General features: G+C 41.9%; 5 protein-coding genes across 7 annotated transcripts; 2 read left to right on the forward strand and 3 right to left on the reverse strand.

Moving 5' to 3' along the window:
- Positions 1–4,268: 4,268 nt before the first annotated feature.
- mcl1b (MCL1 apoptosis regulator, BCL2 family member b) lies at positions 4,269–5,959 on the reverse strand. Its single transcript, XM_079503084.1, has 3 exons — positions 5,299–5,959; positions 4,828–5,078; positions 4,269–4,696 (listed from the first exon to the last, which is right to left on the reverse strand). The coding sequence occupies exons 1-3, from the start codon at positions 5,792–5,794 to the stop codon at positions 4,580–4,582; spliced, it is 864 nt and encodes a 287-aa protein (XP_079359210.1). The 5' UTR covers positions 5,795–5,959; the 3' UTR covers positions 4,269–4,579.
- A 775-nt stretch (positions 5,960–6,734) lies between these two features.
- Positions 6,735–14,306, reverse strand: ensab (endosulfine alpha b). 2 transcript variants are annotated; one of them, XM_079503288.1, is made up of 3 exons: positions 14,055–14,306; positions 11,736–11,858; positions 6,735–10,192 (listed from the first exon to the last, which is right to left on the reverse strand). In XM_079503288.1, exons 1-3 carry the CDS (start codon positions 14,109–14,111, stop codon positions 10,022–10,024), a joined length of 351 nt encoding a protein of 116 aa, XP_079359414.1. In that variant the 5' UTR covers positions 14,112–14,306; the 3' UTR covers positions 6,735–10,021. The 2 variants fall into 2 exon arrangements, with proteins under 2 accessions (XP_079359414.1, XP_079359415.1); XM_079503289.1 differs by lacking the exon at positions 14,055–14,306 and adding an exon at positions 12,834–12,896.
- A 798-nt stretch (positions 14,307–15,104) lies between these two features.
- On the forward strand, positions 15,105–25,955 carry hormad1 (HORMA domain containing 1). 2 transcript variants are annotated; one of them, XM_079502992.1, is made up of 16 exons: positions 15,105–15,239; positions 15,996–16,117; positions 16,301–16,445; positions 16,957–17,020; positions 17,784–17,820; positions 17,958–17,978; positions 18,070–18,096; positions 18,211–18,278; positions 18,458–18,609; positions 18,827–18,984; positions 21,262–21,345; positions 21,574–21,634; positions 21,891–21,952; positions 23,074–23,157; positions 24,149–24,208; positions 25,441–25,955. In XM_079502992.1, the coding sequence occupies exons 2-16, from the start codon at positions 16,049–16,051 to the stop codon at positions 25,540–25,542; spliced, it is 1,194 nt and encodes a 397-aa protein (XP_079359118.1). In that variant the 5' UTR covers positions 15,105–15,239; positions 15,996–16,048; the 3' UTR covers positions 25,543–25,955. The 2 variants fall into 2 exon arrangements, with proteins under 2 accessions (XP_079359118.1, XP_079359117.1); XM_079502991.1 differs by having other exon boundaries at positions 15,109–15,239; positions 15,999–16,117.
- Positions 25,956–48,128: 22,173 nt separating this feature from the next.
- Positions 48,129–57,525, forward strand: onecutl (one cut domain, family member, like; the record flags this gene model as incomplete). Its single annotated transcript, XM_079503569.1, has 2 exons — positions 48,129–49,179; positions 57,215–57,525. The coding sequence occupies 2 exons, from the start codon at positions 48,129–48,131 to the stop codon at positions 57,523–57,525; spliced, it is 1,362 nt and encodes a 453-aa protein (XP_079359695.1).
- Positions 57,526–62,284: 4,759 nt separating this feature from the next.
- Positions 62,285–70,038, reverse strand: LOC306925439 (cathepsin S-like). Its single transcript, XM_079504252.1, has 8 exons — positions 69,951–70,038; positions 66,799–66,923; positions 66,327–66,449; positions 65,496–65,645; positions 64,149–64,373; positions 63,597–63,762; positions 62,904–63,006; positions 62,285–62,525 (listed from the first exon to the last, which is right to left on the reverse strand). Exons 2-8 carry the CDS (start codon positions 66,916–66,918, stop codon positions 62,426–62,428), a joined length of 987 nt encoding a protein of 328 aa, XP_079360378.1. The 5' UTR covers positions 66,919–66,923; positions 69,951–70,038; the 3' UTR covers positions 62,285–62,425.
- Between the last annotated feature and the right edge of the window lie 2,051 nt (positions 70,039–72,089).

Raw genomic sequence — 72,089 nt, forward strand, 5'->3', positions numbered from 1 at the left:
TATTCTCAGTCTGACCAGCTGAAAACAGAGAGAGCCTTCAGTGTTGTCATGCAGGGTGACTGTCCTGTGGTTCATGTCGAACAAAGACGGAGCAGACAGTTACAACAGCTGCTAGTTGAGCAAAAAAGAAAACTATTATGTTGAAGGCAGCTTCTTCATCGTAAAGTAAACCCACAACATTTAGTAACATTTTACAGTGGCTACAGTCTGGTATAGTAGCCTGTGCAACAGTACTGCATGTGCCTGATAACAGACTACTTCATGAAATGTGTTACATTTGTGATATGGACTTACACAGTGGGTATCATGTACAAGCACTCCAGCAAGTGTTGTGAAGTAAAAAGCATATTTTTTTTTGCTTTTGGCTATTAGCACAGTAGATGAACCCTGTGTTCACAGACAGAGACAATATTAAACATGTTTTGCTAAAGGTCTAGAGAGATGTGAGCTGTTCTGTGGGTAAGCTATCAAGCTTTTGAAGATCTTGAGTGTGGACGTATCTATTAATATTGCACTATGGTCATCAGTCCAAGAATAAGGTTTCGAGACATGACTACACCAAACTAGAGGACATGACACATCATCACCCAGTGGATTAAGTGTGATCTCTGAACTGTAACCTCATACCACCAAGAGCTTATGGTTCAGTGGTCAGGCTGACAGTAGTCCTATGATCTTGCACTATTTTTAAACCTTTAAACAGGGCAGTGTTGATGACCACATGTTTTATCAGCAATGCCTGAAACAGTTACAAACATTGGTCCTTATAGTCCCTACTTTTCCCTCAAAGTAGAATAAAGAGGGCTGAGACTTTAGCCTATGTTATGAAGCGATACTTTCTTAATCTCTTATTGACTTGTTTAAAAATAACTGTTGTCTGTAAAGTCAGCTTTTCAATGTGCTGCTGGAGTCATCACGCTCACATGGTGACTGAATATTGAATGTACTGTATACTAAGCTACAGTATCTTGAAGTCCACAGTCCATGTTAAGCCTTGCAATGTCCCTTTGCACTGCATGTAAAATCCTGAATGTGAATCTGTGTGCTACGTCTGTCTGTGTGCACTGTAAAAGTTGCCAATATGTGCAGCTGTCTCTGCACCAATGCCACTAAGTAATACATTTATTGTTAGGTCTTCCAGTAATTGTCTTAAAGTGTCTTTTAACCATTTTAAGCCCCATTTTATATTTTGGCCATCAACACGCTCATGAGTTGCATCGTGATGTGTTGTGAGCTTGTAGATATGGTATTTTCAAAACAATTTGATACATTTTTAATTATTTTGTTTATAGAGCATTTCATCCTTAACTAAATAATCAACTGCATTAACTCCATCACTGCAGTTCAGGTCATTTAAATTCCAAAAAGTCTGTACGGTAATTGAGTTAGAAGTAACACTGTGTAGACTAGAGTAACCCTTCTGTCAAAGATAAACTTGTGCGTCAGCTGACTTCCCAGAAACTGTTGCTTTTTTTAAATTAAGGGGCGGGCTGTTGCTATGGGGAAGTTGAAGAGCTTTCGACTGTTAAACGGCTATGGAAGTCAGGCCCAGCTCAAGTTACCCCAGTTGAGAAAATACTTTTATCTAGCCGATATGAGGAGATTGACAAACTTTTAGGCGTTCATGACACAATCTGAACAATGAGCTTTTGCTTCTGTCAAGGCAAAGTTCTTCCAAAATGGTTCCAGAATGTTTACATTAAGAGATTGACTGTGTGTGTGTTTAAAGGTGACTATATTGTTTCTGGTTAATTTGTGACCAACGATGAAAATTGATCAAAATCAAAACAATCAAAACACCAATGATTACAGAATGGGTGGTGTAGTAGAGAGCTCTTGTCCAATGTAGTATCTGGTAGACTGCCACTCCTTCAACCAACCCATGAAAAGAATGCAACTAAGCTGCTTGAGCTATTAGTATTATCTTCTCTGATAAGGTACAGTAAGCTAGTTTACTACTAGGTAGTTTAGTGTTGTAGATGAAGTCAAGAAACAAACTGCACAACATAGAATCCTTAAATTATAAAGATTTGTGATAATTCAAATCAGTGGCTTAATACTATACATATTCAGCTATATACAATAATTTTGTGCAGCTATTATGTCGTGCCTCGGGTTGACAGCTTAACATATCATGAAAATTAACTCCAGGTTCTAGAGAAAAAAATGATATGCATGGGCTTGAATAATATATCAGTCCAATTAGCCAGCTACTAACATCAAGGTTGCTTAGAGAATTAGCACACTTTGCATATCTGCCCCAAGACACTACATTAATGCCTGTTTTCTACACCCCCAATCCACTGGTGTATGGCGCAAACCGTTCTAAAGATTGCCTCAGCTCCAATTCCCCACTGTAGCGCAACCTGTTCCTCACAATGAACTTGCAGAATGGTAACCACGGTGGCAGCTAACGTCAGTAGCTGCTGGAGACGATTAGGTGAGGTCTGGTGTGAGCAATCTCCATAGAGAGTCATCTCCGTTTCCTCCCAAGACCTCAATGAGTGTTTGTCCTGTAACTCAAGACAACGGGAGGATCTGAACAAACAAGGACGCTGACAGTTACTTCAGTACTAAGAGCAGAAGTAACATTTGGAAAGGATTCCCATCCTGACGGGCGTCTTATATAGCATAGTCTTATATAACTAGTACAAATGTTACCGATTTATATTTTCTTATACCATTAACTTTTGATCTGAAGCTACATAAAATGAGATCAGATGCAGTATACATAAACACAGAGATCAACACCCATCACACTGAATGGAGGTTCTAAGATCAGGTAGCCTGGTACCTAGACATTTTTCATCCATCTTTTGTCTTTGATAGAAGGTGAGGCATCAACATATTTACTGAGTATTCTAATTTATTTACAGGACAACAACAAAACGTACTGGGTTGTCAAGTTAATCAATTTAAAAAAAATGTTCAAGTTCCCAAACAAGCTTTTATGACCTATTCAACTTCCCATAGCATACTTCATTTCTGGATGACAGCTTTTGAGATGACTGCAGAGGCTAGAGGCTGAACAGCGTCAGACATGCATACAAAAAGAGCTGCGATATATTTCCAGCCCCTCAAGTCAGATTAATCTTCACCAATAGTGCCCATTTTTATTTGTAAAGATATAAATAGTTCCAAGACATTTCCTCCTTTAAGTTATTGTACCACTGTAAAGGGCAAGTATATCGCTTCCAAATATACCACTCAAAATAAATTATGGGAATACGTCTTTGTTCCCCTTTTCATTTTATTAGTGCTCATGAAAACTTTCTCCTCCACTATAGGAGAAAAATAAATGCTATGATAGGCACAGCATTTATGCTACGGTAAGATCTGCTTTAGTTTCAAGCAATGTCAGATCACGATTGTCTTGAAGAAGAGTATTGTGCAGACTGCATGTTTTTCTCACGTTTTGTGCACCTTCCTTTTAGAATATGCATGCATCTCTCCACAGTCCACAATTTAACTAGTCTTCACCCCAGTTTGATAAGCGCTTGCAGATATGTGAAGACGGTGAGATAATGTGAACTTGAAACAGTACAACTCACAAAGCTCAGCAAGCTGTGGCCAACTATGAGGCATGTGACGTACTAGACCAGGCAATTTCTAGGAAATAGCAGCCACAGCTTTCTCTATAGGAAATAAACGTATAGACCCAGTTATACAGAAGGGAAATATCATTTCAGAGCAGGGGTGGTTTGTTTTCAGCACAATCAAAGTGTGGTTGAAGCAACTGCTGACATCTGCTGACTTTGTTTTTTTTAATCTGAGGACAGTTTCAAAGTTCAGACTAGTTGAACAGCTTCTGCTTTGACTAGTGAAAATAAACTGCTAACCCTATTTTAGTATTGGAAGTCATACACACAACATAACTCATCAGGCACTTAAGGTATGTTATATCATAAGTTTAAAAATAATAATAATAATGTACATTAAATATGTACCAGATCATTCCATCTACATCTTTGTTTCATGTCCTCCCTATTATCCAGTCCATTGCTCTGCCAGTAATCCTCAATGTGCTCATTCTTCAGGCCTTGTACAGATACATTTTCCTAACAAGGAAATTAAGCTTGACTGATGCAAATTACAGCCCGTCACTGGGCATGCGTGGACTATCTATACTATACTAAGTACAGGATCCAACAGTTGGGAATAGATATACCATATAGGGAATAGGTTTAATGCCTGTGTGGAATTAACATACAGTACAGGGAACCATGCTTCAAACATGGCATTTAGATTTACAGTGCATAGAAACAGTGTGCAGTTTTCATAGATTTATTAGAAAAATAAAATGTGTACTTTGTACATTAAATAAAAGATGATTCAGACTGCACAAACTTAAATGTCCTCTCAAGCAATTTCCAAAATAAAGTGAAATTGCTGTAGAAAAAGAAAATCAAAATATTCAAACTCTTTCACTCTGTGGAAAGTTATCTTTCCAATTTCCCATTTATTTCCTCACATTACCCATTGCCATCTTCTAACGGTCCAATATGGAAACAATGGAATCTTTGAGCATGTGTCCCATTTTACGTGGTTCAGGATAAACAGTCTCTTGAGTCCAACAATTTCACCTGATTAACAGGGCCAAGGTCGCCCCAATCCCAGCAAATCCAGCAACTGCCATCAGTGTGTTCCTCACTGTGGACTCTGGGTCCGTTACCCGAAAGAAATCCACAAAACCATCCTAAGAAGAGGGAAAATAAGTTAGATTTAGACAGGACTGAGCATGCACCCTTTGTTGCACAACGGATTGGTTAAGCAACTGACCCCCTTACTTACTCATACCATGATACATAAAACAGTTTTATGACTCACCCATGAATTGTTCTTGATCAGCCATTCCCGTTGGTCATTAAGGAGATACGTGGAGATTTCGTGGCCCACCAATCGTACACACTGTTCCCTGTCCTTCTTCTTCAGGTACTGACACACAACTGCCCCAAAGGCCACCAGGCTGGCAATGCGACCCCAGTTTGTGGTACCATCACTGAAGAGGCTCTTTGCTACCGAACTCATGAAACTCATGTCATCTCCTCGTTCATCCAGCTCGAGTTTGTTTATCATACCTTTAAAGAAGAAAAACACATGTCAGAAATCATATATAATATGTATGCATAATTATGCATGCAAGGTTGCGTATCATTAATTAATGTAACTGCACCGAGTAACTGTTACCGGCATACTGTAATATATACACACATACATACACACACACGCAGTGTAACGTTATGTAACTTATCAGTGGAATTGGCAAGGCCTTGTCTGCAGTCTGGGTGAACTACCTACCATTATATAAGTATCTGTGTTTTTCAATGACGTCCTGCACAACTCTTTGCATGGTTGAATGGGCTTCGCTTTGCTTCCTGCGTGGTTGAGATACACCTACGAAGTCCACTAGGAAACTGATGATAAGATGTCTTGTGTCCTGTTCCAAGACCTCGTCCCCCGCGGAACAACTAGACAGGTCGATCTCACCGTCCAGCTCCGGGGTGCACGGTAGAGAGCCCTCGTCATTGTCGCCGAGGTCATTTTTTGAGACAAAGTCACGAAGATGTGATAATTTAGGAGAGTCATTAACTGACAATTTCTTAGGCCGCTGTGGCGTCTCGCTGGTGACGACGGTCCCGTGTTGAGTGTCCCTTGTCATCTGAAACGAGGGATTTCCTGCGCCATAGTGCATGGGCCCTTCCACGACTCCGGTAACGACTCCATTTTGAGCAGGGATGAATAAATGCTCGACGATTGAGGCTCGTTTCGACCACTTCGCCGAAAAATTCATCATGGTTGTAGACTATGAAAGTTTACCTCAAACTAAAAGTGAAACTATAGTACAATATGACTTCGTTGGTAGCTTAGCTTGTGAGAAAGAGGGACAAAAAAAAGCTTAAGCTGAGCTGTATCCCATGGCGGACAAAAACTGCAACGGAAGTGAAGCCGTTGACGTAGTGTATTTGTATTATGTATATGGGCGGAACCAGAGTCACGTCATTAAACGCCTCCTTCGCAGCGCCATGCCTCTTCGGCAAATACAATAAATACCAATATAAAATATTATGGAGATTTGTGACAATTTGTACATCGATGTCTGCATACAGTGTGTACATCAAGTCACAAATCAAGTCCAGCGGATTCCTGTGCATTAAACGATAGTTTTCATATATTTGTTGTATCATTTATTTACCATTACTAAGTTGTTTGGTTTCTTGCTAGACAACTAGTGGACTTTTATAGATTACTTTGTTTTTATGTGTAACTTGTAACTGCCATTAAACTAATTATACATTTCCACAAACCTTATGTAACTAAACTAATAAAATGCATTGATGAACTATTGGCTGCAATAATGCTAGGATGTATGGGGTTTAATACATTTTTTGGTGTAATTTGTGTGCCGTTTATATTTCTTCATTATACATATCGACTCCTTATTGCTGTTAAAATAGTGATGTCAAACAATAGGACTGTTGTTTGTAAAACACTGCAGAAGCTGCAGGAATCCAATCTCGCACATGACTTTGCTACCCCCTAGTGGTAATTATACAAGTATACACCATGTACGTCACTATTATGTCTGCCAAATGCAGAGCCCCTTTTCCCCTAACTGAGCCCAAAGAAATGGATGGAAAAGGCTGGCTGGAGGGTGACGTTTATACAATACACTTGTTTTGATACTAACCACTATAGCAATGATTGTCAGTCAAACAAAAACAGCAACTAAAGAATTCTTATTCATGTAAAAGTTTATTTCAAATACTGACAAAAATCCTCTCACCTACTCCCACACAACCAAAACATTCTAAGTACTCTTGGTACTTTCTGATGTCTTTAAAAATCAATCCTATGTTCTCCACACAGACATCCTATCCTGTAAACCCCCTTTGTGAAGCAAGGGTGCCCCTGATATCCCTGCAGTTGTCTTGGGCTAGGATGAAATATAGTAATTACGCAATAAGAGGACACATGAAAAAAAAATCCTTACTTTATAGGCAAAACAACAAGAAAACAGTTAAGGTAAAAGCAGCACAAAGTACTTTAGAGCAAGGGTTCCCAAACCTTTCAGGCCACAACCCCCCAAAATAATCATATTTGATCTTGGGACTCCCTACCAACCATGACAAGCACTTGGAATTGAGGTGAAAGAGTTGAGGCATTGTATTTAGTTTGACTCTGTATCACCACAGATACATAATATTTGACAATTTGGCCAATATTTGGCAATGTTTTTAATAGTATAGTTTGTTGGTTACTTGATTTAGTAATGGTCTTATCTTTTCCTTTTAGGAGGTATTAAAAAGGTCTTAAAAGTCAATCAACTTTAGAAAATGTGCAGATACCCTGTATACACTTATACTGTATGTTGGTTAGTTAAGTTTACTGTTGAGTGAGAAAACAATCATCTGGGGACTCCCCCCAGTTTGGGAACCATTGCTTTTAGAGCACACAGCCATCATTTAAATTTGTATACATTCTGGCACATGTTTGAACAGGAGACACATTGTGTCACGGTATTTAAACATACCCTACTATATCCCTCTCATCGAATTGCTCTGTACAAAGCCAGTGCAGTATTTTTCAAGAACTCCTGTCCTGTGTGTGTGTGTGTGTTTGTGTAATAACCCAGCATCTGATATACTTTTCATTAGCTTTAAGCTTGCTATTAAGTTTTTTTCAACAATGAATTCAAATTCAAGAGTGAAAATTCAAAATATGGATAGAATTTCCTTTCATGTTTTCCAATGTCTTGAGATGAAATTTAATTGACCCTGCCACAGAAACTTTGAAATAGATATTCAGAGAAGAGGGTCAGATTGTTAGCATCATTCAGGACAGGTGTTCTTTACAGAGCGTTGTCTCTAGATTTGTCATCGACTGAATCAGCAGCATTTACATATATATATATATATCCATATTATACAGATTCACAGAGCCTCTGCAGTACAAATATAACAGATAAACAAATGTTCAACTAAAAGGAGAGAGGAACCACTGAATCACAGAAATACCTCAGGCCATGAAATGAGTTAGTAGTAGTTACAATGGCTAGTAACAGGGGAAAACAGTGCAATCATACAACTCCAGCACAAGCACACTCAAATGTCAGTTTCTCTGACAATTTGACACATTCCAGAGTCTCAATGAGAAAAATATGTTTCATTTTTCAACCAGGAGGATGCATGCATCGTATTGTCTAGAGTAGACTACATGGTGGAGTGTGTGTGTTTTTGATCATTCCCTGAAGCACTAACACAAGTAGGAGAATTTGCATTACCTTTGCATTCTAGTTCAGCTCTAATCAGAATGCAGAAATTCACCCAAGTGTGCTTCCTACCTCTTTCAGAGGGTGAACCACAACAACAGGTGTGACCTAACCACACACTCACACTTTGCCCCCTCTCCTCATGCCATGATATCTCTTTCCTCTTTGCCAAGTCTAGGAGTAAGCACATCCTGCAAGCATGCAGTGCCCCAATTTAAGCCCAGTGATGATCTTAGGAGCTGTGTTGATACCTGCCGTTATCAGGTTACCTGCCATTTACTCTATGACACCAGTGAGATCATAGCTTTCTGTTTGTTTAGCCTGTCATTATGGGAGAATGATTTGCCGTTTAGCAGGACACTAGAGGCATCCAACCTTATCCAGAGAGACACTTCTAGCTAGAGTAACAGGGAACCAACTGAGAGCCATTACTAGTTAGTGTTTAGCATAGGAACACAATATATCAGTAGCATGGACATGGCTTAATGGTTGTGATATGGATAACCAAAAGCCAAATAAACAGCCCGTGAAAACATAAGAAATTAATGGGTAATTAAAAAATATATATTTACACAAACTTAAACTTAATGAATGGTGCATGAATCTCTCTACAAATCTTTTAGGCTTGTGGTTAACTCACCCTGTGATGCAACTCAACCACTAAACAAAGACTTAACAGAGATTGACATAATTCCCAGCCTTTAAATTGATACAAGGATATATTCTGCTGGCTCTTGCCCAGGGCAACATACAGAACAGCGTGTATGTGGATTGTCGAGACAGCAAGAGTGAAGGAAGAAAGCGTGACCAATGTGACCATGAGCTTTCCAGGAGCTTGCGTGGTTGCTTAACTTGCTTTAATACATCCTATAACTTGGGGCACCCACTCCACTCCGTTCAAAAATGTGTTGGGTTTTGTTTGTCATATGTTACAATCATGCAGCATATTTATAGAGAAAATAAGCAATGGGAGTCAAGAATTAAAGCAACATGAAGAAACCTTTTTCTGCTTTAAATCCCTTTTGGTTGAGCTGTAGCAGACCACCCCAGGATTTCTTTCAACAAAATAACCGAAAGACAGGATAAGATGAAGCCTTGATTCAGTTTCCCACATTTGTCTGATACAATTTAAGTGAACCCTTCCTAAAAGATAGGTAGTGTACAAGTGTAGTCAACCCTTAAAGATTTGGTATGCAAGCAATTGTTCACAAACATCTATCCCACCACTAGCAATAATGGAGGGGTTAACACGACTGCTGAAGAAAACGGTGCAATCATGGTTCCTAACTCCCTTAACATACACACATTTTGGTGTCATTTAGGATGCAAAAAAAAATCATTATTTTTTTACATTATACAAAGTGCATTAACTCACCCCATCCAACACGCTGCCTGATGAAACACATCTACCAGGATGCATCTTGGAACACCGAAAACCCAAGACATAAAGGATGTGGCAGAACAGAGTGTGCAAGGGAGGGCAGAGATGTGTGCGGTGAGAAGGTATAGGATATTGCAGCCATGGGAGCCACTAAACCTCCAACCCTCCCACCCCACCTCACCCATATACAAGCAAATGGAGTTTAACTTATACAGCTCTGTCTGATGTGTTAAAGCCAAGTGTTGTCTGAAGATGAACAAGGAAGGGTTAGATGAAGGTGGACATCTTGGGGAAACAGGTGTGTGGGGGGGGGGGGGGGTCGTTCTCTGTGAGCCCCGGGTGTGGGGGAGTCGTTTACAAGTTGACTGAGGCTAGCCGGCTAGCTTGCTGGTTACCAAGGATGACTTCCTCTGAGGCAGATCTTGAGGGGTGGGAATGTGGTCCCCAGTCACCAAGTTCTTGTCAGGCCCCGCCACAGGCAGCTGCTTGTTCTTCATCTTAGCCTTAGCCATGTTGTAGTCTCCAGAGTCAAAGTACTTTTGCTGGATAGGAAGAGAAAGACAAGACATACTCAAAGAGACCTGAGGTAGTTGTTTCTGTCAAAAACCAAAGCAGGTGTGTTTTCTGTTGGGATGCACACGCAGATTAGACACACCAACGGGCCGACATGTGGACGAATATGCACTGCTCTGTGCTTGCGGTGCATACTTAGTTTAGACTAGTCATTAGTTAGACATGGGTTAAGGTTAGGTTTACGTGGGGGTGTATACTTAGTTTAGACTAGTCATTGGTTAGACATGCGTTAAGGTTAGGTTTAGGTGTGCTGCCCCGTGGGAGGTTAGGTTTAGGGTGAGGGTTTGAGATAGGTTGTAGTTGTAGGACTAATGACTAGTCTAACCAATGACTAGTCTAAACCAAAAAATGTCTAAACTAAGTACTGCACCCGTTTACGTGTGTAGCACACAGGGTATGAATGAATTATGAATGAACGTTTTTCTATGTTCTTCTTTTTTTTTGACAGAATGCCTTGCAATCCAGTTTAGTATTAAGTTAATATGTACGTTTAAAAGATTTAGAACACTTTCCTGGTGTGTAATATGTGGTTTTATCATCTCACTTCTTTCCTGGACTACAATGCTTTGGTGCACTGCTCCCCTGTGTGGATAGGGGGAGGTCTTACATCTTACTGAGACAACATATAGTAAGAACGGGAGCAGACGCTAGTCCGACATGTCGGACTAATGCCCTGTCTGAATTACATGCGGTCCCCAATAAGGAATCTAAAAACATCATTTTATTCTGTAGTTTCTGTAATATTGAAAATATTATTTTTTCTCATCATCATCATTCCAATTTTGTATATATTCTGTATAGTCTAGTCTACCATTTAGGATGTAATTTAGTTCACAATTTCCCCAGCTCACTTACTTGGCCTCAGTTACTACATTTGATGTCACTGTCTATTATTACATTCCTGGATATTTAATGAAGTGCAACGCTTTGAGTAGTGCAATAATGTTTGGATGGAAAGTATTGACAATATGCGCACAGCAGCCATTTTGCGCCATCATCATACTCAGTTGGGAAACCCCACCCTGTCGTCACCCTGTATTATCTAAGAGAAAAATGGCATTCATGTATGTGAATATGGTCAATGGTCTCCTAGGTAGGGCTCTGTGATCACAGTTATGGACTACAATGGAAACAAGCCTTTTAGCATAGCTTTTTTTTTCTTCAAATCAAGACATTTTACTTGATGATTAATTGTCGTACAAATAATTGTGTTTTAGCAATTGCATTTCTGTTTGTCTTTTAGGCTTCATAAACAAATTGCACAAGGTGGGTATGACAAATAACTTGAAGTGACATTTAATAACTTTATACTAAAAACAAAAAGAAAACTGAAATAGACACTCTACAAGCTCACAACACATACATCTGCTATTTACATAGTGGTTAGAAAATGTACAGTATATACAATTTTTCAACATGGATGGGATTATGATCATTATGATGATTATCTCAAAATTGTGATTCTCTGCAATTATGTAATAATTGTGACAGGCCCATATCATCGTCACGTACCCCTTTTTGTAGTCTCTTCATAAGGAAGTCAGACCCTCCAGGCTTCTGGCCCAGGGTGGGGTACTTGGCCTTGAGTTTGGCCTCCTCAGCCTTTACTGGGTTACCATTTTTCTCTTGAGAGTCCTGTAGAAACAAGAGCAAACCAACATATGTATAAATTATTACTACATTTCATTTCATGACTGTGCCCTGTAAACTTAAACACAAAATAACAGCATTGCTGGAACCTTTACAAAAATCCATTAATCACAACAACGACAAACAGATGCTTGAGCAAAAGTCCAAAGACTTGGGGGGTCTCTAGTAACTAAGACATTTTCTTTTGTTACTTGAAAAAAATCTTGTGAAGTGGATTAAAACTGTAGTTGAGGCCTCTTCATGATTAAATTAGTCTTTGCCTGAATGTTGTAAGAAAGTTCTCTCTTCACACCTGGGAGTAGTAGGAGAAAGACTAAAGAGTTCACTTAAGAACACAAGGGACAAGGACAGTTTTAAAGGAGTGGTCTGTATTTTCTAGAGGTATGCTTTATTGATCTCAAATCCCCACATCAGAGTAGGTTTTTGCTACATATATAGGTAAACCATCATGAACAACAACCTACCAATAACAGATTTGGTTACAAATATCCACACTGGAGTATGAAACAATTATTTCAGGCATTTCTATTGGTTATAGGCCTAGTTGTAATTGTAAACTTCAATTACTCTCCTAGTCTCCTTAGACATAATATGAATAGCTTAAATATAATAGTGTGCTGCAAGCCATACTGTACCAGTGTACCACAACAAAATGCAACAACCCCCAGTTAAGATGACTACCAACAGGTTCACTTCACATTCATTGCGATTCAAGCTCTGGGTAAACTCTGCTATGGGTGCTATAAATGGCTCTGCAGGCTCTTTTTCCAGTAAATCTCAAAATTACTACTACTACTAGTTATCTGTAAATAATGTTTACAGGTTACACAAAATGGTAAAAGCGTGTGTGTGTGTGTGTGTGTGTGTGTGCGCGCACACACACACACATCAGACCACGATTTGGGGATTCTTGCCGTTTCTGACATAATATACCTAAGTGGTATTCCATGTCTAACATACATGTTTTTTATATTGTTGCCACTGCCAGCATGGTAACATGGTCAAACTGGTCAGGCAACTGTCGTATCTGAAAGTAGGGAAGGAAAGCAGAGGTAAAGTAGGTTAATGGGACACACCTTGTTTGTGTCTACAGTCTCAGTTATGGAAGTCATAACTAGTTCCCACATACAATGTGTGAAAACTGCATACAAGAGTTCAGTGAGCAGACACCAAATACCATTCAGCATGCATAGACATACACTCCACTATATAAAGGTCGCCAGGGCTTGGATAATGTGAATCAGGACACAGAAACCACTAGCCAGATTCCCATTGGGAGGGCTGCCTAACCTGCCTTGGATTCATGATGAGAAATGTATGGGCCACTATGTTCAGCCCCCAACAGAGAAATTGTGGAGCGAGCAGACCATTATACAAAATTGCTGTTTGCATTAACAAGATATGATGTTGCCTATTTTGCAGATATTGGTTTTCAAGAAGTGGTCATTATTTGAATGTACCCAAAAGGATAGCGATCCTACAGCATTTTGCATTACTACAGTAATGCAACCAGCGCGACAGTACTCTTTTTTTCTCCAAATGTATAGTATGAGTATTAGTGACCAAGGTTATCAACAAGACCTTCTCAACCCACAGGGAAACCTGTCAGCACCCTCGTTGGGAAAACGGTACGATATTATTTGACAGTAGCCAAACTAGCCATGATCTACTCTGGATAATGCAGCAGCAGAACATTAAAAAAGCAACTGCCAGAAACGAAATGGGGGCATGCAGTCTTACTGCGGTTGATGCCACTGGTTCCTGAGGTACCGATTAATTTCAAATGGTATATTATAAGCATCATTGCTGTTGTTATGACAGTAGATATATTGGAATGCGTAGTTACATGTTACAATGCAGCTGTTGACAGGATATACCAAACAACGAGGCCCAACCTGCTGTGGAAAAGCAAACCAATGACAAACCAAGAGGCAATGGGGAAACAAAGCAACACAGAGGCGAATCAAACAAATGCTTTGAATAACATACGCGACACACGATTCCCTGGTTATTGAATGGCTAATTCAATACTACTACTGTTTGCGAGCCCTGCCCCTGACCACTCAGCAGAAGGCAAACACTTCACTTGTGCTAGCTAGTTAGCAACCTCTAGCTAACATGCTCATTGCTCAGAGGCTATGTGCTAACACATACTGCCTCTGCTCTTACATCAAAACCCACCTGTTTTTCGTCCTCATAGTCCACCTGAGTGTCTGAGTCCAGGTTTTCTGACGACATTGTGTTAATGTGATGGACAAGTAGATGTCCCGGCTTGCAGAAAAAAATAACCCGCAAAGAAATGGATAATTCTCAGCTCAGCTCAACCCCAGTACCTGTGGTAAAGCAACCCTCCTTTTCTCATGAACACTACTGACTGCTTGCGCCTCAACAAAAATGGCGAAAGGATTTGTGACATCACCACTAGGGATTTCCCGGTTGTGGTAGACATTTTACAGTAACCAATAACAAAACGGAGGCGACAGAAGAAGCCTATGAAAACAGCCAATGAAATACCAGGAACAGAAACACTGACAGTAATATCATCCAATGTTTTATTTTTCCCAGAGTACGATCATACTACGCAAACCACACGAGCACCTCGCAGATGAGTAAGGGTGGGACCGAGGCTACACGAGCACCCATTATTGTATGAATACAAATAATAGCAGTCAGTGCCTTAAACTGTTTTAGGTTTTTTTAGGGGGGGGGGGGGGGGGGGGTGTACATTGATAATGTTTGTAAACATTGGAGTAAAACTACTGTCATACGAGCGTCATGTGAATATGGCTAGAGTAAATCACATGTAGATTTATAACGGGGAAAGGAAAGAATCATCATATTTTCCATTCCATATTCTACAAAAATGAAAAATGTGAATGTATAACTTTATTAAATTTACAAATCACTAACAGTGCTCGCCCCAGGCTGCCAGACGGACTTTCCCCTCCTCCTTAATATTTTATTTTATTCTTCACCACCACCACCACCGCCCTTTCATATACACTCTAAGCCACCGCCCCACACCCAGTCGTACGACGGTGTCTCGCATCGAAAATAGCAGATCTACACGATCTACAATAGCAGATCGTCAAGTTTGTGGGCTTGTTGTAGATCGGCTATTTTCGGCGCGTTAACCTTGCACAGTGGGCGGGTTCAGGTGGAGCTTCGTGCCTTTTGATTGGCTGTTTTTCGTTAAGAGGGACGGTCACGCCTACGGTCACATTATGTTCACTCATGTCAATCAAATAGACAGCGGGAAGTTCGGGAACTATTCCACGGTCATTTTGCAGCTGCTGGTGGTTTACTTAAATGCTTGCTAGCTAATGCGGTACATTAAATAAAACACCATCGTAGTATAGTTGTCATGTAAGTATGAGATTCATTTCCCATTGCTAGTATAACAATAAAGTGACACCCGAACGTGATTGACATTTATTTACCTTAATATATATCACTCAATTTAAACTAGTCTGGCGTGGCCGCGTGGGAGTAATCAATGTAAAGTTTACGTAGCTGGTTAGCTAAATGTGAAATTAGCTAGCTAGCGTTTGTGTCTTGAATTAGCTAATGTAGTGGTTCCCAAACCTTTTCATGTCAAGGACTCCCAAATTGACACTTATTAGCCTGCGGACCCCCATTTGAAAAGATATGCCAGGGATTTTATTATGGCTCTAGCAGTGATTCTCAACCATTTTAATTAAGGATCCCCAGATTGACCCCTATTTAATAGCATTTTTATCTCTGGGACCCCCTCTGGGACTCAGAGAGTGTGTGTACAAATGCCGGGTCCTTTTGGTTCCATTTGTACACACACTCTCAGAGTTAAATTAACATTGAGTTACAGTTTTACAGACCCAGAGGGTCCATTTGGTTCCATTTGTACACTCAGAGTTACAGACCTGTACAGACTTCCTCCTCAAGGACCCCTGTGGGTCCCCTGACCCCACTTTGAGAATCAATGATCTAATGAATTGACTAATTCAGATGAATGCTGATTCAATTATTGAATCAGCATCTGAATTTAATAGTAAATTCAATATAATATAATTCAATATAATTTAAATCAATCATATTATTTTGGTACCATGCAGTAACTTGAGCAGGTTTTCATTTTTCATTAAGCAGTGCATGTGTCAATTGAGACAACTGGCGGCAGTCTACTGTTCATCATAACCATGGCATGTGTGCAGCGTGTGAGTACCAGCAGTGAAACAGCATCTGCTCAGGTACCAGCAGTGAAACAGGTTTGTATTTATTTACCATTTCACATTTTAACTAGTTCTTATAACAAGTACAAGCCACAATCAAATAAAGCAAGCATGTTTAAACTGATTAACGGAGTTAGTGTGTGATGGATGAGGTGATGGATTTTTGCAATTTTGACCTGGACTTATCATTCAATCTGTGAATATTTTGTACTCCTCCAGGGAACTCAACTAATACCAAATGTGGTTGCCACAGAACAGCAATCCTTGATTGTTGTAAAGAAACTTCTGGCAATTGCAGTCTCCAGCATAACCTACCTCAGGGGGCTCTTCCCAGAGGCAGCTTATGGGAACAAATATGTTGGAGGTAAGCTGTATGACTAGCAGGAGACAGCCAACCGCAAGCCAAATTATGTTCTATTATAATCAAATATATGATATGTTAGTTTAAAAAAACGGGTGGGGGATTTTGAGATATTTCAAAATGTGTGTTCCCTGATGATTAGCTCAGTTATATCAGTATAGTTAACTAGAAGCTCGACCCGCCTGTGACGGGTCAGTATCTTTGCCCACTGACTGTGTGTTTTCCATGCTTTGTGTTTGTGCCTGCGTGCCGAAACGCGTTCATTTATCTAGTCTAGGTGGATTGCTGCTGCATGTGTTTTCATGAAATACAGAAACTCAAACTTTATACAAGAGAGTGCGGATATTCCCTTTTTCCATTGTTTTCCATGGTTGGCAGGTTGTGTTGTTGTTCTTCCGTGTTGTTGTTGTTGTTAGTGTCTAAGTGTTTAATCTAATAGGCCTACAATATAATGGAGGTCTAAATGCTTCAAATTGTTTCTAACAAGCTCCTTATTTCCCTTTTCCTCATGCAGAGCAGAAAGTGATGATTCTCAGGGAGGAGCGAAGCTGTCCTGGTGCTACTCAGATTGTTCAATGGTCAGTATCCCAAAAAGAGTGTGGAAGTCCTAATTATTAGACCAGTGGTTTTGTTTCGAAATTATACACTTAATTGGTGTATAATAACTGGTTAATAGCCAGTTCGTAGACAGAAGTGAATAATATTGTCAGGAAAATTAATTTATTTCCCCGTTAGTGATATAGTTATTTATATGGAATGGACCCAGCATTTCTACAGAGCTTCTTTAGTTCATGTTATTATTCATGTTAGTGGGCAGTTGGGGAATTACCTTGGTTTTGTTCAGTTTAACCAAAATATAGATTTGTTGTTTGAGCTTTATTATTGGAGGATTTGGCACTGGAGGATGTCTGAATACCCTTCAGTAAAGAAATTGCAGCCATTGTCTATTATTGTTTGTTATAAGCTACACTCAAAATACTATAAATCTATTTAAAATGTACCTGAAGGCAATAAGCCATATCTATAGGGAGTAAAGGGGGCAATTAAAACCATGCCAATTTGTTTAGTTGATGAATGAACTTTGTAGTTGTAGTTACCTTTCTTAAAAGGTTGACTTTTGGATCAAAACTTTGCTCTTCATTTCATGTTGTTATTCTTTAAAGGCCAGGCTCTCAGTGTTATGCCTTTACACACACACACACACACACACACACACACACACACACACACACACACACACACACACACACACACACACACACACACACACACACACACACACACACACGTGAGGATTTCAGCATGGGTTCAGTGTTGATTAGTTGTATTTCATTTCTTCAGGTTGCAGGGAAGCTTTGATGCCCTTCAGAGAAAATATGTAAGTCAGTTACCCCTTTAAATATTATCTTTTCATTATGAAAAGTTCTTCAAACTGGCAAAACATTCAAAATACTGTATATTCTCAATTATTTGTTTTGACAACTGTTAACACACATTTCCTTGCTTTTTGAACAGCTGCGAGCAATTGTCCTGTCTGTGAGTATTATCATTGACAAATTATGTTAGTCCATTATGGAATTCAAACGTATACAGTGGGCTAATGTTTTGTCTTTTCATCACATTCTAGATATACACCGATCCAGAGAAACCACAGGTACTTCCACAGCATCTGTTTGCATTTATGAATGCTTTGCACCAAATTAACAACCAGATTACATGGACCTAGAATCTTATTGTTCATCTTTACGTTGGTCTTTTTGACTTTCAGAAGGTGACAGAATGCTACCAGTTTAAGATTCAATACACTGGAAATGGACCCAAGATCGACTTTGAAAGGTACAATTATACAATATGCTTTGATATGATAATTAATAAGTATGCTAATCCATCACATTGTGGTTGTTTACCTACCAATGTTGCAGCTTCTTGATAGCTTCTCAAGCCAGGAATGTGCCAGTATCAGTTAGTGGTTGGTGATTTTGTTAATTTACTGCCCTGCTTCCTCCTAACCTCAGCAAAAACAATAAAAAGACAGTGACAATGCCATGCGCCAACACTATGAAGGCCAGCATATTGCTTGTGAGAAAGCTCTACACCTTGATGCAGAACCTGGGTCCCCTGCCAGACAACGTCTGTCTCAATATGAAGCTGTCCTACTATGATGATGGTACAACATACATATGTACAGTATACACACGTACACACAGCTTTCTTGCAATATAATTCTCCAAAGCAGAGTCTTAAGAGTTAATTGTTACACTGAGTTACATTGTTCAGGTATTTAAATCAAATCAAAATAAGTTACATATAGTACCCCTGTCCTGGGGAGAATTTGTGTGAAACCGATTGTCCACTTGTACAGTATGGTTTGTCTTTTCTTCTAGTAACCCCACTAGCCTACCAGCCACCGGGCTTCAAGAAGTGCGACAGTGACGACATGGAGTTTGAGAAGGAGCCAGTCAAGCTGACCATGGGCGAAGTGGTCACCCCATTCCACACTCTGAAGGTTGATTTGACCACAGAGAGACAGAGAGTTGAGCAGGTGAACAGATGGAGCAATGCCTACACATTATGGTTCTCATTCACAACGGCGTTTACGCTCATAACGTGACGTTACGTGAGCGGTGCGTGAGTGGACAGGCATTTATGAGGATTCCCACATTACGTGGGAATTCATGACCCACAGGAACGCACCATGGGTTCCGGCGTGCTGCCCGGCGTCCGAGAAATGACAGAGTTACCGTGTGCCGGTCCCTCTACTGTACCCTCTACTGTACTGTCACTGTACTGTACTGGCACACCCAAAATCATCATATATACAGTTAATATGTGCGTGAAAAACAACCATGCTGTTTTCGTGCTCATACCCAGCCAGCCAGCCAGCCAGCCAGCCAGCTACCCTCCCACACACATAACTCCGTAAGGGAGTGGTTGCACCACTCAAAAAATGATATAGCCTATATAAAAGCCAAGTATCACTTGTATGCCTATATGCATGCATTCTAGAGGCTTAGGGCTCCAATTTTGTCGCAGCCTTTACCCGCAGCGCGGCCCGCAATTCAGCCGCTGCCCGAACATTACGAATATAGGAGCTTTCTCTGTCCCTTAATGGTATTTTCGTCCCGCGTCACCCGCTATGTTTTTTGCCGACAGCGGTATTTGCGCCTAGAGGTGTGGTCATGGGCGTGTTGGCACGCTTTCCCCTAAATTGCTACTTTGGTCACATACATTTGGGAAGTCGATAGCGGAGTTTAAAAGCACCCGTAAACCGTGCCAAATGAGATGCCTGCAGGCACAGACAGGCTGCCTCATCTCTCCTTATTCTCCTATCTCTTTGTAATTTTCCTATAATCAGCAGAAGTCGAGTGCCTGCCACTTCCTTGTGTCCATTGTGTTTATATAATTGTATAGTCAAATAAGTTATTTGTGCGCGATTCCATTTCCATTTGCTCTTTCAGTTCATGATCACCCCAGCAGCAAATGGGGTTTATTGACCGAACTTTCCTTTTTGCTTCATACACGCATGATCTGTATACCAAATGAAAGCCCTAATCTCGTAGTTTACATAGAACTTTGCATTTTTAAAAATGAGCAAGATTTGAGCAAGTTGTGACTCAATGAAAAGACGAGTGTTCTTGGCTCTGCGTGTAGCGGCAGCGGCTATGAAGCAATATAGCACAACGGGCGACGGGTAAGGGATCTATTAAAGGGATCTCTTAAAGCCAAGACTGGTGATTGGTTCAATGTGGTTTAATTATTGCAACGCCCAAACCACACATATGCATAATATAACGGGTACGGAGGTGTTTAAGGGATTTAGACAGGTAACCAAAATACCAACTTTAGTGGGGGAACACCCTTTCCCCACTCCTAAAACCCCAAATAGTGGCTTTAGAAAGATGAGACAAAACTGGAGCCCCTAGAGTCCCATACAGAAACTGCCCCCGAGCCCGACACCTTTTTATTTATTTATTAGGATATTTCTAGCATGCACGATTGCGCTGCTCACTCTCGGCAGACAGTGCAACGCGTTGTGAGCTTGTAGATCGGCTCTCCTATCTCCCCCCCTGCAAGCAAAATCGAGGGTTACTGCGGCCGTCGGCTACAGTATATTAAAAAAATAGAAGACCACATTAGCCTACTGAATGGCATCAGCATGTTGATAGAGACTCAGCCAATTAAAGTTTCACGTAGGCCTTATATGCCTTTGCTGCAAGCACCTATATCTGCCTCCATTTGCGTCGTGGTATTAATTTATAATAATGTATATGGATCACATGCGGACGCCCCAGTGGCCCACACAGAATAGCCAACTCTTACCTTGATCAGGCTTGATGTTGGATCGGATGAAATATAGCCTTTTTGGCCAGCAATGGGTAAAACGCTCCCCCCAAAAATGTAGTCTCTGACACATCTAGGGGCCGCAATCTGCATTCAAAGATTTTCCTAGAAACTTTGGTCGATTTGCCTGTCTGCTTCCTGATTGGTTAGTCATTGCGACCGACAGAGCTAGAACATGTCATAAACATCACATCTTTAAGGACCACACACCTATTGTATACAATACACCTACAGTACTTACGTGTGATAAAAAATGAATAAAAAATAAAACAAAAAAATGTAAGGTACAAAAGGAAGATTTAACACATTTTGTCTCTCCCAGCAAATAAAACATAATTTTCCTCAGCCATTTGTTTATACTTTATGTGACTTCAACAGGGTGCCGAGAGACTTATGATTAATAAGTAGTAAAAGCAGTCATGCAAGTAAGACCCTGGTGGGTTATTTTGATTGACATTGATTCGTCTGCTGTTCACAGGTGGAGGAGGAGCAGGCTGTGACTGTGAGGGACAAGTGGTGTCTGGAAGGTGATGGCGCTGTGACACAGATTGCGACACACGAGGTGCCTGCTTTTGTCCTTGTTCCATAGCAGTGACGAGTGAGGAATGTCTCTATTTGGTCCCAATTCTGGCTTAAATTATAATTTTTAAATTTGAAATGAGCTATTGCTGTGTCAGTGCAATGTAAATATTTGTATCTGTACTATTACATATGAACTGGTACGTTGATGTGGACAAGTCTGTACTTTATTACCATACTGTATTGACCTATTGATGATTCTGAACTTTAGAATCACACGAGTGAAGTTGTGGAGAACACCGTCAAAGTGAATTCAAACTTGGACAACACTGGTAAATGTTCTATGTATTTCCCTTTCATCTGTAACACTGTGGTTTGGCTTTAACGATTCTTATAATAAGTATGAATGTTTACATTTTTATCATGGATTACTCCTGAGGAATAAAACTGCTAACTCTAGCAGTGTAAAAGTTAGAACTCTACCCATTAAAATATGAAGACCACTTTGTAATCATTTGTTGTACTTTAAGTTGATGTCAAGGTCAAGGCCTTATAAATCCTTAAAATTTGCTATTATACATTTATTAGAAGTCCAGCTGAGCTGTCGGAAGACAATTCTGTACTGTGAAGAAAACACAGAGAACTCACAGGTGGGTGTTATAATACACACACACACACATATAGTGCAGTCTATTTTATTATTGATCCATTGTGATTACCATGTACAATTAAATCTTGTACAATTTCCACTCTAATAGTCATATTACCGTAAAACCTCAAAATCCATTCAAGACATTAATATCTGGAAATTGTATTTGGAAATAGAAAATGTGTAGGAAGTGGAAACGGTGTGTAAACCTAAATGTTAGGTGTGTTGTCATAATTTGGCATCAGTCGTTTAATAATAATAACAGACTGACCAAAATGTTACAAATGGTTACAACCTGAAGCTGGGCAGGCAGCTAAGCATGGATATGAGGGCCTCTCCAGAGAGTTGTCATGGTATTACTCAGCATCTATCTCCTCTCAGGGCTGTCACGATCATTACACTTTACTTGACGATAATTGTCTTACAAATAATTGCGATTAACAATTTAATGGTACATCTTCTAGGCTTTGTAAACCAAAAAAATCCAATCAAATGACATGAAATAATGTAATAACCACGCTATTTAATCCAATATCCAATGCTGCCGGGATTGTTTAATTACCTTTGGAGCATACGCCGAAGTATTTGCGCCTTTTATCCGTGAAAAAAAGCTATTAAACACTCCCAGCATTTGTTATTGAGCCGACAAAAAAGCCACTTCCTTGATCCAGGTCACAGACAAAGAGCAAAGCGAGCCAAGATTGTCTCTACCCCCTCGTTCACTTTGTAATGGAAGCCGGTGGATGTTTGATTTCCGGTTACGTCATCATAACGCGACCGCCTCACAATGTCCGCGACAAATCCGGATTTTTATCATAATAATCAAACAACGGCGAATTAAACACATTAAACAAATAGCACAAATAGCAGGTTTAGCGTGTTAGGCGTGGCTACAACATGGATTAAATAATTTAAAGCCCTCAAAGTGTTAAATACGACGCATTGTGAGATTGTAGATCTGCTATTTCCATTATTAATGAGAATGTTTAAAGTGTATGAAAATGTTTCAACAGATTCATTTATACAGATGAATGTAAAATGTTCTGACGATTTGCAAAAATAATTGCAATTATCTCAATGAATTGCCGAATTATGTAATAATTGTGACTGGCCTACTCTCAGATTGATACTTTGGTGAACAGAACCTCTGACATGGAGGTGGGCATCACGAAGACCAGGAGTGGGAGAGTCATCAAGTCCACCATGGTCTGTTAACCACAAAGTACTCAACAATAACTAGTTATTGTTGCTGTTGGGTGGAAAATGTGTGGACTGTATGTCCAAAGACCCTTCCTTTATTTATTATTTACAAAAAAAAACCTATTTAAAATAGTGAAAATAGCCAATCAACAAGCGAAATGTGATGCATTGTGAGCTTGTCGTAGATCTGCTATTTTCACTACTTTAGTGCGACACTCTGATGATGAAGTAGTAGGGCATTACTTTACAGGGGAGGGGCCGCATAAAAATGTGAAACAGGCACATGGTTTCTGCCCAACAGCAATGTTATACTGTTGATAGTAAAAGTACTTAAACAATGCAATGTACTAATTCAATACTGAAGTATTGAATTAGCTGCAGAATGTAGTAATTATTTTTGGTACAATATATCAATGAGGAATATACCATATAATATTTGTATGGATTTCATCCCTTTATTTCATTGTCAACATTTTGAGTATTGTTTCATACTTTTTGAGTCTTGTTGTAATATCCCTTTATTTTCAAAAGCTGTGTGTATTGACTTTAGAATAGATCAATACATTTCTGGTACATGGCGTATCTGGGGTACACACTAACTTCAAATTGTGTTAAGAGAAAACACGTTTATGTGGAATGGTTATTATGAAAATATCCCAATGAAAGATTATATCAAAAATATGTTTTGTTAAATTGAAAAACGTACACAGTGTGTTAAGCAAGTTTTGATGACGATAATGATAAAATATTGTGAAGATAAATTGCTCTTTCCAAAGGTAATATAACAGATTAAAAAAAGACCCCCACAATACAAAGTTGAGGATCTCAATAAATTAGTCATACAGTACTATCACACTATGGTCTACTCTATATGGTGGATAACAATGTCAAGTCACATTGTCAAGGGGAGGGGAGAAGGTAGACTTAGTATAAAAAAGAATGATGCATTGTCTCATGTTAGTATCTCAAAGAAAGACTCACCATTGTTGTGTTGCAGGGGAAGAAACCCACCAAAGAGGTACAAAAGACTGCCAAAAAGCTCTCTCCCATCAAAGAGGTGAGAAATCGTGAAATATTTTGTATTATACGCAAGTGGTTTTCAAGTTCCATTATTTATTCAGCATTCCATGCTGTATTGATGTTGGTACCATAGGAGAGATAACAGGCAAACATTGATCAAAATCACTTTACAATTACTTTACATTCTCTAGCCTAATTGTGTAGACTTGTAAATTAAGTAATGCAGATGTTTAACAATAATTTAACTTGAGAGCGTAAAATGAAACCAAATGGACCTGTAGGCATAAGGGTCCATGTAGCAGACCCGTCTGGAACAATGTGAAGTCCAACTGAAGATTTTAAGGCTCTTTATTAAATCAACGTGAAAAATTAAAAACAAATACATTTCCACATGACCAATAAGAAGTTCATACCCACATGAGAAAGTACCAACCACAACAATAAAATTACAGACAAACCAACAACCATAAAATTACATTCACCCTATTCCATCTTCCAGCTAGATGCTATTACCAGGTGCCCTTCCCAGGTGTTGACAGGTATTGCCCACCTGCCCCTGGCAGGTAAATCAAACTTTCAGGCGGGTGGAGTGGAGTTCTGGGGGGTGCTTTCAGGTTGCCCAACCGGGCAAGTGCTCGGCTGTGCACTTTGCTCCATTTGGTGGTCCGTCCATCCATCCCGTTCCTCAAACAATATTAACGTTCATCCTTTCCGTCCATTTCAAACACATGACAAGCAAACATTTCCTCCAATTCACGGTGGGCTGGCTTTATCTGTCATTAGGCCTCAGTCTGTGAGTGTATTCCGGTGAGCCTTTCAAAATTAAATCCTTTCCGTCCCTGGGTCCGTTACAGTCCATTTGGTGTCATTTTACGCTCTCAAGAGTTAAATATCTAATAAGGGTCCATTTGGTTACCAACTCTCCATCATTTAGCTGTGGACCACCTGGAACCCCCTCATGGACCACTGGTTGAAAACCACTGCTCTACGCTAATGAACTGTCGCTTATCACTACCATATCAAGTTGTTCATCATGACCATGTCATCTCTGTACTTTAAGTAGGATTTCATTTCAGATTTGCTGTAGCCATAGACTAAAACAAATCAACTCCATTTGCTAATTTACGAGTCAAGAACGAAGTGCATCTGCACTATACCTGTATATACTGTAATTATGTTCACTGATCATATCACACATGAACCCTTTGTTTTGTCCTATTATTTGACTAAAGTTTCTCTTACACTGTATATTTCCTCTGCTCTTTGCAGATGTCTCAGTTCAAGTACCCCAACAGCCAGGAGGAGGTTGTTGGGGGGGTTGTTTCAAAGCCAAAGAAACGCAAATTCAGTGAACCCAAGGAACCCTATTAAATCCAACCCTGCAGTACTGTTGAACTGTAATGTTTTTTTCTTATTATTTTTTTAATTATACATTTTTATGCCACTTTTATTTCAACAAGTGGTGTTATTATTTCGAAAGGGAATACCACATTCAGTGTGAAAACATTCAGTCTCTGATTCGGCAATGATTTCACTGTCCATCGATGACACCCAACCCCGCAGTACTGTTACATTGGAATGTTGTTGTTTTTTTTTGTGATTATTTCGAAAGGGTGAAAATGTTCCGGCTCTGTTTGGGCTATGATTTAACTGTCCATATGAGATTGTTTACTTGTTTAAGTAATATTGGTATTTTACTTTGCATGGATTTGCCTGCCTTTTACGTGTTATACTTTATACTTTTGCATTATACTTGTGTTAATATTGCGTTTTTGAAATACCGTAGTAATTTGGGGAATAGAAATAAATGCACATTATCAACTCAACTCTTGAGTAGCTCTACCAAGACTGTTTTCTTTTTTCATCAGTGATAAAAACCTCTGCATTTATGTTAAGGTTGTAAAAAAGAAAAACCCACATAAGCCATACTATACCTGTAGTATATATACCCGTATCTCGTACGACAATAAGAAAAACAGCTGATCTACAAGCTTACAGTGTGTTACATTGCAAAGTGTTGTGAGCTTGAAGATCTTCTGTTATTGCTATTTTTGAAAAAAATAAGGTTTGCCCAAAATAGGACGCCAGCTTTAAGGTGGTTGCACACTGGTGTGTTTTTTTCACTGCGTTTTGCAGATCCGAAAGTATAGTAGTAGGCTATAACTAGCTGTCAGCCTGTCACCAACACCCCACTAGACAGCTGCAGTGGAAACCTGATCAAATCGACCTGGTAGGGAAAAAAACTTTATACGGACGAAATATTCAGTAGCAATGTGCAGGTCTATGATTGACAAAGTGAGGTTGATTCTTTTGTTTTACGTCCTCCGGAATTCGCTCCGATATTTTCACACCTATAGGCCGTCCTGCTTTTAAGCTTTAACAGCTTGCTATCACTTACAACAGACAGAAATGTAGCTTTGGACTCCTCTTTCCTTTCTGAAACGGCTCTAACGCGGAAACATTTGCATGTGAGGTGCCTTAAATGAAGCTGTTAAGTGAAAGTGGATTATATCTGTACACAGTGACCTTTGGGCCCAGATAAGGGGCCATCAGCAGCCTCCCGCCCGGCAGGCTGTGTGTTTTTAATCTCCTGTTGTTTTTCCCAGAGAGGGGGACATTTGCTGATAGACTGCCTTAACCCACTGCGGATCAATACTGCAGGAAGCCTTTGTGATGCATATCCAAGCAGGCCTCTCTCTCTGTCTGCAGCAGGCCAGAGGGGGGAGAGAGACTCCATCAAATCAGCCCTCACATCCTAACATAGGCATTGTCTTGGCAACTGCATTTATTTCATTGTCTTTTTTTATGGGTATTGCTGATAACAGTCAAACGTGTGGTGGACAATACGCACACACCCGTTGACAATGTTTATGAGCTGTGAAATGAATAAGGGTTACCTAACATCTTAGCCTGACTGGTGGCATTTTTCAACATTTCTTTTTACTTTTTTGACAGCAAGGGTTCTCTGAGTATTGATAAGTGATGAAATACAATGGCAGTAAAGGCCCCTTTGTATAGGCCTAGTCATGTACTTTGCCATTGTAGTTATCAGTATCTTGTAGACATTATAGAAACCCTATATCATCGAGTCACATTTATGAAATTTAAAGACAAAGAACACCCAAAAGGCAAAACATATCCACTGGCTCGGAAAATAAAGAACCATATACAAGCAATACAATTATTGCAAATTGTGTGCTCCAGAAGATTCTAGCACACACAGCATTTTAACCAATGGAAATCGACTACTGCAAGGCTATGATTTCGACCAATATAGACCATTTTCATATTTCTGATCTGAAGCACAGACAAATGTGAGAAGATACCTCAAGTTTATGTCAAGCACATACCAATATCTACCATTAGCAATGAAAGGGGCAATCTAAATTGCAATTTTATTTCTCCCTTACCCTCAATCCTTCACTCTGGTCCTGGGACTCTACATCATTTCTGTGCACACACGTCTCCCAGAAATGAATTCTGAAATTAAATTCAGGGACACACGTCCAGCCGCTAGTGTTAACAGATCAATCAGCTGGTCAAACACCAGGCCGGATCCGCCGGACGCCTCTACAGGCCAATCACAAAGCGGAGATCCGGGTTGTCTGAGTCAATAGCCCAGGTCCAGGCCGTCCGGACCACATTCGATCAGGGCAAGCCCTCTGTCAGACAGAGAGACTGACAGATTGATGGACAGACAGCCGTAGTCCATCCCTAGGCTCTATATAGATTAAAGCCAGCTTCTGTGAGCCTATAGTCACGCTGCGGTGATTGTGCCTGCAGGGCCTATGGGCCCCAAGGGGGGGTAGGGCTTTACAGCAATAGGGGGGAGGGGTGAAGGTAGGAGTGGACATCCAGCCCAGGGACCGTGACCTCTTTGACCTTGCCAGAAGGGCAGCAAATGTTTCAGAGCTGATTAGCGTTTTCACAGCATAGAACTGCGCACTGTTAACCCTTTGGAATCAGATAACATGAGGGAGAGAATGAGGAAATCCAAGGGATGTGTCATTCAAATTGTTTAAAAAATATATCAAAAACATCATCAAATTGGTCAAAATGTTTCTATTTAATATAATTGTGTAGATATATAGGAGAAATCATATGTTTAATGTAATTACACCAAAGAGCAACAATTGTTATCTAGTAAGTACAAAGAAGCAGCACCCTTATTCACAGTAGAATTGCTGCTTAGATGAAATACCTAAACTAGCCACAAAGGGGTGGTAAGTGGCCATGGAATGACTGCTCAACTAGACCCCCTCTAGTCTGGATAATTCAGCTTGCTTCATATCCTAATGGAGAAGCATCTCCCTGCCCTTACAAATATTTACTTTGTTTGTACAGTTGGCCTATACAGAGTACACTATTCCAAAAAGCATACAATTCTACTAATAGCCAACACAAGACTATTTAGCATGTCCTTTGACTGACGCCAGCATGGAGTCACAGTATTGATCCAAATTAGGAATGTTAAAAGAAAAGAGGCAGAGAGCAGGTGGTAGTGGGCTAGCAAATGTAGGGATTTAGTCACTCACGGGCATATTATATGGCCAACACTGCTGAGTGGCGAGGGGACCAATACCTAGTTAAAACAGATGCTCAAAGCAATGGGATGTGCCCCATTGTGATCGGAGTGGACAGCTGAATTGTTTACCACCAAAGGGCCCTTTTCTTCAGTGGCAGGCCTGATCACAATGGGGCCCCCGCAGTACTGACACACTGAGGATTTCTGCTAGGGTGGGGGTGGGGGGGTGGCTGTAGTGCACGTGCATCCAGGGTCGAAGTGGGCTAGGGAGGAGGAGGCATAGTAGGGGTTTAGTAGGGTGAGCTTCTGACCGTACCCTCTTTTTTCCTTTCTCTGTGCTCAGATGGACCTATGTGCACCCCCACCCCCACCCCCCCACCTTCTCCCCGACAAAGCCCCTTAAAGCCACCGGAGGGCAGGGGTTTAAATGTCACGCTTGGCCATCAGAGCGCCCGGCCCCCAGGCTCGTGTCTCTGGGGGGAAGCATGGAGAGAGAGAGGCGAGGGGAGGGAGACACTTGCCCTCGCTCCATTGTCCATTACGATAGGCATGAGCTACTAACTGACTCCAAATCAAGTGTATCCTCTCGCCACGCGCCCAAGCCTTGTCCTGCTCTTGCTCAAACACAATAGCCCTGCATTTTGTACTATCCATAGGTGAATAGTAGGTTTGGTCATGGTATGCTTGTCAGAGGAGCTTAAGGGGGCCGTACAGTGGAAATTCAGCTGGCCATTGGGCCAAGTGCTAAACACAGTTTGTCATCCAGAGACACATGAGATCTGTCCACATTGCACTCCGGTGTTTTCTTACATGACAAAAATCAATGCAAACTTTTTACATTCAGTCACATAAGAGGGACTTCAAAACATTACGAGGTGGAAGGAGGACGTGTGTGGGGGGTGGGGGGCCTCTGGGTGACAGAGTGTCACACTGAAATACAAGTACAGGACAAAATATACGAGCTGCTGGGCCGACTTTATCCCAGCCCAAGGTCCTGGCCCATACTTTACCTACCCACAAGATTGAGTGTTTTATGTATCTATTTGTTCTAAATAGTGGCACACTTGACCTTGAGGCAAGATGTGTGTGCTTCCAGCCTGGCCCGGGAATCATCCCTCCTGTCAGGGACGAGAGGGAGTGACCTTGAACCGGCGAGGCGCAGGCGTAGCTGAGTGCACAAACTCATTTAACTCCTGGGTTTGCTATCGACATGCTGTAATCGTTAACATTATGGATGATGAATAACTACTGACTGCCGTATACCTATATACTATACGTCGCCATGCCGACCCGCAGCCTAGGGGTCCACAGCAAGTGCTGATGGTCAGGTGCCTGAGTCACATCACTTAGACTTGTTTTTCTATGAAGCCACACTGACAACTCATCAAGGGTTCAGCACAAACACACTGTCGAGCTTGAAGATATATTTCACTTTAGTAGCTCACAACACTGTACACTCTGAGAGTGTACACTGTACACTGTACACTCTGAGAGTGTACAAATGGAACCACATGGACCTATAATGAACACTGAGGATTTTACTTTGTCCTCCCCAGAGGATCTGCTGACATAACCACTGTTTACTTATTATGTTGAACGAATGTTAAATAAGAACATTTATTTTCTGCTCTAATAATAGGGTTTCCCCCCTGTTTTATAGTGTTGCCATACTATACATTATGTGTAAAAGGTTATAAAGGTAAATATTTCATTATTTTTTGTTGTTTGTGAGAGAAATATTTCTGATAGAATTAATGTTCCAACAAAGTAGGCCTATCTTTAATTGTGTGTTGGTATTAGAGTCCAGACTGACTTAAAATGCAGTTGTATGTAGTGCTTCAAATACAGAAATAAAAGTAATATTGTTGCTTTTCTGACCATTTGAAGATATTTGACATTCCCTAAAAGCATTCAAAAGCAATATATAAAGGGCACCGAAAATGAGTCTGCAGATGGACATTGCAGACAAATGGGAATGGGGAATTTGAGGAAATAAATTAAATTGATCAATTTAATAATAAGAGGGAAAAAGACAATAGAGCATACATACACTCAACCAGGTTAGTCAGTCACAGTCAGTCAGTTGGTCGGTCAGTCAGTCAGGTTGGTCTTTCACCAGTTGACTGGAAGTTCACCAAACTGCCATGGACAGTTCACATTCAATAAGTAAAGTTTTCACACCAGGTTCACACTTTGACCAGATGCTCATACGCTATGCCAGCGGGAAAGAAGAACAAGTTTTATAGAGATTCTCTCTCTCTCTCTCTCTCTCTCTCTCTCTCTCTCTCTCTAAGGCCTGGGGAGTTTGACTTCTGCCCTGTTAGTGTTTTCCTACTCTCCAGGCTGCAAGGGCTTTTCATCTCACTGAGGTGCAAGGGCAGACACTTTGCACTTCTCCCAGCCCTTTCCTCCCATCCACATGCACATAAACACACAGCAGATTTCCATTTCTGCTACAGTGTGCTAGTTTAGCAGTTACACCACCCCAAGGCTGGCTTAAGACATAGCGGATATCCAGCAGTGTTGGTGGGATGTATGTGGGGGAGAAGGCCTCCTGAGACTTGTTTGAACCCACTCTAGATCCTATGGATGGATTCTTATATCTAAGGTATACATTGTCGTACGACCACGTTGTTCACCGAAAATAACTGAAAATCTGTTGTTTTCATACATTGTGGTCAGTGGTCTAATTAGGTATTGTTAGGATGTACTGCCTTGTGAAGTGACAATATTAGTCACTTTACAATATTCTCCAGTTGATTTCCGGCCCTCATCCATTACCTCCTACATAGTGTGTCCATACGCGAAAATGCAAGCTTTTGTTCAGGCAAGTACTTTGCGTTGGTCGCTAAGTAAAATTATAACATAAGCCAATAGGAACTTTAATTATTGAGCATAGTGTGCCACTGTGCATCCTCAAACATAATTCCCAAACCTCAGCCTCAGTTTGACCATTAGTCAAACTACAATGGTTTCAAACTGAATGAAACTAAAGCCTATCAAACAGAGCAGACATACAGGCATACATTGGCAACAGTGCCCGTTACAATTGACCCGTAACATGTGGCTCAACTACAACTAAATTGTGGCTGAATTATTGATACAATGGTGTTGGCCGCATTGCGAGTGGGGGCATGAAAGGGAGCCAACATGGGAATGGTCTGCTAATTTCATATGGGAGCCTCAGGGCACATTCCTCCTAGTGAAGACCAAACATATTGACATGTGTGTTGAGGGAGAGACTGTATATTATACACACGCACGCACGCACGCACGCACGCACGCACGCACGCACGCACGCACGCACGCACGCACGCACGCACGCACACACACACACACACACACACACTTCCTCCCTTTTTCTGTAAATATGACTAAACAATCTGTGAAACTGTGTGCTGAGATGGTGCATGTATGGAAAACCTGGCATGTTTGAGTAAGAATGTATTATGCAATATCCTATTCCTTCAAGTTCCCTGCTTTTTGCGCCATACTCTCTGTGCTCGACTGTTATATTCACACAAAACTATCTCTTTTAAACCTATTTGTCGTTGTAATATCAATGAGCTGCAGTGAGAAATGAATAGAATTGTTGAGGAGTTGATGAATTATGCTATATGGGTTCAAGCTTTAAAGGGCACAAGCTGTTTGTAGGCAGCCAAGGTTGTTGACCATCATCCAGCTCCTCAGCTAATTTCTCTAGAAGTGTCCAAAAGCCTTTGTCCTTCGTGTACTTTTATTTCCACCTCTCTAGGAATTGTGATGACCGTGCCTCGGGGCGACAGAGACACCTTGAGGAGCGCCCACCTTTAAATCCGCCACTCCGTGACTTCAACCATGACCCCTAGCTGGAGGGTTCCCTCAGGCGAGATTTAAACGAGCTCCCCCAGGTCTACAGCGGCTCCTCTTTCACCGGCACGTTTAAAAGACTCTCTAACGGTTGATTAGAATATTTATTCGAATACAAAGTGTAGATTTGGATACATGGATAAAAGAAAATAAGGGTAAATGCACCATGACATTATAGGTAAATAGTGTGTCAGAGGAAAAGGAGTGATTTTGGAGTGAGAGTGACAGAATGACAGTTGAAATGGTGAAAGGGTTGTGCGCCTGCATGCTCATTCTGCTTTTTTGCTAAATAGGCGCGCATTTCATTCATGGAAGGGGGAGTCCCAAATGCTACTCAAAATAAAAACGCTTCACTGCCTTTAATATAATCAAATTCCAGACATTTTTTCCCTTCTCACAACAAGAATAGTGCAAAAAATACTATCACTTACATTTTCCAATTATTTCTTCTCTCCTTTTTGCTATTATAGAAGACGGAAGGCGAGAAAAGCATACAATATCGGGCTATTGATCCACGCCCATCACTGCAGAAAAAAAGTCGGTTCAGGGGGCTACACAATTCCGACTGGACACAGCGATCGATAACATACTCTATCAGCCGTTTCCATGGCAACTCGCAGAGCGCGAGGACAGAGGCTGCAATGTATTTTGCACCTGTCTATTTCATATACCTATTGTGATAATGAAAGTGTCAGGGAAATGAATGCAAAGGTGATGGGGGTCTACCCCACGTCAACGTCCACAATTAAAGAAATTACATAAAGGTTAATTGCGTGCAGAAAGGAAAGGTGAAAAATGGGAGACCGTATTCGTTTTTGGTGACCTCCCTGTATGGGTTGAAGGACACGGGCAAACCAGGCTTCAGTGTAGTCAGTGTCCACACAGGAGCAAATGGAGGACATATCTCTGTTATTTTCAGGAAAACACGCACAGATGACGGTTGAAATCGGCAGTTGTTTCCTGACACTGGAGAAGGGGGGCCTCTTTTGTGGTTGACCCCAATTTGGAGGTTGAGCAAGCATGATCAATGTGCTGGCCATTAGCTCACCATGAGCAACTGTAGGGGCAAAGCCCGAGAGTAGGGAAAGAAATACAAGTGGGGGGGATAGAAAGAGGGGGCATAAAAAAGGGAGAGAGAGGGAGTTGGTTGAAGGATCGCCTGAGTTTACTTCTTCCCGCTCAGCAGCAGCAGGGCAGATCAAAATGCAGCAGGCTGAGCCAGACGGAATGTCAGGAGAACTTGACACCCAGACAATCACAAGACTCTATGGCTGTTTGTCTGTCTGTCTGTGATGGGCATTGAACTTCTACTTTGAACCAGAGGCTCATTGGCCTTATAATGGTGGTGGCGCTGGGCTGGGCTGGCCCTAAGTGAAGGGGATGGATATCATGATCTGGGGCCGTGTTGATCATGTGTTACTGTATTGATCGCCAATCGAAACTACTGCTGAAAACGCAGGGCCGGGATAGAGGGAGGGGATGGTCTGTGGCTTCTCACTCCGTTCAGTGGCTCTGTCGCTGCGGTCACCGACAGTGTTGCAAAATAGGAAGCAGTGGTTTTGAGAGGAAATGTACATTCAGTGCATATTAACCTGTTTAGAGGCCCTCTCTGTCCTGATCTGTGTTCCTGCAGATCACATCAATCCTGTGTTGTTTTCGAACAAACCAACTCAGTCACACAGCAAACACAAACCATTCACAATAAACTAGTCACTACTCAGTACTCACTATACTGTTCACCAATATTTGCTAAGCTGCATGCATACATTGGTTGTAATTTGAAACAATAATATCTGAAAAAAATGACTCCTGTCCAGCATGATAGTCCCCCATTTCACATTCTCAGTGTTAATTTAACAATGACAATAAATAAAATGACCCTTGCGAGTCTCTCGTAAGGGTCTGAAGGATTTTAATTTGTATGTGCTTAAATGTGCTAATTTTGTGTGAAACTCTGCCTTTTAGCTAGAGCAGATCAGAGGACTGCAGCACAGACGAGGACAGTTGCGCTCCAGCACCACAGGGGTGGTCTGCTTTGTGAGCTGTGACAGAGAGCTATTGATGGGCACGTGGCTCTGCAGTGCTGTTCAGGGGCCACTGGCCACTGCATTGCCCTTTGACCCCAACCATGCACGGGCCTTCATTGTGAGGGAGGCCGAGACAAGAGGAGGGGTTAGGGGGAGGAGAGAGGAGGGGAACGGACCCCCCCCCCCCCCCCCCCATATACACGCACTCTCAACCTCACCCTCCCATCCCAACACCTCCATCCATCCGACTACACACCATCCCTCCTCCCCCCTCCACCCATCCTCTCCTCCCCCACCCCTCCTCCTGCTCCACCTTATGCCGATCAATGACAGTTTCATGTGGCTTCTCAGGGCCCCGCAGTGACGTGTGTCCTATTGATTTATCGACATTACTCCAGGCAAGCGAACCCAGAAGCCCCCTCTCTCAGTAGGCAGCAGGGCTCCAGCCCAGCGGAGGCATACGTCCCCCTGCGCTGCGTGCATGGGCCCATGCCAAGTCATCCAACTGGACTGGATTCTCTAGGAGGGGCACATTAGTAGCATGCATCAGGATTGTGTGTTTGTGTCACTGAGTATGCTTTTAACCCCCCCCCCCCCTCCCCCCTCACACACACACACACACACACACACACACACACACACACACACACACACACACACACACACACACACACACACACACACACACACACACACACTTCCCATTCAGTATCATCCGGAACTGTCTCCCCTCACCAGATCATGTAATGGGGGACAATGAGAGAGACACCCAAGTACTCACTCACGCACACACAGATGCACGCATCCACTCACACGTACACACGCACGCACACAAGCACACACAGAGTTTACTGTCGCCTCCGATTTCCAGAGGCAACTACTATTCCACTTTTATGGTTAAAAGGTTCTATTCTTTTTCCTGTGTCAATGTCATGCTTCTATAGCCATGGCTCATCCTTGTGGCTACCGGAGGGAGGGAGGGAGTGGGTACCCCCCCACACACACACCCTCAGGTTCTCTGGTGTCCAGTGAAAGGCCGGTGTAGTGGGAGTGGAGGGGCAGCTGGACACAGGATGGGGAGGGGGGAGTACACCACCATTAGGATGGGTCTGAGCTGTTTTGATGGCAGCTGGCCCTGAATAAGGGGAGGGGGCTCAGAGATCAGTGACCTGGCCACAGTGTCCAGCTGGGGGGTCATTTCACGGCCCATCTCCAGCCACGTGCTGGACGGCCATCTGGGGCTCCTGCAACCGCGTCCACTGCAGCCCCATCATCCTTGTAGAGGTTTGTTGACGACAGAAGTCAAGAAATCTGTCACCGTAATCTGGAAGAGAGAAAGAGAGAGGAGATTGATACTGCAGCTGCCTGTTGTTTAAAATCACACTAATGTGAAGTGAGCGGTGGCTTTGGAGTCAAGCACATGCAGTTGTTGATGTCATAGAATGTTCGACCTCTGGGTGTAACGCAAAAAAACAAAACAAAAAAGAAGAAAGAAAACGTACTCAGTCGACATACAGACAGACACATATAGCTGCGCATTGGAGACGGTGTGCCACCGCTCAAAAACAAGTGTGGAGCACAACTGCCATTTAACTGCCATTTAATGCAATGATTGAATTTGATGTCACAATACATAATCCCCCCCTAAATATTACTGACAAAATGTAAATCTACTTTGATCTGTTGTGTTTGCATGTATTCACCATTGACATCATGTGGTGAAGAATATATAGTGAAGTGGTATTTCTTCCAATCAAGTGTAAATCAGTGCGTCAGCCTCACAGATGGACCGACAGATCCTCCTTTAGCTTCAGCCATTCAGGTTGATTGCTCAGATCGGGGAACAGATTAGCACTAGTTTGGTGTCTGTGCTGACTTCACCCCTCCTCCTCCCCTTACTTCTCCTCCCTCCACCCTTTCTCCACCCCCATCCTTTCATCGTCCTCTCCTCTCCCCAAGCCTTCTGTCTTAAACTGTTTAAGGTGATCGAATTTTGCCCATCCTCCCTCAGTGGTCGGAGGGGATCAAAGGTTCCTGACCCATGGCTGATTGTAAAGGTTGGGTGGAGGGGGGAGCTCCATAATAAATAGAGGTCCTCCTAAAAAGATCTGACCTTCTAGAGACTTGCACAAGCTTAAAAAATTATTTGTTTTTTATTTTGTATTTTTGGGATTCCGTAATCCCTTTAACATTTAGCATTGCTCTGCTAATGAAAGTGATCTTTGTGTTCATGTCTGATCGGTTTCTAATTAGATTCACATAGACCCATGTGGAAATGATCCAAAAGGACAGCCACGAAAGGATTGGAGTGGTGGTCCCAGAAATACTGTATGATACTTCAAGAAACTGCAATGTGATGAAAGAAATTCATAAGCGGCTGTGTAGCGGTGGTGGTGGTGGTGGCAGTGGTGGGGTGGGGCGGGGATCTTGCACCAGTGCAATCTTTGGTCAGCACTTCTTCATGGCCGATACCCTGATAGGAAAAAATCCTCCTCTGAAATTTGATTAATTGCTGTGCACCCGCCTCTCAATCCAAACATTGGTGGAAATGGAGGCCGGTTGACAGGGCAGATACATCAGTTCGGAATGTTGCAGGCCCCTGGCAAGCAGAGGCATTTCTTATCCTGTAACAGGATATCCACATACAGCGAGGTGTGGAAAAGTGAGAACTGCATCGTCTTCATTTGGCCATAACAAGGGAGAGGGGGAGGAGTGGGGGAGGGGAGCCAGCCAGCCAGCCAGGCAGCTCGCTAGGTTGGGCCGAGGCGTATCGATTGATTTCCCAATAGCCTCTGGTCCATGAGCCACGAACCCTGGCCTCCGTTGCTAGGTGACCACACCGTCCAAGATGGAGAGCGGGATGATGAAGGGTGACAGCGGAGCTGAGGGTCAGCGGGGCCACTGGTCATTCTGTGGCCCCTCTGGGACGCCTTGGACATGCAGATAATGCAATGAAACTGGACCTAGGCTTGCAGGGAGATGGAAGCATAGCAGGAATTGGTTATGTAAAGAGTATATTGAATATAATATTGCTGTGGAATCAGTCACTGATATTCACTTCTCTTAGTTTTTTTTTTTTTTTTTTTACCTCAGGCGGTGATCAATGTGTTTTGCAGGGTTCATCTATTGCAGAGTATAGGTCTAGATATAAGAACATTATGGTCAAATGAAATTGTAGTGTAGTGTAAATGGTTAATGGTATGACAATATATAGATGGCACCAGTTTGAGGAGATAGTATATTGAATATTCTACAAAACAAAGCATGCTTGAAAACAATTGTGGAGCCGAGATTGGGTAGGGGCCATTGGCCACATGGACATATTGATTTAAAACAAAAGCCAATTCAAAATATTCATTGTAAAATTAAGAGATGGAATGGGAGAGATTCTGTTTTCAAACACAGCAAAGCACCATGTTATATTCAGCACAGAACCACTATAACAAATTTAGAAATGAATATGCACTATTATCAGATTAAGACAGGGGCAGAAGACCAATCAAATATGGTTGACATTTAATGGATCCCCATTTTAATATCATCAATGAAATGTAAGTTAGTGTTCCTAAATGAGATATCTATTTGATAAAATGGACAACCATTTGTGCGAAATGATTTGTGGCATGAAAGTAAAGCACCCTATATGGATTATTAATTATTATTTACCAATGCTTTCCTACATGGTCCACAATGTAATTTTTGGAGATCATGTATGTTTTTGAAATATTGATTGATACATTTACGGTAGGATTTTTTAAAATTAATTGTTTGTAGGTTAATATCTTCCAGTCCATTTTTGTGTTCATCTTACAGTATTGGATCACGGATAATGAATACAAGCTTTTCACAGACTGTCAACAGCCTTGAATCAGAACAATGTGAAAGAAAAATATTGTAAACATGAACTGACCATAATCTATATCACATATTCCACAATGATACATGATACCATAGCGCTTTTCTACATATCGATTGTTCCACTGTGCGAGTGAAAAATGATATGGAGGGCAAAAGGAAGGGGAGGAGGGGGCTGAACAGGGAGACAAATGTAAAAGGATCTACATCACACTGTACGCTCTGCACAGAGAAGTTACCAGAAGGCAAAAAAAAAGCACATAAGGGAGAGGGTGGGGTGGGGTTGGGGGGGGGGGGGGGGGGGGGGGTGTTGAGGGTCAAGGGGAGAAACCCAACCAGTCAGCCCTGAAAGGCCACCTTGCATTCTGGCTGTTGCCTGTGTTCTCTCTGTATGGAGGATTTCCCTTTATCCTCTGCCATATCTCTCATGTCTTCCTCAGAAGGAGCCCAAGCGTTTTCATGTCTCTTGGAGTTCCATATCCCGAGGAGGGTAGTCGACTGTGTGTGTGTGTGTGTGTGTGTGTGTTGTGTGTGTGTGTGTGTGTGTGTGTGTGTGTGTGTGTGTGTGTGTGTGTGTGTGTGTGTGTGTGTGTGTGTGTGTGTGTGTGTGTGTGTGTGTGTGTGTGTGTGTGTGTGTGTGTGTGTGTGCCTTTTTATCCCTCTTATCTATTAATAATATTGGAAAGAGAGAATGGGGATATGTGTATTTGCTTTGGTAGAATGTTCTCTCTTTGCTCTGCGTGCAGAGCCCTAAGCTGTAGGAGTATACAGCTGTTAAATATTCCTATCCCTTCTGAGACTGAAACAATCTCTTGCCCTAAAGCGTTGCGAGGACCTCCCTGGCCAAATATGATATCCAAATACCTTTAACAGCCACCAGCAGTCAAACATTTAAAATAGTTATGGGTTTTGAGGGCTACGGCTAAAGAGGCAATGTAGGCAAAACAAATCACACACACACGGAGGAAGAGAATGAAAAAGACAGAGAGAGCAAATTGAGTCTATAGTCTTTTTTCACCGGGGATAATTAGATTGATGTTAGAAATTTGCCCCAAACATTTGGAAAATAATCATCTATTACAATTACCACTGAGGGCCCCTGTAGCTAAGGGTGCTTGAACTGTGAATGTACATGTCATTCTGTGTGTGTGTGTGTGTGTGTGTGTGTGTGTGTGTGTGTGTGTGTGTGTGTGTGTGTGTGTGTGTGTGTGTGTGTGTGTGTGTGTGTGTGTGTGTGTGTGTGTGTGTGTGTGTGTGTGTGTGTGTGTGTGTGTGTGTGTGTGTGTGTTTAAAAGGGGAGAGCGAGGGGGGTGGATGAGATGGTATCAATCGCCAGGCCAGGCCATTGAATGTATTGATTAGTTACCTTTCTTATTAACATGCTGATTAAAGAGAGAAGCGAGAGAGAGAGAGAGAGAGCGAGAGAGAGACGAGAGGGAGAGAGAAGGAGAGGCGGACGGCAGGAGCCAGAGACAGACACACACAAACCAAGCCTCGGATGGAGAGAAGGACGAAGGCTCGGTGGCTGAGGAAGGATGCAGAGTGGATTTAACAGCAGAGTGAGGAAAGAAAATCAGGGAATAATTGGGAAGAAAAGCAGAGTGAAGCAAGGAGCGGATGACAAATGGAGGAGGGGAGCAGCGGCAACGAGAGGAGGGGGCGATGGATGCAGATGCTGACCTGACAGCCAAACGAACGAAAGATGGAAAGAAGCATACAGTACCCTGCTGCCTTTGAACCCCCACTGAGTACACTGACTCTGACTGACTGACTAGCCTACTGACTGTGCCGGAGAGAAACTGACACACACTCAAGGCTGTGAGACACACACACACACACACACACACACACGCACGCACGCACGCACGCACACACGCACACACGCACTGACACACACACGCATGCCATGCTTACACTCACACACATTTATATGCTTACGCCCACATACACTCTTGCAGACACTTAACGCACTCTCCGGCTGACTGGCCGAGGCTATAGTGTATTATTGTGCCAGAAAATAGAATAGAAGTGCGTACGATGTTAATCAATATGTAGATGCTTTCTAAATGGTATTTATAATCGGTGGGTGGCAAAGTGGTCATACATTGTTAAGCAGCATGCGGTAAGGGAATTCCAGAGATAATCATGAGGTTTCTGAGAAATGGGGTTTTATTCCAACATTGGACCTGGAGGTTGTAAGGGCAGGATGTGGTTAGAGGAGAGGTGGGGTTAGTGGGGGATTTGTATGCATATGCAGGAAGCATGCATGTACACATATGTTTATTTACATTATATATTTGTCTCTGTCTGCCTGTGTGTGTGTGCATGTGTGTTTGTCTGCCTGCGTGCGTGTGTGCGGGTGTGTGTGTGCGTGCGTGTGTGTGTGGGGGGGGGGGGGGGGGAGTGAGAATGTCTGGAGAACTTTGAGAATGTGTGGGTGAAAGTTTGAAGAGAGGGTTAGAGGAGAAAAGTGTGTGTGTGTGTGTGTGTGTGTGTGTGTGTGTGTGTGTGTGTGTGTGTGTGTGTGTGTGTGTGTGTGTGTGTGTGTGTGTGTGTGTGTGTGTGTGTGTGTGTGTGTGTGTGTGTGTGTGTGTGTGTGTGTGTGTGTGTGTGTGTGTGTGTGTGTGTTAGTTAATCTACCACTGAGGAATTTTCTGTAAGGGAATGATTGGCTAACTAGTGGGTGATCTCTGGAACTTGTATGAGTATTAAGTCAATGCTGAATGCTACTGTATTACTCAAACTGACACACATTTAATAATTCTATGTATTTTTCATTATTTTGAACATGTGGGAGCCTATAAGGATTTATAATGCATATTGCATAATTATTCCAAAAATGCTATTTAAGTATACATGCATTTGTGTGTTGAATGTAACAACACGTTTAAATATATACACTCATCATGCATGTGTGCTGTTTAACAGCAAAGAAAGGCAATCAACCTAAAAGAGAATATTGAAAACTGCTGAGAATGTGATACAAATAACAGGCTTGAGTTAAAGTGAGCATATTTAATTTATGATTAATGGTGTTTAGAGAGGGAAAAAGACTTCAGCTGTATTAACCACTAAATTATCACCAGAGTTATTATGGTGCAGCTGATGCTGGTGCACTGCAATATATATAGTCTTTATGAAACTTTTGAAAACTTTTAATAATTAGTGTCTCAAGAGAAAAACTAAGCAACGTATCGACCTTTCACGCCCCTGCCTCAAGTTGGCATTAATTAACTATGTTCCTGTAGGCGTAGGCCTACTTTCCGTGGTGTGGGCATTGAGATAATGTCATTAGCATAAAGAATGCACCCCGCTAATTAGTGCCCTTCATAATCCAGATAGGCCTATTTGCATTTTATATGAAAATACCGGTAGGCAAGAGGGTGTTTTTAAAATGCAAATTCTGCGTATTGATTGACTCGCATGGCACACGTTACCCCCCCCCCCCCCCCCCCCCCCACACACACACACACACACACACACACACACACACGCGCGCGCACACACGCGCACACGCACACACTTCATCCATCGGGGCCTATTTGAGAACATAAGGCCCGCCTATAATAGAATTCAATTGTATGTGTTCCAATTTCAATGCAACGTTTACAACATATTTTAAACATGTCAACGCAATGCACAACTATATGGTGCATTGAAATGTTGCATAGACTAATTTAACACTCGCGTGATGCCTGGTACCAGGCTAAATTTCAATACGCATAATCCAGATTCCAGATACAAATGACAACACTGTAAGCCAATATGTAATATTAATATAGAATGCAATAGGACAAAATCGTCAATGTTCGGCTTGATTTGAACATAAGATAGCCTATTTGGTTAGATTTAACTTTATTTTATTTAAGTGACGCAATGACAGGTAGCCTAATATACAAAATATAAAATGTGTTAGCACGAAATAAGGTTACTATAGTAGTCCTATCAATAATCGATGATGTGGACAAGGCTATGCTAATAGGCTACCATGCATATAGGACTATTGGTGCAATGTATAGGTAGCCTATTATCAAAACGAGGAGTTTTGCAGAAACTTTCAGCATATATAGTTATCATTGCCTAGAATTAGAATACAAGCCTTTTAGGCCTACCTGCCGGTATTCCAGCCACATCAGTCTCGAGCCAGCTAAATAGTCTGCACATTATTTGGCCTTCATTTTCATTTTTTCCTATATTAAAGAATAAAGATCTTATTGGCTATAGTCCTGTCACACTTCCACACGACTATAGCATCTTTGTCAATAGGCTAACCATTATTACGGTCTTCGTACACGGAGCATGTTATCAGGTATAGGCTCAATCCACATTATTTTTTATAAGTTTGTCTCGCATTATATAAGTGCCATATTGAGTGAGTCCATATGCATGGCAAGAGACTATATGAATAGATCAATGCTCATTTATACATATAATTTTTTCAAACCCAATCCAGTAAAATTAATTCATTTATTGATTATTCACAGTGATCCCTGTAATGCCACGTCTCGTGGTAACAATTGATTTCATCGATTGGTTAGGGATGGGTGCTGCAGAAAATAATTTACGAATAGTTTTAATAGTATAAGAAATAGATCTTATAGGCTTAATTTGAAAGCTTTTATTTTTGTCTTTAAAAACAGTATTTAAAACACAACCAAGACGGAAATTATAAATCCTCGAGCTATAAGGGTATGTTGAAATAAGCTTTTACAAATGTTATTGATGATTATGCTTACCTGCTGCTACTACTACTAATAATAATAATAATCATAATAATAAAAAAATAATAATAAAAATAATAATTCAATAATAATAATAATAATAATAATAATAATAATTCTTATACGAACCACCTCTAAAATATTGAAGTGAACGTTTAATATAAATTGGCATCAGGTCTGAATCAGGTCTGGCATCAGGTAAGAATCACACATCTACCTATAACCACGTCCCATATGGATATGTAGCTACATTTAACAGCATGCATGTCTCTCTCTGTCTGTAAAACGTAAGCCTGGTTTGTTTCGCCCTGTTATAGGCTTACTGTCTTGCTTGTGTCAATGTAGAACAAAAATGACTCAACAAATATATCCTTTAGCCTAACAGGTGTAACCACTGTAATTATTTGCTATAATCAGGCCTACACGTCAAAGCCCGAGTGCTGACAACTCGCCATATATGTTTTATAGATAGTCTGAAACAGATTGCCAGAAACAGGATTTCTTGTCTTTATTGTAAATGTATTATGTGAAATAAACGAGAATTGAAATAATGTGTGTTTGTCTGTATTTGTAGACTATGGGCCTACTGCATTTCCTATACAAAACAAAAGCTCGTATTTCAAAATATTGCACCCATTTTCCCATCACATGTTAAAAGCAATGGCATGCACAACCTGCAATTAAGAAACATAATTTGGACCCATTTGTAGATTAACACTGAGGAATTTAATGTGTATTTTCAACCACTTTCTGAACTGTAGGCCTACTGTAGGCCTACCTATCATGATGTAAGGCGCCGTATGTAGTGGACATTCATTTACAGTATAGAAAAATAATATATTTTCAAAATTTCAACACATGCATGCACGGACTGTTTGGACCTCCCTCCCGCATGTGTTATAAATTGCAATAGGCTACACGTACTTGAATTACGGGCGTGTTTTTTTCCAATTAACACTTGTTGAGTTAAAAGTAGCCGAAGTTATACAAGTTGTCCCATATGCAACTAGACTAATAAATTATGCTTTGAAAATTAATCTGATATCCTATTTAACCACATAAACCCCAGTAAAATGGAACTGATATAGCAACGTATATGTTCCAAGTGTACTTGGACCGCCTTTTCCCCACCAAATCTCTTTGATCAGTGAATTAATTGATTGCCTGACTATGGGGTAAATAGTCAATCTACAAGCTAATTTCATGACCTTTTAGATCTGCGGACATACTTTTCAATTCACACACACACACACACACACACACACACACACACACACACACACACACACACACACACACACACACACACACACACACACACACACACAGTGGGACTGTGGGATGCTCAGAACACGGTTTGACAGACGTCATGACATTTTAGAAGTAAGCCATAGCCTATACATTTGTATATCTAACCAGAGAATAAACATAAAAAGAAGTTAATATCTGCATGAGCCTGAATTTACTATATATATATATATATATAATCTCACTATCTCACTCACTCACTCACTCACACACACACACACACACACACACACACACACAGTTTAGGCTGAAGGAATTCCTCGAGATACATTGCTCCGTGGAGGAACTGTTCTTGGTCCTGAAATGTTCGAAATGAAATGCCTTTCTTCAGTGAAGGATTCAAGTGGAGATGATGTCGCCAGTCGATATTTCATTCAGGAACCAACCTGGAACGCCACTATGTAGGCCTATCCAATGCACCATGCCATTATCATTTCCAATAAAATATTGCATTTTAGGTGTTGATTAAACAAGATATTTAGAGAGTATTGTTGATGGTATATAGGCTGAAATAAATAATGTATTGACAGGTTGTTTTATGCCCCACGTGTAATTTGGTGTTCTGCAACACAGGACATGCAGCGGATTCTATACAGCTCAGTGTAGGTCCGTTTATTTGTTGCACCACGTAGCCTACATTAGACCAATATTCACAGCACGTCCACTCACTGTCCCGGGGAGAGAAAACACAGGGCTTGTTATCCTATAGATTCGTCTCGTCTCGACAAAAACTGGAATGCCTCAATGGTGCGAGATTATGTCCACACCAGTAACATGTGTTAATTTATCAATATGTAACTCCGAGAGTGTACAAATGCACAGTTAATTTAATTCAGACTTAAATTAACATTTTAGGATTACTGTGTCTGTGTGCCCAAAGTTGTGAACCGATGTATGTCTGGGGGGATATTCTATCTCGGATGTCAGTCTGCCTTCTCGAATTTTCAAGCCACAGAAGGTGAACTTTCACCCCGACCTCCAAAAGGACCTTTTTTCCGCTCTGTGGCCGCTGACCATTTTACCTCCAGCTACTTGCTATCCATACGTGTATCTCTCCATCTTGGCTTTTCGCGGCGCGGATCGATAGGGCAGCATCTGCTCCGGGAAGGCAGCGGTCCCACACCGCACACTGCATCTCTCTTTTTCCTTTTTTTTCAAACGCCAGAATTGCTCATCTCTGAAAAATAAACTGACAGTTAGATATTATTAGTATGCGTACCAACCAACCCTTTCTTAACTCCCAAATCTCTGTCTCTGACATAGGCCAAAGCACGCACGCGCGCACACGCGCACGCACGCACACACACACACACACACACACACACACACACACACACACACACACACACACACACACACACACACACACACACACACACGTATACGTACGCACACACGCACGCACGCACGCACACACAAATATACAGGACTCCGATAAGCACCGTGTTAAAATGAAAAGCTGGTGCCAAATAGCTGCAATAGGTCGAGTATCTTATGTAAAAAGGTCGCATTTAAACGAATGGCCTCATTGATCTTGTTTAGGGGACTACAGATTGGAGTGTGCGCAATCTGTTGTCAATGGGCCTGCTCAACCGTGGTCTGAGTGCTGATTAAGAGGTTAGCTAAATGAATCAGTTGCAAGCGTGTCACTTGACAGCATGTCTAAAAGGTTGGATTAACAATTGTACTAAATCACCAAAATACAATGGGAAAAAACAACAACATGAAAATACATAAAAATGATAGACTAGAATAAAAATCGCTCTCTAGCGGGAAAAATGTAGGAATTCATATATTCTACAGAGGACACCTATATGCATGCCTATACCAATATGTAAATATTTTTTTACCGTAGTCAATAAGCCAGTGAAGCGATTCTCATAATTACATATTCACCATTAATACTTAATAGTTTTTATTATCTCACCATGTCCAATTTAAATGAACCTCCCCAAATGATATAGGCTATATAGCACCGTAAGGTGGACACCAACAGTAATAATAAAGCAAATAGCCCATGATGTGAACTAATTTTAAGAATAGAATGGCCTACACAAAGTAGGCCTACAAGAGCAATCAAAATATTTATAACACACCATCTACTAAATCTGTAGGCTATCTGCAGTGTGGGTGATGGCGCATGCCATTGATCAAATCAACAGCCAAGCACAGATCAAAATGACCAGGATGTAGCAGGCTACACAGAATGCATAAATACTGTTATCAGCTATAGTACAGTCAGATGAACTAAAGACAAGCCTATAAGTTTTGGGGCTGTGAGAAAGGGTGCATCTTCACCTCTGTGGTCAAACCCTGCCCCCTCCCAGGAGACGCTGGCCGAAGCGAAAGGGTTAATTGGGAGTTGGAATTTCATTGCACATCTGTCAGATTTTTAAGCCCGTGACGTACCGAAGGCAGCGAGTGTGAGAGGGGGGAGGAGGAGAGGAGAAAAGAGTTGCTGGCGAAATCGATGAAGTGGCAGGCAGAGAGAGAAGAGGAGGAGGAGGAAAATCTCACGAGATAATGAAAGAAAAAGAGCAGAGCTACTAGGTGAAGAAAGCGAGTCTAGAGCTGGACATTTTAACACAGTAGGCCTATTATCACAAAATAAGGGAGCAGAGGACGCAGGGAGGACGTTGTGTGGGTAACCGTGTGCTTTTGTTGAATGTAGCATCATCCCTCAGTGCACCGGACACATTGTGTGATTCTGCGCGGACGGGCGGACAGACGGACGGACACAGTCACAGACAGACATAAAGGCTGCTGGCCGGAGACAAGCGATGCTCAGGACGGACAACAACCGCGGATGCGCTCAAATAAGTGGATTATAAAGGTAGGCGTCTTGCTATAAACACACCAATATACGTTAGTGTTTTCTGTCTGTATTATATGTCCCTATAATTCCATGCATGCTTTGGTTTTTTCGTTAAAGCGCCGTCAACGCTCGTTGCATGATGTGTCGAGTAGCGTATGTGTGTTGAGCCTCTTCGTTAACGTGCAGAGCTTGGCTAATTCAGTATTCACAACTTTGCATGAAACGAGAAAACAGTCTGTGACCAAGTGTGTGCTTTTATTTGCGTGTTTGAAAACACCGGCGTTTGCTTTTTTCTCTCGTGCGTTCAGCGGAATCCGCCTGATATGTCTAGATATTGCAATTCCCATTGTTTGTGAGTTATGCCTGCAATTAATGGTTTAGCCCACAGCCAAGGTTATTGAACTGCTTTCTTTGTCTATAACGATACTTTAAGAGCACCAGGGTAATTCCGCGTATCTTGTCTCATGCAGGCACAAAAGCAAGGCATCTGCCGAAGAACACCGTTCAGCACCAGAGAGAGAGGCAAGGAGTGTTGTTGCACAAATGAAAATAATGTGATAGTTGAGAGGTTCCCACTCGTTTCTACTGTTGCACACTCATTTTACTGGACTTCGAGGGAGTTTGAAGACACTACTTAACTTTATCAGATAATTAATTAGACACCCCATAAGCCAGGAAATCAATTAATTCACTGATCAATAAATCCATACTCCCGTGTAACAAGAGACCTTCCAGACGGTTAGCCTGGCTGTTGAGCAACAATAACAAGAAAGCTTTAAATAACAACAACAATAATAATAAAAGGACATTTTCAGCCAAGAAACAAAATATTTTTTGGGGATTTTCTTTTTGAAAAAATGGATGGGGGTCTAGGGGAGATGTCCCTCCACAGCCACTCGGAGCTGGCCCATGGCCAGGATGGCAGGCCCATGCTACATCGGGATATTTCAGCTGCTTTCCCCAGGTCCTCCCTAGGAGGGCCCACCATGTCCCTAGAGCCAGAACATCGTCCACCAGGCTTTGACCACTCCATGTCAGCGCTGGGCTATGGCGGGGATGCTCCATCCAGCTGTGGTAGCACCTACACCACCCTCACCCCTCTTCAGCCCTTTGATGACAAATTCCACCACCATCACCACCATCCCTGCCTGCCGGTCAGTAACGTCATTGGGAGCTTCACCCTGATGCGTGAGGACCGAGGCCTCAGTGGCAACTTCTATAACCCATATGGCAAGGATCTGGCTATGTCCCAGAGTCTATCCCCACCCTCCACCGGCTCAGGCTTGGGCTCATCCATGCATGGTTATGGGAGCCTGGGAAACAGCCCCAATGGCAGCGGGGGCCAGATGCTTCCTGGTGGGTACGAAGTGCACGGAGGGAACATCTTCTGTCGGACATCAGATTTTGCCCGGGAGATGTCCCCGCCCGGTCTTGGAGGAGGTGATGTTTCGGTGGGCCATCAGCTGAACAAAATGGACGCCCACCAACACGTACCGGGCCACCATCCTCACCTATACAGCCAGCACTACCAGCCTCACCACCACCCTGGCCAGCAGGCCTCCAAGATGGGGGAGCATCTACACTCATCCTCCTCAGCCTCGTCTTCGCCCATGAGCGAGGGCATGTTGCCCAGCGTGCAACCTGGCAGTGCCAGTGGCGTTGGAGGAGGAGAGGAGATCAACACCAGAGACGTGGCCCAGAGGATCATCACTGAGCTGAAGAGGTACAGCATCCCTCAGGCCATCTTTGCAGAGAGGGTCCTGTGTAGGTCACAGGGCACACTGTCTGACCTCCTGAGGAACCCCAAGCCCTGGGGCAAGCTCAAGTCCGGCCGTGAGACCTTCAAGAGGATGTCCCGCTGGCTCCAGGAGCCCGAGTTTCAAAGGATGGCCTCACTCCGGCTGGAGGGTAAGATCTGCTTTTGCTCTCTGTCTACTCACGTACACCCATGCACAACTACTACACACACATGCACATGCACATGCACGCGCGCACGTACACACATGCACACATGCACACATGCACGCGCACACACACACACACACACACACACACACACACACACACACACACACACACACACACACACACACACACACACACGTATGTGACTGTGTGTGCGTGCACAGACACTAAAATATGATCCAAAAAAAAAACACACAAACCCACACACACCTTGTTTTCCCCAAGCACCACAAAATTCTCTTCTCTGAGTTCAGTATGCTGCTCAGGTAAGGATTTGAGGAAAAGCTAAACAATCCTATTGATATTTCCCCAGTTCATGCCACTATCTGGCATAATCTTAAACACTAGAAGGAACTCAGGCATACATTGAGGACAGTCCAGACAGAACAGGCCATATGTCCAGTCCCTTTGTTTACTTTGCTCACACACTGCCCCTATTGATCTGTACAGTAGCTCTAATCAAAAGAGCCACAGACATTTGCCCTCTTCTTAAATGAACCATGAAGATCAGCATGGGCAGCAGTTGGAAATTTAATCGCTTTCCAGTCCACAAAATAATTTGTGCAGATGTGCCATTCTGGAGCCACTGATTGATTCTAACAGTGATTTATATCTTCTCTGTGCTTGGCTGAAGTTGACTTGGCACGGCAGTTGATGTAAATTGAGATTGAGCATTCGGCAGACATTTCTTATCAACATCGTCACAGAAGCAATTAATGATAGGCTAAAAATAAATTAGTTTCTGTTTGTTTCTGTTTATTATGTTTTACACAAAGGTACTATACACTTTGTTTTTTAGTCATTCTCTACAATATTCTGTAATATTGGAAAACATAGAGTAAATGATTGGTTAAGTGGAAGAGCATGCAGTATTCATACTGACTTCTAGGAAGAAGATTTCTTTTTTTTAAAGGCAGAATGTAATCTGCTGCTTGACATTTGATATTCTTGGGGGATATGGATTGAAGACAAGACAGCACGGTGTACAGTGCAATGTTACAGTGTTGTGCCTCCATTGGGACCAAGAACCCATCTGATACACGAGGCACAGAAAGAGATCCAAGTGAACACAGTAATATGAGATGAGCAGAGGGGAGTGTGTCTGTGTGTTTCTGCAAGTGGGCTGCTCACTGTGGGGGTCTGTGAGCAGTACGTGTGTATAAGCCAGCCCAGTTGATCACTGCTTTTCGCTCTCTGTCAGCAGCTCAACTGATTAAGCCCAACAGCACAATAGGGTTCATAGGTAATGATTGTGCACTCTTGCAATCCCCTCACAATTATTGATCTTTGATTGTTCGGCTCTCAGAGCACATGTGTACAACCTCCGTTCAACAAAGTGTTACACCAATCACACCCAAACCAGTTACGAAGTGACAAATTAAGCTTGGAGATACTGTAATTGTGTAGAAATGTTTCTTTAAAGACAGCTGGTTTATGGGCACTGTTGGGCAGCTGCAGTCTTTATGCAGTGTATTCAAGGTGCATACCCGTTTCCATTTTGCAGAATAGAAGTGAATGTTACCTTTTTTTTCTTTATCTTGACTGGAATGCTTTTTAAAATATCATTTTAGCTTATTTGTCGTGACAGACATTTTTTAACAACCAACCACTAAAAATCTAAGCAACAGATCAATCATGCTCATAAAACATTAAGAGCCCTACGCAGAGAATGTATTACCAGCATACTATACTAACATTTGACAATGCTTTTCTCTCACTCCCATATGGCCTAAACTTGCATATTTTAGTTCTTGGCAAAGCCACAATTTGGACAGCTCGGCACTTTTCTACATAACCTACTTTCCAAGAGGGTTTTTTTTCCTTCCCCTGGCCAACCCCCTTTTGTTTAATTACAAGTCTCTATTGATTTCCATGGGAAAGAGCAGCACGCCTTGCCCACACACACCTCGGCCGCATCGGCAAATCGAGACTGGAATTAGAATGCAGAGTGCCCTGTGCTCCCTAGTCTGAAGATAACTCAAGCACTCTCTGCTTTACGCCTCAAGTTTTAAGATGATCCTCCCTAATGCACCACTCGCTTAAATACATACCATACCCTTCAACATGACAGTGTCAGCCAGCAATAATCTGTTGTTATGATAATTCCCTGCTATCTGTCCAGTATTGAGGGCTGCTGTGCAGAGCATCTGAGGCAAATGCAGTCAACATAATTATAGACGTCATTTTCTTTTCATAGCCTACATGTCTCTATGCGAAGACACTGTACAGTAGTTACACAGAGCAGGAGGTGATCCCTTGGATTTATCTGCAGTATGTGTTTTTCCCCCGGTGGTTTGTGATGGTTATGCTCTCTATTGGATTACTGCACTGTATATGAGATGCATCTTCAGCCCGACCTTAGGCTGTGTGGAGTAGGCAATCAGGATTTAGCCCAAGAAGGAGGCAGGCGAAGCGGGATAAAGACCACACAGCCGTGCTCCAACACTTTAAGTCGAGAGGAGGGGGATCAGGGACTATAACTTTAAAGATGATGGCTGAAGCCCTTGACTAAAGGTCTAAATGAATAAGAAAGGTCAATGTGGTTTATGTGTCGGCTGCACTGCCTGCACCCCCCATCCCCCATAGTAATGAAAGCCACAAAGACCCATCCATTGCTGCATACAGTTCACATTCGCTTAACAAAGCTCAAAGGTCACAGAGGACGGCATATGCATATCAGGAATCGTAAACAACCAAATATGGCCTTAACAGCTTGGTCCTCCCCAAACAAACACAGTTGATTTATTTATTTATTTATTCTTTATCTGGTTCTAGCAGCTCCCCCACTCTGGTGCTGAAAGGGTTAACCAGCCTCTGTGGGTCGAGGAGTCTGAGCTGCACAGATTTAATCAATAATTTCTATCAGCCCCTGGCCCAAGAAATCAGCAGGGGGTGGGCTGGGGCTGGAGGGGTGGTGGGGATGTTTGGGGGGGAAAGGAGGGGGGAAGGCTGTGAGGGGGGGGGGTGAGGGGGATGTAGGTTCAGACGCCGGGGGGTAGGGAAAGGGCTTTCGATCACGTTTCAGCAACACGAGACAGGGGCATACATCATGATTAGGGGCTGTTCCCACGATCATAAGAACCCTATAGGGGAATATTTATGTCTCCAGGAGTAGCCCGAGTGCCAGGGATTTATAGCATGGTAATTGTGAGCCTTTTACACATGATTACAGCATAAGGAAGCATTTACTTAATGGTCGGCGTTATGATCGTCGGTAAGGATTGGGAGGCACAGGAGGGACGGAGGGGCGGAGGAAAAAGAGTGGTCGGGCATCCTGACTCCTCCATCAGCCCATAAATCCATGGTACAAGCAAGCTAACCACCGCTATCATGTCACTCCTTTCATTACTACATGTACTGTAGCAGTGAGTGCACCATAGAATGCCTTCTGCACACTTCTCCAATACAGGTGCAGCCAGGAAGGTGCATGTATTCACTGTGAAAAATGCAACACTTGGAATATAAGAAATTATATTATTATAATCTATATAATATTAAAATATTGACATATTTCTGACATCTTGGACTGTTTGGATTTAATGAGACATGGTTCGATACCTCTCAGAAATGCAAACGAGCTGTAGGCCTAGATGTCTATTAAAGCGAACGTCTCCTCTGCACTCTCAAGTTGACAAGAGTGCATCCTCTAGTCAACTGCTTCCTTCAGATGGTGATTGGAAGTGAATATACACCGGGAATTAACATGAGATTTATTTATGTGTAATTCAATGTATGAGTTTCAGTCAGAAATGCAGGTGGTTGTCAAATCAATCAATGCTATATGGTGCTCTGTAGCAGTTTCATACGTGATGCTCTTTGTGATGATGATGGCACTGGTGTGGAAAGGACGGCATTAAGGTCACACTTATTTCTCAAGTGCTCTACTGATGAGAGATATTTGCCACTATGTGGTTGCTAGCTACTGAGGTGCCTGTCATACAGTAAACATCAGTATCAGTGCACAGCAGTGTGTGAGATGTTTCTCAATGGGGAGATATAAGCCAATCAATTGAACGTCTCAGTGCTGCTTTGGGACCAAAGGTATATAGCCTTGTTGTGCGCGTGTGTGTGTGTGTGTGTGCGTGTGCGTGCGTGCGTGCGTGCGTGCGTGCGTGCATGCGTGCGTGCGTATGTGCCTGCGTGCGTGTGTGTGTGTGTGCGCGTGCGAGCGAGAGAGAGAGAGAGAGAGATAGAGAAAGTATTTAAGTGTGTGTGCATGTACACCAATGCTTACATTTAAAAGCCCATTTTGTACTATCAGCAAAAAAATACACAAAAAAGAAAAGAAAAACTCCACCACACATTGCTGATTGAAACCTCTAAAAGTGTGCATTTGGGTAATTACACGAGTCGCCCAAATATGTTTTAGTCCACTTAGGGTTTCTAAACACTCTGCCGACTCTGCTCATTTCACTCACCTCTGACGTAACCCCCTTTAATAGAAAATAAATTAGTTCTCCCTAAAGTGATTATCACTCACTCTTGCCGCCACATGTAAATGACTTTTATGAGAAACTAATGATGTTGAAGTGTCTACTAAGGCTAGGCAGAGGGGAAGTGGAGGAGACAGAGAGAGCTAGAGAGAGAGAGAGAGAGAGAGAGAGAGAGAGAGAGAGAGAGAGAGAGAGAGAGAGAGAGAGAGAGAGAGAGACACAGAAGAGGATGCGTTTGTACACAAAGAGACAGAGATTTGGTGTTGTGTTTTCTGTAACTTTAGAGGTGGTGTGGTGGTCCTGACAAAGTGGATATTTTGGTAACCTAGGCAACAGGCAGCATCATGTAAAACAGTTATATTATTGACCCCTATTGACCCCTAAACAATACTGAAAACCACTGTGAATGACTGTCTGCAGCTAAAACCTACTGAACCAGTCTGCCATTTTTGTTTTTTCAGTAAAACTGAATCGAACTGAATCAATCGTAATTGCTAGTCATTATTACAAAATTAGTAAAAAAGAGTGCAGCAAAGGCATTGCAGACATTGAGCTACTAGCTGTTATGAATTCCTCATTTACAGGAGCACTGATGGCACTGGTGGCGTAGTGGTTAGGCTTATTAGACCAAATAGGCTCTAATGCAAGTTGTGGGTTCGATTCCCTAGCCGGATGGCCTTTGCTGTGTGTCTCTCTTTTCCTGTCACTCTTCACTGTACTATCCAATAAAGTACGAAAATCCCCCCCAAAATTTTTTTCCTTATTCCAACATGTATTCATGATTCATGGTGCATTTAGGCATCACATACTCTTGCCTATACTCTTGTTCTTAAGGGTACCATGGCCAGTAAATGGCCAGGGTTGCATTTCGGAAGGCTGGGGCCGTGTTCACTGCAGAAATACTAAATACAGTCTCAGATATATATAAAGAGAACCATAGAAGTCCAGAACACTGCATATTAGCTCACATCAGACTGAAATTATAACAATCAGAACCATAAAAATGTTATCTGACTGGATCAAACAAAAATCAATTCAAATGAACAATCAAGATTTCAAAAAACAAATGATAATGTTCAAATTCAGATTTTTAAAGTCCCGTGACGCAAAGTAATTTTAAATGACTCCAATGAGTCAAGTATCAAAAAAGTAAAAGTAATCTAAAAGTAGTCGAACCAAAAAATTGTAGATCTTCTATTTTCCAATAATCAAGTAATCAAAAATTGCATTGCTCAAAACGGGAAGAAAAATATTCCTCATCCTTCAAGACCTGCTATCTGTCCAGTATTGAGGGCTGCTGGAGGCCACAGCAGGCTCCTTTGTCCAAAAGCTCTGCATTGGTTCAGAGCTTAAACCGTCAGAAATGTTCGACCAAACGTCCTTTCTTCCCTTTCACAAAGTTCTTCGGTCAAACTACTCAGTGGTTTAACAAGTTCTGATTCAGGTTTTTGGCCTTAAAATAGTCTCTTTCACAAACCACCGCTATACTCTTTTTGATACCTATAATAGAACCCCTGACCGCCTCACTTCCTGTACTTTTATAGATGTTCCTGGTACGGTACATCACTTCCTGGAACTATTGCTATAACACCTTTTCACCACAGCTCCCTCTATGATCAAACCATGTGAACAGAAAATGAATTACCATGGTTAAACTACACAAAACAAAACAAAACATATTTTCCATGCACTACATTTCGGGGTTAAATATTCAACCATATTTTAACCAATATATTCCCTTGTTATGACCCAGTAAGTTTCATTTTCTTACAATACTCATAACAGGACAGGAAATACACTTCACACATTTATGCGGCAGTGTCACAAAATTAGCCTTCAATTCTGCAAGAAAGACAAGGAGAGGATTACTGACCAAACACTCACAAGTGCACGCAAGTGTACATATCACACGCACGCACGCACGCACGCACGCACGCACGCACGCACGCACGCACGCACGCACACACGCACGCGCGCACGCACACACACACACACACACACACACACACACACACACACACACACACACACACACACACACACACACACACACACACACACACACACACACACACACACACTATTAATGAGTCAATGACCTATAGTAATAAAATCCACTTTCCACAGTTTGTCACTCTCAATTAAATCTGGGCAATATATCAATATTATATTGATATGTCGTCTTATTATTAGACTAGATATCGTCTGTGATTTGGGATTTCTTAATTTCATGATATGTGTTGTCTTTTCCTGGTTTTACTCACTTAAGCCCTATTTTATAGTTCGAACATTTTCAACAATAGCCTGTCTAGAATCTCCCAATGCATCGCATTGCGACACGTGAGTTTGATTAGGAATGCTTTTCTAAATATTTGTTAATTTTTCAATTTTTAAAAGAAATAGTAGATCTACAAGTTTACAACACACCACAAAGCTCTGTAGAGGTTGTAGCTTTTTTTAAAGCAATTTCTCGTTAGTTGGCCTGCAGCCAGAGTCTATGACAATTTGGTGGTTCTTGAAAAGAAAGGATTATCTCACCATTTTAGATGCTCCTACAGTGTAATTTATTTATTATAGCCCTAGCATGAAAGTGTTTGAGAACCCCTGAGCGTGTATGTAGTGAGGAGCAATGACCACAACAGGAGGGGTGGAAGGTTAACAATGAACATAGTCTGATTTCAAAACATCTCATTCCCAAAAGAGATTAAAGCCCAACCCATACACAATGCCGTATCCTCAAACTCCTTTACTGGACTAAATTGATCTTGTAGATTTTCCTCAAGGAACTGATTCTTGAATTCTGAACATGATCAGTCTTGGCTACATGAATACCGTGAAAGTATTTTTCACAATTGCTGGTATTCACTGAAATTGGCTGAGGGACAATTTATAAAAAGTACATTATAAATACAATTGTTATTTGATTTTCTAATTTGTATACTAGTTGTTGCACTTTCTTATTTCTTTCAGTGGGAAATGCAAAATAATAAAAGGATAAAGAGTGGATAATTTAGTAAATGCCACCTTATTTCATAGATTTAATTTATATGACATAACTGTCAAAAAATATTGTAAGAAAATATGAATACTTATTGCATTAGTTTCGTGCACTTATTCAAAGGAGAAAGGGGCCATTTATCATCTATAATTAGCTCTTCTAAGATATATTAATTCTTAATTGTGTGAGTATAAGGTTTTATATTGTCTATACACAACCATTGTGTATAAAGACCCTGGTGATAACATTGGAGATTTAGCTGGGCCTAGTTATCTACTTTATCCAAGTAGGCTACAGCAGCTCACTGGCAATAAGATGTGATCGCGTGAACATCTTAATTCCTTTACTGTGCAATGAAACAAGTCGCTGATTCATCTCTTTTAACTAATCAAAGTTGCTTAGCTAATCTGTTTTCTTTCAACAAATCCCCTTTCTCCCAGCTAATCCATTTGTCCTAGTTATGCAGCCAGTCTGTTAGCTAACCAATCCACCCCCCTGAATTGTATTTATTTATTTGATTCTATTTTATTTCCCCATCTGCCCTCAGCCTGCAAGCGGAAGGAGCAGGAGCAGAGCAAGCTAGAGCGCAACCAGGGCCCCAAGCGCACCAGGCTGGTGTTCACTGACCTGCAGCGACGTACCCTCTTGGCCATCTTCAGGGAGAACCACCGACCAGCCAAAGACCTGCAGATCACCATCTCCCAGCAGCTGGGCTTGGAGCTCTCCACCGTTAGCAATTTCTTCATGAATGCCCGCCGCCGCAACATCAACAAGTGGGCAGAAGAGGGCCGTCCCTCTTCCACTGGCTCCTCGGGCTCCAGCGTCTCATCCTCCGCTGTGTCCTGCAGCACGGCCTGATGGAAGAACACGCTGGAGATGCAACACGGGAAGGTGCTGAGGGAGCAAGGAGGCACATAGACTGGTCTGGGCAGAGATCAGCCGAAATAATGTCCTCCTCGTTATCAGGGAGCGACCGAGGCGGCTAATATTGAAGTTTTTATGAAGTATCTTGAAGCATTTTTTCAAACCAAAGTTGATCGCCCCCTTGAAATGGAAGGGGGCGATACCCAGAATGATATAATTGTAGGATATGAGGTCCTACATTGTATAGTCAAGGGTGCATAGTTGATTTGACTTGAAGAGTCACACCCTTACACAGACACCATCTCATTATTTTGATTATGTAGATTAGAGATCATGAGGGTATTGCAAATCAGGAGGAAGAATATTTTGATGTACCTTCAAATCTAAAGTCATCTCTCCGATGTGAAGAATCAAGAGGTGTTGCTCACTCACAGCTGGAGAGCTCCATTGTGTAACTTCCTAATCAAAATGTTCACCATCTGTTAGAATAATTTAATTCCCCATGTCCTTAAGCCCTATTTTTTCTCAAGAATCATGGTGAAAAGAGAAAAATAGGCAATTTTTTTAAACATCACATACAAGCTTTTTTCTGAAGAACCTACTACCCCTTTTCTTAGCATATGTTGCCATGGTTATGGTTCACAGGACTACAGAGGTGTTCCAAGTTCCAAATCTGGAATTATCAGGAGGTTTCCACTGTGTCCATGACTTTCCCAGCTGTCAATCATTACTGTCAACCGGAAACCTTGGCTGTCCTTCCCAATTTTCTGTGAAGACGGTCCCGACTTGAATGAATCAGAGTTTTCAAGGAGGGAACTGTTCGTGTATCTCACCGTACACTGGGACAGGATCAATAAAAAGAGGCAAAGGATTCCGAGGGATGTGGGAAGCCGAGCCTCATCGGTGCAACCTTCTAGCTTTAAGACACTGACTGAGCTTCCAGTCAAAAGCTCCATAGCCATTTTTGACTGAAAAAGAAGAAACACCCTTTGAACACAAAGGCTCTGGAGGAAAGACGTACAGCCGACACAATGTATAGTGATGTTGTAGTATTTCTTTTTTCCACTTGCATATTTCCAAACAACTCAGCTGAACACACCTCTGCTCCATTGCAAAATCTTTTTTTACAGATGTCTAGAAAATGGAGGAATGTGATTCTTTCAGCCCTTTTGTACAGATATCAAGCACATCACTCTATTTATAGAAACACGTTGGAAGTGTGGGGCAGTTGTTCAGGCCCTGCTTGGCGTGCAAGGTCATTTTTGGTCCACAAAGGAATGGTTTTTAACATGCCTCCTTATAGCCAGTTGAATTGGAGCAAGAAGGTTTAAAATGCAATTTGCCGATCCGATCAACATATTTATGACTGCTTTTGTGTATTTATTGTTTTTTCCCTTTTTCCCCCTTTTCTCTCTATTTATTTGGTTATTTATTGGTTTATTTATGCTATCTATATACTGTAAGTATTTATTTAACAATGCTTTGTATGTCTGTGTGAAACTGAAGACTTTTTCCTGATGGGCACTTTTAGCTGTAGGATCCCATCGTAATACCAAAGATTAAGATTATCCTCCCTGAATGTACGACCTGAACCCCGTTCCCGTATTCCCCTTGTTCCTGAACCCTTACCAGTTCCTGTATCCACCCAAACCCTCACCCAGTGATGTTACAGTATGTATCTCTATCTTTAAGGCCTGGCCTTTGTTTTTGTTTTTAATGTAGAATAATGGGGATTTCTTTACTCTTGCAAATGTCTCTATGGTCAGCTGTTATGCCAAGGCCAAAGCTTGTTTGAATGTTGTGGTAAAAATAATAATGATAATAATAACGATGATAATAATAATAATGATGTGACATCCCATAGGTTCACAGGTTTCTTGTAAAGTTGTGTTCAAACCAATGCCATTCAGCAGTGTGCACTGTGTCCAGGGGGACCCACTTAAAGCGGTGTACGGAGGCCTTTGAGTGCGAGTCCTTCAGGACCACATGCAAACGTGTATTGTGCATCTGCCTGGGGACTGCATGGCTGTGACTCCCCTCACTGATGCAGCACAGACTTTCTAGTCACTATGTCTGTGTAATATCCGTCTTCCATGCACCAAACCCTTCTCCCAGTTATCTCAGTTCCAATAGGTTCTTAGGGCTGTGTCCCGATCTTCTGTGGTGCTTAGTGCTGTGTGATTCCCTGCACGTTGGCCCTGTTAAGTTTGGATTAACGCAGTTACCACACAGCCTGTGACTCATCTGACCATTTGTAAAATGTGGCAAAAGAGTGTGTCTGAACCGAGGCTGAGTTTGACCAGTCTCCACCCTCTGTCTGTCTTTAACATTCGAAGGGGCGTGTGCTGCTGGGCCCCCTTTCACAGCGTGCACTTGAAAGACGGGTGGTCATGAAAGAGGCCATCGACTTTTTTGCTGACTTCAAAGAGGTTTTTTTTCATCCCTGGTCTCCTCTCTGGATACATGGTCTGGGGTCCGCTCTCGGCCAGACCTGTGGGCTTTAGGGCGCATTCACAGGGGGCGGGAGGGAGATCAGAGAGGTGGCTGAATCATCTAGAATGGGAGGGCGGGGGTAAGGGGCAGTTGAAGGGGGTGGGGGGCATGGCAGTGAATTAAACTTTAATGAGCAACAATTGTAAGCATGCTGAGAATGAAGGGGGTTGGAGGTGGCGGCATGAGGTTGGATCTGGTCCATAGATGGAAAACAACTTTCCTTTCCTGACACTTTCCTTGTCACTCATCATGGTACCTAACCTGAGACAAGGTGACATATAGTAGGGTCCTATTTTGTCATACTTGGCCGAGTCCAAGTCCGATCCAAAGTGGAGACCAAGCTATTTGTATTTAACCAGTCACCTTCTGCTCTGCGTCAACTGAGGGGAGTCCTCTGCCTTTCCAGGTCAGCATGAATTCTGTAGTAGGCCAATGCAGGTCATCTATGCTGCCAATGTAGCCTGCGGCACCCCCTAGTGGATTTTGTATAAACTTGACCCTGAACTGAGGGCTGCAGTCAGGGTGAAGGCAGTCTGCTGGGAGCATAAATAATAAAACAGCAAAACTGAGGGCAAAGCATATGGTTAAAATAGTGTGTTGAGTGAGGTTTAGAGTAAAACAACCAAAGATTGTTGGGCATCTGCTGAATCATTGTGTATTATGGGTAGGTTTAGCAGATCCCTATCTGAAGTACTGCAGAACTCAGAGGATCTAAAAAGCACCCGTGTGGTTAGGTTCTGTGTGCTAAATATTTTATGTTGCATAAACAGTATTATCTTAAACTGGAACTGAGAAACTGACATGAGGCGGTGTCTGTGGATGGAAGTCTTATGACTGTAAAGCCTGATTTATACTTTGTCGTATGACGGTATCACGCGCCGAAAATAGCAAGCTGAGCTTGTAGATCTGCCATTTTCAGCGCGCGACAGTATAAATTAAGCATAATTGTTCCCCATTTGTCCCTGCTCCCTTCCACCTGTGTGTACATGAAGACTTTACCCATCTACCTCAACTGTGTGCGATGTTGTGTGGCAACGATGTTCCTTAACCAAAGATTCCATCCTGTCAGGGTGTCTGTCTATCTAGTTACCTATCTATCTGTCTGTCCATCTGTCTCTTCATGCCTTTTATTCAAAACCAAAATGTGCTGGAATCAATCTGTTACAGGAGCCAACCAAGCCCAGCCAAAGCTTATGTCCAGTATGTTAGAGTGTCATATTTAGTACATATTCTGTATATAATCATTTTCAAGACCAAAAAGAAGGAGGTGACAATCCAAGCAAGGAGGATCTTGCTGTAATCAACGTTGCCTATTCCTTGTTTTTCCGAAAACTCGAATCATGTGACTTACTGTAACAGAAAAAGCCCAAGAATCAAGCGCTCACCCAAACAAAGGTCAGAGGAGACAAAAGCTATTTTTCCACATTTGTAAACCACCTCACCCCACCCTCTCTTTTTTCCAAGATGTTTAGTGTAGTTGAAATCCTGTTTGATCCCACTGTTGTAAGTAGGAATTAATGAAATCCATACAAAAAGCTTTAAACGGGGAAGAGCTGAGGGAAATATTATATTTGACTAAGTCTGCGTTTCCTTGGCTTGGAACCAACCCACCATGCTTTATCGTGCCATTCTTGTCCATGTGTTAGACTTACTATTGAATGTGGCTAACCAACCAAAGGCTTTGAAAAAAGATACACAACACTTTAAACTTCAATCATGGTGGGACATTTTGTATCAACAACTAAAGAAAATCCCTTTGAATACCTCATGTGAAAATTGTTTGTTGTGATGTTGCACTAAAAAATAAAAATGACTCATTTGTAACCCAAAAGTGTATTTTGGCTTGGTGGTGTTATTCTGTTATTTTATGGAGCACTGGAAATTATGTCAGAATCACTGACTGTTTTGCATCGCGAGCTTGTAGATCAGCCTTGAGGAAATGGAGCCATAGATGGGGAGCCCATAGGAAAGTATAGAACAGACCATGTCAAACATGGAAGAGGAAGTAATCAGTCCGCTGGGGACTCTGTGACATGTTTGTTCGACATGGAATCACTCCGCAAGCTACGAATCAATGAATCCATACCAATAAGCGTCATCGGGTGAATACAGCCTATCTCATATCTATGGCCTCTTTCCTCCTACAGAGAAACACCACATACACAGTGTTTCAACTCAGTAAACCCACACCTCATTGTTCATTTGTGTTAATTAATCAGAATCAAATCAACAAATTGTACATCTATGCAACAGTATAAAATAGTTTATTGTTGACCAAATTGGTCAAATATCTTAAAAAAGTACAAACAGGAAAATAAAATAACATTAAAATGAATCATAAAAGAAAAGGGATCTATTATGTCTAGTATTGCTTAGATACAGTAGTTTTCTTGGTCAGGAACTACATGACTGGATAGCAAGCATAATCAGCAATGCCACACTGGTCCCTGTTGTTGCGTGACATGCGGATGTAACCCTGGTCTCCAAACTTCTCTCCCCAGCTAGAAAAACAATGAGTGCGTCATTCTTCCAGGAAGCTAATGGTGATGCTTATTACATCCATATAAAATATTAAATAGTTATTGCCTGAAAATTATCTTCATACATGGATATACAGTATGTAGGCCTATATTCTCTTGTTGATGTGATTTGACTCTTGCACTCATAATTAGACTCACCGTAGATTCTATGCAATATGTAAAATTGATGGCACAGTGGATTCTCCGAATGAGGCCTTATAGTACCATATCACTAATTATATCATTTAAAATGAACAGAAAGAAAGACAGATGGAGCAGTCTTATGGACTCTACATCCACTTAGTATACATAAAGCAGATGGGCACTGGAAGACGAATTAAGTGTGTGAAATCCCTTTACCTGTTTTTAACCAACCAGTAGTCCTGTCCATTCAATGTACCATAACCCACAGCCAGGACCGCATGGTTGACCTTCTGTGAGCAGCTTGGGTCATTGTAGACTCCTGAAATGATGCAAGACAGGGTATTGTGGTGAAATGCATTCCGTTTCAAATCTATGCTTTCATGATAAATTAAGCAGGGTGAAATGCATTGTCTTCAATTACAAGAATTATCATTCTATGAGTCATTTTTGTTAGGCAAATTGACTTAAATCATAAATTTGATTTAAATTAATCTTAAAAGCACATTCTTTAATTATTACAACATTACAAATAAAAAGGTTATTATTGTTATTATCGTCACAATTTTATTATAAGAAAGAACTCCCCTCTCCTCTGTAAGGATTATTATTATTATTATTATTATTATTATTATTATTATTATTATTATTATTATTCATAATAATAATAATATGGACACATTAAATAAAATGCAGGTACTTGTGTATGTAAGAAAGAAAGAAACTTGAATCTGAATAGTGCTATGAAGTTATTGTTATTATTATTTATTGCTCATTTATTATCACACATTAAATGTTATTAAAAGTTTTGTATTAAGATCTATGAAGCCAATGAACCACACTCTCTAGTCCAGTGCAAAGTCTTAAGGCCATTTTGCAACCCATGGGGCCGGCTGACAATGTGTTCCCTACCGCTGCGGTAAAAGGTGAACTTGGGTCGCATGGCATCGATTGCCACAGACACGGGTCCGATGGTGGCTAGCTTCTGCTTCAGCTCCTCTTCATTCCCCTGAGAGATGAATCCGTAGTGGGAGCAGTTGGCTGCACGGTATGTGGGATCATAGTGGCACTGTTGTTGCTGAAGTGAGACAAGACAACAGGGTCAATCTTGTGCAAGTGAACCAAGAAGCAAACTGATTTATACTTTGTTGCACTACAGTGTTCCACACTGATGTCGCACACTGAGAATAATACTACTACATACAGAGGGCATCCACAAGCTATGGAATCCTAAAAACTAAATCTAACTTATTATTATCGGTGGTCCCAGATCCCAAACACTGACATATGAAGAAATGTGTGAAAGTCCAACCTGAGTTTACAAAAAAATTCAGATGGTTGCACCTACAGAAGAAAACAAGTATTTTGACTAATGTAAGTTTACAACATGCAAAAATAAGAGAGAAAAAAAAGGTTGTTATTATTGTTGTTATCGTCACAATTTTATTATTAATAAGAACTCACCTCTCCTATGTAGGGATAAGATGCATCACTGTCAACACCATTATTGTCAATGACATACTGAAAGGCTTGGTGCATCCATCCTCCATTGCAGCCACTGTTGCCGTATTTGGACGAGCAGTCCACCAGGTTCTGAGGGCTGAGATCTACAAGTCTCCCAGTTCTCTTGGCCAGCTGGCCCTCCAGAGCCCCTGCAGCACTGAACGCCCAGCAAGAGCCACAAGAGCCCTGGAGTCAAACAAATACAATGGCTTTAGTATTACTATAATATTCATCAATTATTGGCATAATGTAATTCATTCTAATCTTCAAACGACAAAATGTACAAACATAGCGTAAATAGACAATTGGCCCGGTTTCCCAAAGGACACATGGTGTAAGAGGTATGGTGTTGCACATGCTCAGTTGCCCTCTAGGCCGCACATGAAGCCTGTGTGCGGCCTAATTGGCTGCATGGCAGCCAATCAAACACTATGTCCTTTTTTGGGAAACACTGTCAAACACAACAACATAGAAATACACAACCTAGACTAGAGCACAGCCATACCTGTCCTCATTGCGCACGTAAGGCCTCCTGCATGAATACACAAACCTGTTTCCCTAAAGCCTCTTTAGCCTACACACACCTGTCGACATGTGGCAGTATTAAAACCATTCGCAGAGAAATGTGTGGTGCGAGTGGTAACTTTCTTCATCTCATTTCAATATAAAAACTTTGAAATTAAGCAAATTCAGCATCAAAGAAATTTAATTGAATTAAAAACAATTAAGAGTGAAGAGAGCCTACTATCAGCTGTCCAGCAGTCCAAATATTATTACATTAAAAAAATATATATATTGGAAATAAGCAATTCTTTGGTGACATTTTGTGGAAGTTGTTTACACTCATTGAGCAGGTAGGCCAGAATGTGTCTGTGGAGGGATAGACACCTTTTCAAAGTTCAATGTTTAATTCACTGGACAGTGTGGAACATTGATTCTCAAAATGGGGTCCGGGGCAACCTAGGGATCCTTGAGGCGGTTCCAGCTTGTAGGTCGGCTATATTAAAAAATGTTTTAAAAGTTGACAAATTGTCCAACATTTGGAATCATTTTGAAGACATTTAACAATTCAAATCTTCTCTTATGCCCCATTCACAACATCTTGTCATATGGGGGTCCGCTTTCACACACACATATCATTTTGGGGGACTTTGATTGAGAATGTTTGTCTTGTTTGAGAACCACTGGTGCAAAATGTCACATCAGTTTCCATCATTGTTTCCTTGTCTGTTCTTTGACCAACCATGCTGGTCAACCCAGCAGACTAAGCTCAGACAGAGCTTTGTTGAGACAAAGATACTTTCTTACCTGCTGTTTGACACGGGTGACACAGTTCCTCTCTCTCCAGTCCATAGTGTCTGGTAAAGGGGCACCAGCAGTGCTCACAAAAGCAGAGGGCTCCCTCTTGAGGTCGGAGGGAACACGGAATGTAGCAAGAGACTGCATCTCAGGCGCTGACTATAGGAAAGGTTAGCAACAATCAAATGTAGCATTTACTGTAGTGATATTACAATGTTAGTCAATATATAAGAGGGCTATGGAAATCATTATCATTTTGTGAATTGGTATTTCAGGCAAAAAAACATATTTTTATGTATGTTAGTTAGACTGAACCAAGAAATTGAAAAGAGTGAGCATGTTCATGTAAAATGTTTTATATATAGTTTCAATAAACCTATTTCGGTTTTGGAAATTATTTTTTTGGAGTTGCTTGTAGCTCACAGTATCAATGAATCCCATAAATGTATATGAACAGACAGTTGGTCTTTTCATCATTACACACATACAGTAATGCCAATACAAAGAGTACAAACAGCTAGGACTGCTTCCTTCTTTGACTTAAAATCCTACACATCTGAACGATAAAATGTGCTCTATCACACCCTGAGTTTGAAATATTCAACCATGGTACTCACACACACTTTAGCTGTCAAACTACCAAGATGCTAATTCTTAGACAGTTAAAAGAAAACAATAGGTTAGCTATGGGTGTACTTTTGCTTTGGTACTGTATTTGATGCCAATACAAGGCTTTTATGTGTGTTAACAGTATTTTGATATTGTGTGGTATTGGTACTTTTGAAGTAAAACATCTGAGTACTTCTTCCAACATTAATCTATGAGCTGATAAACTCTTACCATGTCTCCCAGGTGGTTCATGCTGAGGTCGTAGGTGTGTAGGTCCATGGAGGCCTCCAGGTTATGGAGGGTGATCAGCTCCAAGTTCTCCTCCCACAATTCCCGGCGGCCCAGCTCCTCCACCTGAACAAATAGACCGCGCACACACATGCGCCCGCCCGCACGCACGCCCGCACGCACGCACGCCCGCACGCACGCACGCACGCACGCACGCACGCACGCACGCACGCACGCACGCACGCACACACACACACACACACACACACACACACACACACACACACAACACAACACACACAAGTGCATGAACACACATGCAAAGTCAATTCTTCCTCCTTATATTCAGTTTAAAAATATAATGCGAGACTGAGAAAAATAAATATATATATTAGGGTTATATATAATCTCTTTAAAATACAGTAATTTATACATAATAACATATTTAGTATACAGAATGTGCATAATGTATTACCTGTGACTGGTAGTTCTTGCCATGTGTTTTCTTCCACATCTGCCAGTGCAGGTCCAGCTTGCTGTTAAATGTGGCCACAGTCAATCCGCACAGAGAAACAAGCAGCACACTCCCCAACATTGTCTCTGTGAAGACAAACAATTTAGACCTGATGAACATCCACACATGCATCAAAATATTGTCTGTCAAGACTGTGCTATCATGAATAAAAGTGTGTAGGATAATGTATAGTAGAGGAATGTCGTGGAAAATTTCGACTTGCTTATGTAAGCAAAGAATTCCATGAAGGATGAAAAAAGTAGTTGAGACCAAAAGCGTTTTTCTTCTTCAAATATTTCAGGAGAAAAACAAGCAGCCTCCCATCAAAGTTTCCCTCAGTCCTACCCAATATCACATGTTCAGATAAACATATACCCAGAGAGGTCACACCCAGCTCAGCTGTCCTGACATGAACAACATGGCTGGACCAGTGGACCAAGCCGAAAAGTGCACACAATTGATCAACAATATGTGTCGATCAGAATGCCTCACCTCGGCCTGTCAGTGGGACCTTCACACAGAGTCCCACAGACAGACAGGAGCCATTGACCCAAGTCACGAACAGCTAGGTCGAGACCAAGCCCATCACTATGCGCGCACAACTATTGGCATCCCAATATCTGTCAATCGGAATGCCCCACCTCAGCCAGTCAGTGGAGAGTGACAGATAGACCGGAGCCATTGTCATAAGACTTCACTGTTTGTAGTAGACTGAACTGGAATTTTCCTCATGGTGAGTTGATATACCCCTATTAACTGAGGTAGCACAAAGCACCACTTTGTTTTAAAGAAAAATATTTCGATGCTAAAACATTATCGTTTCGAAAGGAACTGCCGTATCACATATATCACATACTCTGTAAATTGATTGATTGATTGAAAGTTTTATTTCACCAGGCTCATTGCAAGATGCTGTACTCAACCCTAAGCCATTCCAGCCTATCAAAATGGGCAGGGGTGGCCTGGGCCATGACTCAGCGGTCCAGGCACCTTGGCTGGTAATCCAGTCTGGCAGTGTGCCGCGGGTTCGACTCCCGGCGGCCTTTACTGCATGTCACCCCCCCATCTCTCTCCCCATTTCCTGTCAGCCTACTGTCTACTCTGTCCCTATATAAAATATAAAATACAGGCAAAAGCCACAAAAAAACATTAAAAAAAAATGGTAGGTAATTTACGTGTTAAATATTGTCACCCACTGAGAAGCCGTCAGCCTTGCTGATTATTATTTGACTATTTGAAATGGATTCAGTTTTTTAGATGTAATGATAATTTGTTATCAGCAAGCCAGGTGCAGATTCAGAGCTGAGGGCCTTTTCAACCTGCAGACAGCTTGTTCCTGTCTGAGACCAGCAGTGCCAAGTCATCCGCAAACAGGAAGTTGCAGTCGCAAGCTGATGTCATGTCATTTACATAGATTAGGAACAGTAAAGGCCCTAGTTTTAACTCGATATTCACAGACCGTTATTTTGGTATTCATAGTGCATACAAGAATAAAGCATGAAGATTTACTCATTCCTCAGTTTGAAGTGCTGACTGGACACCCTTAGTGACTGGTCACTAAGGGATGAAGGTATAGTCAAATACGCAAATTGTATGATAAGATAAGTCTTTACATACTGTATAAATGACATTCTTTGGCGATTGATCTTATATTATACATTATTATATATTTATATATATTATATTATTATAATGACATAGCCGACAGATGGGTGACAAATTAAAGGAAAGATCTGTTTGAGTGGAGAAACATAATAAATGCTATTAAATTAATAGCAATTAATTATTATTGAATTAATAATCATTAAATCTGCTTCCAGTGCCTTCCACACAGGCAGACACAATTTAGCAATTCAAATCCTATCATGTTCTATGGCATATATGGGGGAAAAGATCACAGGCAGCAGCAATGTTTTGAGCTCTGTGCCAGCTCTAGTTCCTGTGAATTATTTTAGAACAGTAGCCTATATTTGAATGTGTTTAATGATCTATATTAGAAAAGGGTAGAGACATGGGTCACGAACATCAAACTAGTTTAGTTTGCCACAGTGAGTTGGTGACTGTCTGGAGAGAGAGAGAGAGAGAGAGAGAGCTTTTGCATTGTAGTTTAATTTCTCTCATTTCGTCATGATCATAATGCGGGCAGATGCAAAAGATACAAAGATGCAAAGCTACAGTGTATTTGTAGCTGTAGCTTTTGCAGCAGCTACAACGTCGGTAGCCCAAGGTTTAGACTCTCGTAGAGGTTTTTTTCTTCGTCAGAATCGAAAAAAACCTCTATGAGAGTCTAAATCTTGGGCTACAACGTCGGATGCTTCGTGTCGGGAGGCATCCTTTGGTTAGACATAGCATTGGTCCGACTGGATTAAGGTTGGTGAGGGGTGCGTTAAAACGACCGGATTAATTAAGGTTGGTGAGGACCCGTGCGTTAAGGGTTGGGAGAGGGTTAAGGTTAGGTTTAGGTGTGCTGCCCCGTGGGATGGTTGGTATATTAGTATCGCAACGCGAGGCTAGTTAGGGTTAGGGTTTGAGATATCGGACCAATGCTGTCTAACCAAAAGCATGAAGACAAAGCGACATGAAGACAGCTGCCTGGCTTCCATTGACAATAACTGGTGAACTGTAGCTTTGCCTTTGCATCTACCCGTGTGAACGCAGCATGAGACCGGCACTAAAACTACCATGAGAAACGGTTACGGGAGCAAGGATATATAGGCCTATTCACATGTAGGACTGATAATAAGTTTAGTAGGCCTATAGCCTAATTGTCACTCTCAACATTGTAAACTGTGATTTATAACATGAAAAACCCACTATCCAGCTAAAATATTGAATTAATGTAGCCATAGGCTATATGATCACATATGACAGTTATATGTTTCACTGGGAGCAATCAAGCCTTATCATTTCTTAGTTTCGCTCAATTTAAATGAAATAGAATAGCCTACTGAACCCTAAACAAACTAAAACGAAAGTAAAAGCAAAACATGCATGCAAATAGGCTACTTAATTGACATTCAATAGAGGTTCAAGTAAAAACAGAAGGTCTAACATTATATTTTGCGTAGTCATAATTGTCATTAAAAAAACCAATATAGGCATAGCCTACTTACCTTAATCTGTCGGACTGTAGGCCTATAGTGTGAGTGGGTCTATTTGAGTACACCCAGATTACAACATGTTTCCGGTTGTCACGTTGGGGAACACAACCGTCCACCACACCACTCTGAACTGTTCCTCTTAGTTTGTTTTTTTGTTTTCACTCTTCCTCTTTTTGTTAGACAGCATTCTTGTCACGATCTGAAGCAATTATGCTACTTTTGAGACCTGCTGTCAGGCGGTCGAGCAAGCTAAATGTAAGTGTAGTTCTCAAACTTTTTTATGTCATGGTCCAGGACCCCTGATTATTTATCAGAAAATGTTTGTGCCAAGAACCCACACACATTTTTGAAAACAGCAGATCTACAAGTTCACAAGCATCACATCATGATGTGTTGTGAGCTTGTAGATCAGCCTATCAGGCCTATCAGGGTTAAAGTAGTAGGCTAGGACCCACTGGAACCCATCAAGGTATTAGGTTAAAGGGAAACTTCTCCCTTTTTGCAAAAACATATGTGGTTTTAGATTTTAGCAGTGCTAGCCCAGTGTCTCTGATGCCATGGACACCGGTCTCACTTCCTTCCTGGACTACATGTTGGGTGCTTTCGGAAATGCGCACATGTGGTCAGTTTGTTGAGTGTGGTGGGCGGTGACGTCACAGAGTGCGTTCAGTGTGTTTTATTTACGAACAACCACAGCTGTGACGCATTCACACCGGCTTCAGGGTAGGGTCGCTCAGTGCGGGCACTCGGCACACCAGGTGCGCAGCGCACTGGATTTTCGAACGACAACGCACCAAGTGCACTGAATAAACGAACGACAAGAGAGCACACCAGTGCGTTCAGGGCGCATTTCCGAACGCACCCATAGTCTCAGTAAGACAACCCTCCCCCATCCACAAGGAGGAGCAGTGCACCAAACCATTATGGGAATTGTAGTCCAGGAAGGAAGTGAGCCCAGTGTCCATGACATCAGGGCCTAGAGTATATAGACGGCACCGGGTTTCTCCTCCCATCCACTTCCACTTGCATTAAGTTGCTCAAAAGCGCATGAGGCGATTTCACTCCTCCTTCCGGGTAGGAACAGAGTGCATTCTGGGATGGATTGGGCCCAAACACATGAACGTGCTGCCATTGACTATCATTGCACACGTTCACGTATGAAACAGCGTGTCATCATGAACGTGCGCAATGATAGTCAACGGACCAGCACGTTCATGTGTTTGGGCCAGCGCTGCGATACCAAATTCGGCCACTATGTCCATTTCGCGTCAGGGTTTCCTCCGGGTGCCGTCTCTATTAATATATAGGGTGCGTTCGGAAATGCGCACCGGGAATGTGGTCAGTTTGCTGAGTGTGGTTGTCGGTGACGTCACAGTGTGCCTTATTTACGAACGACCACAGCTGTGACGCATTCACACCGCCGACACCGGACAACCCCAGCTTCAGGGTAGGGTCGCTCAGTACGGGCACTCGGCACACCCGGTGCGCAGCGCACTGGATTCTCAAACGACAACGCACCGAGTGCACTGAATAAACAAACGACAAGAGAGCACACCAGTGCGTTCAGGGCGCATTTCCCAACGCACCCCTACTCTAAGCATCAGAGACACTGGGCTCCATAGACATATAAAGGCTAGATGGCTCAAGGCGGAGTCTCTGACGTAGTTCACCCGGCGGTCATCTTGCTTCGGGACTACAGTACAGTATGTTCTGTGGCAGCTCAGACAAAACTCGCTCAAATCTTGCTTATCTGCTTAATTTTGTTTTTTATATGAATGTCGTATAAAAGCATATACGTATGCGGACGTCTCTGACGTTTTTAACAAACCAAACCGTTTGAAAATCGGTTGAAAATTGAGTAAGTTATGGTTATTTAAAAGTACATGCCCCATAGACACAATGTTATGCTGCCCCGAGGTAAGATGGCCACCACCACCACGTACGTAGCAACGTCGCTCTCCATTGGCCAGAGCGCGGGTGAGCCATAGATTTCTTATATATATCTATTACACACATAAAGACCCACAGGGAAGTGTTCTAAATCTTCTAATCTTCTAATCTTTTTGCAAATAGGGTAAGCCACTAACCTTAACCTTAACTACAAAGTTAAATGTAGTTAAATCTTAGTTTTAATATCATAACTCTGGACTA

Source organism: Electrona antarctica, assembly GCF_951216825.1.
Source record: "Electrona antarctica genome assembly, chromosome: 6".
Lineage (NCBI taxonomy): Eukaryota > Metazoa > Chordata > Actinopteri > Myctophiformes > Myctophidae > Electrona > Electrona antarctica.

Excerpts from the sequence above, each read along its gene's own strand:
- mcl1b (XM_079503084.1), bottom strand. The coding sequence starts at position 5,794 with ATGATGAATTTTTCGGCGAAGTGGTCGAAACGAGCCTCAATCGTCGAG. Across the intron at positions 5,079-5,298 it reads ACACAGATACTTATATAATG|GTATGATAAACAAACTCGAG; the intron begins GTAGGTAGTTCA and ends TCTTCTTTAAAG. Across the intron at positions 4,697-4,827 it reads TGATCAAGAACAATTCATGG|GATGGTTTTGTGGATTTCTT; the intron begins GTGAGTCATAAA and ends CCCTCTTCTTAG.
- ensab (XM_079503288.1), bottom strand. The coding sequence starts at position 14,111 with ATGTCGTCAGAAAACCTGGACTCAGACACTCAGGTGGACTATGAGGAC. Across the intron at positions 11,859-14,054 it reads ACTATGAGGACGAAAAACAG|GACTCTCAAGAGAAAAATGG; the intron begins GTGGGTTTTGAT and ends TTGTTTCTACAG. Across the intron at positions 10,193-11,735 it reads TGAAGAGACTACAAAAAGGG|CAAAAGTACTTTGACTCTGG; the intron begins GTACGTGACGAT and ends CTTCCTATCCAG.
- LOC306925439 (XM_079504252.1), bottom strand. The coding sequence starts at position 66,918 with ATGTTGGGGAGTGTGCTGCTTGTTTCTCTGTGCGGATTGACTGTGGCC. Across the intron at positions 65,646-66,326 it reads TGAACCACCTGGGAGACATG|TCAGCGCCTGAGATGCAGTC; the intron begins GTAAGAGTTTAT and ends CCTTTCCTATAG. Across the intron at positions 63,007-63,596 it reads GTTCACCTTTTACCGCAGCG|GAGTCTACAATGACCCAAGC; the intron begins GTAGGGAACACA and ends GCATCATTTCAG.
- hormad1 (XM_079502992.1), top strand. The coding sequence starts at position 16,049 with ATGGCATGTGTGCAGCGTGTGAGTACCAGCAGTGAAACAGCATCTGCT. Across the intron at positions 21,346-21,573 it reads CACAGATTGCGACACACGAG|AATCACACGAGTGAAGTTGT; the intron begins GTGCCTGCTTTT and ends TCTGAACTTTAG. Across the intron at positions 23,158-24,148 it reads GAGTCATCAAGTCCACCATG|GGGAAGAAACCCACCAAAGA; the intron begins GTCTGTTAACCA and ends GTTGTGTTGCAG.